This window comes from Perissodus microlepis, chromosome 10 (assembly GCF_051167445.1).
Source record: "Perissodus microlepis isolate ML-2025 ecotype Zambia chromosome 10, ASM5116744v1, whole genome shotgun sequence".
Lineage (NCBI taxonomy): Eukaryota > Metazoa > Chordata > Actinopteri > Cichliformes > Cichlidae > Perissodus > Perissodus microlepis.
The window spans coordinates 17,080,468-17,131,707 of record NC_140470.1 but is presented as its reverse complement, the minus strand read 5'-3'; the positions used below and the strand labels follow the sequence as shown (position 1 = coordinate 17,131,707).

The following is a 51,240-nucleotide window of genomic DNA, read 5'->3' as shown; positions in this document are numbered from 1 at the left end:
AACATAAATTGTAAATTAAAGATGAATGTATTGAAAGTATGAATTTAAATTCATACTGACTGCGGGAGCAAGGCCAGAACATCCAAGTAATATGCTTCCCAGCATACCCCTCTTCCATCAAGACTTTTCAAGAAAGGTGTCTATTTTAGTCTATTTTTACACATAGTAGAACTCTAATGTGTCCATGTGACAGGAATATTATGAACATAAGCATCCACTATGATTAGGAAAGGGTAAATCTATAAGTAGGATTGTAGGGGCATTGCCCTTTCAGCAGGCAACAGTGTTATAGTAAACATCTCACAAGTTGGTCGTAGTTGCCCGTAACTGGCGTGCATGTGTTATTTTGACCACTAGGTGTCGCTTTAACACATGACACCAAAGCAGAGAAGAAGAAGATTTTCATGTTTCCTGACCGGTGACAGGCTAAACCAATAGAAGTAAAAACTATGACATCTGCTTCTGAAATACTGGAATATTTATGACCTTTTATTTAGAAATTAATTTAACGTCTAATACTGGAAAAATGGACCAGTAAATGTAAGCGAGTAGCCGTTTTAGCTAACCAACGTGGGGCTACTAGCTAGGTCGCTGTAGCGTCGTTTGTTTGTTTGCCGCTATCATGAGCGAAGAAGACGCTTCCGTATCATCAAGTAAGGACAAAGACTCCACTCTTCTGCTTACTAAAGACGGACATAGGTACTATGTAAATAAAAGCGGAGTTGTGGACAGTAGAAATGTGATAACGCCGCACGAACCGGAGAACAACGCCTCCTACGACATGGACGATCCGGACGAAGAGAGCGACGTTTTGGACGCCTCAGATCCCAGAGACGGCGCAGCTAGCCCGGAGGAGCTCAACGACGAAGAGACCTCCGAGGGCGACAACGCCCCCAAACAGTGTACCTACGAGGGGTGCACGGAGACAACAACGCAGGTGGCCAAGCAGAGAAAGCCATGGATGTGCAAAAAACACCGCAACAAAATGTACAAAGACAAGTACAAGAAGAAGAAGAATGATAAGGCCATGTCCAGTGGGAAACTTGATGTAAGTTAAATACTCTCAGTGCTAGAAGCATTTACCATGATGTGGAGGTCTGATTTCCACACTTTAGAGCCAAGCCACAAACAAAACCTGCACATTTAATTGCGTTTTTCTGTCTGTAGGAAAACTCTGAAGAACGTCCTGTGTCTGTGAACAAACAGCGTCTAGGTGCCATGGGGGACCGTCCAGCCAGACCTTCTCTGATAGAGCAGGTCCTCAACCAGAAAAGACTGGTAAGACTGGTTGATTGTTCCATGATGAACATGCAGACAAATGACAAGCATATTATTCTGTGGCACCCGGCTTTAAGGGTTAAATGGACATGAAATGTGATATATTTGCATGAAGCTGCAGATTTATTGGCTGCACATCCACGATATGACTCCTGTGCCACCGCATCCCTAAGGTGTTTACTGGATTGAGATCTGGTGACTGTGGAGGTCATTTGAGTGCAGGGAACTCACTTTCATGTTTGGAAAACCAGTTTGAAATAATTTGAGCTTTGTGACATAGCTTTTTGTCCTGCTGAAAGCAGTGATGAGAAGATGGTCATACAGGAACGGACGTAGTCAGCAGTATTACTCAGGTATGCTGTGGCATTTAAACAATGTTCATTTGGTACTAAGGGAAACAAAGTGTGACAAGAATATATCGTCCTCATCAGTATAGCATCGCCAACAGCCTGAAACATTGATAGAAAATTTGATGAATCTATGCTTTCCTGTTGTTTACCTAGATTCTGAACCTACCACCTGAATGTCCAATTTTGATGAGCCATACTGACTGTAGTCTTAGTTTCCTTTTCTTAGCTAACAGCAGCAGCATTTGGTGTGGTCTTCTGTTGCTGTTGCCCAGCTGCTTCAAGGTTTGACATGTTGTGTTTTCAGAATAGTTTGGTTCTAGCAAATGGTTGTTTATTTCAGCTCAACACAGTCCAGCCATTATACTCTGACTTCTGGCATCAACAAGGCATCTTCACCCAGAGAACTGTTGCTCACAGGGTATTTTGTCTGTTTTTGGACCATTCACTGTAAACCTTGGAGGTGGTTGTGTGGGAAAATCCCAGTAGAGCAACAGAATCTGAAATGGAGCAGCCAGACTGGCACCAACAACTACTCTAATGCTTAGCCTGAATTTCAGAAGGTTTTCACCATGTCTGCCTTAATGCTCGAGTTGAGCTGCCGTTTGCTTTTTAATGCAGTTGAACAGGGCCACCTAATGATGTGGCCAGTGAGTGTAAGTGTCCTTATTCTTAGTTTCACATCTTTTGTTTTCTCAAAGGAGAACCTTTAATATCTCCTTTTTTTTTTTACTTTACAGTTTTTTGGTTTTGGGTTACACTGATGTATTTTCTTCCAATGATCCCAGAATTAGGAAAGTTTCTTTCAGCTGGACTAAAAAAACAAAAAAGAAAACTTACATAAAAAACAGGCATACACGCAAACCCAAATACTGTAATATTTTAAAAGCCAACAATGTTCAAGTTCATAGAACTCGAAGATTCCCGGGAATCATGGGAAAACACCTAGTGGTACCATTAAAGCATCCAGTTCATAGAACAGTTATGACACATATTTTATTAGTGAAAGCAGAGTAATGTTGATTGTCTTGTACTGCAGCTTTGTAGTGAAATATCTTATGTTTTCCAATGTATTTGTCTTCCAGTCGCTTCTCAGGAGTCCAGAGGTGATCAGCTTCCTGCAGCAACAGCAGCAGCTTCTAGCTACACAGAGCCGTAGCCAGTCACAGCAGCAGTTCCAGAGCTGCTGACGGTGGGTGGCGGGCGTTAGTTTTTGTGATGCATAAAGCGCACTAAAGAAATACACTGGCATCTGATGCGTAAATGAATCGTAAGCGTACACTGAAAGCATGGATTTCTTCCGTCATGCTGAGAGAATAAAAGGACATTTTGAAGTTGTGCTGAGAATGGAAGACTAAACTGATTCAACTCCCAAAGAGTGAAGATTTCTTCAAATCGCATACTGACCATGTATTTAAACCAGGACTGGTGCTGTTTTTGGTACATTTTGTCCTAAATTTAAGCCAATATTTGTTTTCACTTTTTGTTCATTTTAAAAACATTGTGTCCTGTTTTGTTTAGTTGTTGAAACTCCAGTTCAGACTGTTTTCTCTGGAAGAATTGCGCCTTATAGGAAATGTTGTGATTTGGTGCAGTATTAATAAAATAAAATTGAGTTATAAATCCTTAGTGTGTGTGTGAGATTTAACTTGAAATGCTATTGTTGTGACAATCATTTGTGTGGTGCTTGTGGTGTCCTGCAGGTTGACGACTTGGTTTTGACAAGACTTTGTCTATTCTCCCTGAACTGTTGCACAAACCTTAAGTGATAACTGAATACAGAGGAGAAGGAGGAGGGATATACTTTACAAATGAAACTCTGTTACTGCATGATTCCTCTGTGTTTAAGTTGTAGTGTTTGTCCCTGATGAGTATATGACAATAAAAAAGATGCAATATGAGTTTTGGTTTTTTTTTAATGAGGAAAAAAACACCAGAAATTCAAACCTTGGAAAACTGGAATCACAGAAAAACTTAATGTAACAAGTAAAAAGCAACCAGAACATGAAGTCAAACATTGGTTGACACAAATACAGTACATGCCACGCCAATAACACTTTGGACGTATAACAGTTTAAGTACCTACAAATATATCCCACTTTTCCTGTGCAGTTAAAGCATCCCAGAGGAAACGGAGGAGGCTAACTGCGTTATACTGAAATTAGGAACGCTTAGTGTAAATTCAGCTAAATAAAATTCATCTTCACGTCTGCTTTAGCCGTGTGACAAAGGTGTAACGCATCTTTGTAACTTTGCATGAGATGTCAAATGTAGGACAGAAAAATGTACAGAATCTGTGACTACCTGTCAGGAATGAGAGCGCGCGCACACACACACACAAAAGGTGTGTGTCTGTGTTCATGTTACGACACTGAAGAAATTGGGTTGTGTGGGGAACCCATCTGTGTAAGGACTTTATCCAGCCACTGCAGCGGCCCATGCAGATGCACTTCAATCCAGCAGGGGGTGCTGGTCACATCTTGACGGTGGTATTCAGCTCCCCAGCCCTAAAGGAAAAGATGCAACAACTGGTCAGCTGGTAATATTGGCTCTTCAGTTAACTATAAAATATTTAATGCAAAGAAAACAAGTAATCCCACCTTGTGTATGGGAGGATCTGACATGACTGGCAGCACTAAGCATGGGAATTTTAAGTTACCCTGAGAAACTGAGCGTATATCCAACCCTTCTCATTTGATTTTGACTGAGCATGAATAAAAGCATTCATATGCACTACAGAAGTGAATTTCACGGTTTCCAACCTGTACCGACCTCCGTTTCTATACATCTAAACAAACAAAACTGAGAATTACCATAATGGGCGCAAAAATTGCTATCAAATAATCAGCATCCTCTTTCATAAGAAAGCTCAGTCAGTACCTTTACGAAGCTCATGCGGATGGTGCACATCTTGGTGAGCTCATAGACGACCTCGAAGCCGTGGTTAACGGACTGGGCGAGAAGCTGAGCAAACAGCTGGTTGTTAAAGATCTTGAGGCTGCAGCCGCTGGGAATCTTGCACACGGTGGTGGTGTGGAAGCCGTGCTGGAAATTACAGTTGCGACTCTGGACAAAGATGCTGCTGTCACTCAGACACTCTGCATACACTTCGCCGCCCACGTAGTACAGGTGCAAACCTGGAATTAAAGGGAGATGATTAAAAAAAAAAAAAAAACTAAAGTTGCTGAATGTTTGGTGCTTTAAATGTGGTGCAAATGCAATATTTACAATTTAGCATAGCAGATCTAAAGAGTATAAAAAAAGCTACAAGAAAGACATAATTAATGAGCTAACCACAATATTTCATTACTTCACTGAAAATTAACTGATATTGATGGATTTTTCTCATATTCCCTTGGAAGAAAAACCACAGAGGCTTTTATGTCCGCAAACAAGGAAACGCTGAGTGGTGTTGGTACTGTTTGTGAACTGGGGACCAACTATCCTCAAGCCTTTGTCCCATCTCTGTCATTTAAAACCACACACATCCTCACACTGCACAGTTTATTGGAAGCCACTAAAATGCTTGATGTCGATCCAACAAAGGCAGGCTTTGTAAACACTGAGCATGAGGGGGAAAAAAAAAAAAAAAATCAAACATTATTTGGCCCAAAGGATTTATTGCAAAATGACAAGCTGAGTTTAAAGCATGACAATGTTTTACAAAGACTAGCACATGCACACCAAAGGCAGTGATGAAACCAATAGTGAGCAGATTAACTTTTTAAACAACCTTCCTTTAAAAGCTCTTGCTCTCACCAAATGCAAAAAAAAAAAAAAAAAAAAGGAAACACCCCCAAAAGCCATCCAGCCTACCTTTGCCTATGTGCCTACGCGTGTGCTCGATGGTTGAGTTGCGGTTGACGTTGGAAAGTAGGCCGAGGCAGAAGCGGTTCTTGTTGTTGGACGGGTCTGTGAAGCCGTCCACCAGGACGCTGCGTGATGAGGCATGGAAAGTCTCCCCCACCCGGTTGTTGAGCTCATAGTAAGCTATGGAGCACCAGTACTCGGGTTCCTCGTAGCAAACGGGCCTTAAATCTGAACAGGAACAACAAATGCTCGAGAGGTGGGTGTTAGGGATAAAACATTTTATCCTATTTATCCATTTTAAATTTTAAACCCAATGCAAATTCATATGAATCCAACCTGATAAAACTAAAGCAAGTTTTGCATCGATTTTATGTAGTCTAACACAGACTGTATATAAAAGATGGATGCAGCTTCCAGCTCTGAAAAGTAAAGCCAAGTCTATTAAACTTATATTCTTTCTGATGGCTGGTATTCCTCGGCTTATTTAGACTGTGAGCTCAGTAAACTCTCCTGATGAGTTCATGGTCTCCATTACTGGTTTTAAGTCTTGAGGAATACAGCACGATTGTCATTTTGTAATTGATGTTCCTCGTTATAGTCAAGAAGGAGACCAGCGCATTGCGATTGACAAGTTGCTACCATACTATTTGAACTTCACTTTCTCAGTCAGTCATCACATCCACTTTCAAATCATGCACCTTGAGGTTTTACAGCAGGACAGGTGGGTGATGTCACAGTGGCCAACACTATTTTCCACATAGAGTCTGCTGTTCCTAACACCTGTATCTCTTTGTGTTGTGAAAGGATACCTCTGTGCGGAGCAGAAAATGTGAGTTTAGGGGTCTCTGTGGAGTTGCTTGGCTTCACGTCCTCTTGGGGATTTGTCTCCATCATGCTGTACGGAGGTGGTGGAGTCTCAGCTGGAAAACCGTGTTTTGAATGACAGAAGAGAATAAATTATGTACTGTTGTGTGAAGATTCAAAGTGAAGGTATTAGCTTGCATACTGTGATTCTTACCTGTGATGTGATATGGACTACCAGGTTCTGCAGAGCTGTTGGGGGAGTTGGGGTAACTCTGCGAGCTGGGAGACTGGGCGAGGGACGATGGAGGGGAGGAGGAGGAGCAGGGAAGGGCAGGGAAGGAGTCTGGGTAGATGGCGTTCTGGGGCATCAGCGGCTCGTTGTGAAGGGAGGCATTCCTAAACTTTGCCAGTAAACTGTGTTGAGGGTTGAACTCGCTGTGGCGTGGAACAAGGACTGGTGGCAGCACTTGGGGGAGGGGGGCAAAAAAGGGTGGGGGTGAGAGCCAGAGGGAGCTTTAAAAGATCATATTACGGCAAGTGCTTTAGGCTTGGGAACACTATTTGATCAGGCGCCCTTTCTCTATGGCTAAAATTCAATAAAGGCCATATTTTTACAGCAAATTTAAAGTACCTGGCGTCTCCACCCGTCTGTAGTGGTAAGGGTTCACGCAGATGTCCTTCTGCTTGGAGCCGAAGGCGAACTCGCAGCACTCGAGGGCTTTCAGCTCATGGTGGGACTGCAAGTCAGGCCAGCGCCACACCCTGCAGTAGATAACATGGGGCAGACCCTTCCTGTGGGACACCTGCAACCTCCCGTCCAGTGACCGAGGAATGGTCACACACTTACCTGGAGGATTCACATGAAATAGCTCTTTTTAAAAACAGAACTCTACCAAATTAAATGTGCTGTGTGCACATTAACATTAAATGTTTTTGTACCACTGACCGTTTTACTGAAATACTAAAGCATTATGAGAAACTCTGTTTCATTTTATTTATTGTATATTTAATTTACATTTTTAAATTCTTATGGATATTTTTTAACCATGTTAAAAAAAGAAAGAAAGAACCAGATTACAACATTGCATGTATGTGTGTATGTTGCAACTAATGTGGCTTTTATTTGAACTGTGAAGCACTTTGTAAATCTGTTTTTTGAAAAGTGCTATACACATGTAAAATGATTGGAAATAATTTATTATATAATATATATTATGTATCAACTCTGATTTATAGTTGATAAAATTTATACCTTGTGATCTCATCAATGAAGTGCTGCCCAAGTAAAACCCTTAGTCATTTCCTTTGATTCCCACACAGGTAAAAGCATCCCCCCCCCCCCTTGCTTGTGTTGTCTTTCCCATCTTGTAAACGTCGTCCTGTCTAAATAATCTTCATGTTTATTTTGACCTCTACAATTAGAACCGCTAGACTAAACTTCTATATTGGACACTGTGATACTCACTAGGCTGCCCGGGGCAGCTGAGCGCTCTCTCCAGCTCTTCCATTGCCCCCTTTTTCTTTTTCAGTTTCTTCACTAGAGAGTCTACAGCCTTTTCCGCCCACTTCTCCTCCTCGTCCCCTTGTTTCCAGCCGAGCAGGCGCTTCACTGCCGGGCTGGTGAAGGAGAATAAGGATGTAATGGAGGTAGAGGAGTTCATTATGAGATGGATAAATGGGTGGCAAGACGAGCTGATGGGTCCTGTTGAAGGGATAAAAGTTCCCTTGTGGATAAGAGTGAAGATGCAAATAATAAGCAGCCAGAAGAGGAAACAGAAGAGGTGAGGATGAAAGACGTGGCGTGATGAGTCTGTGTAAACAGGCGCCGTTTTTTCTTTTTCTTTTTCGTATTCCACTGTTACTTCCGAGCAGCTCTAGTAGAGGTGCTGGACGCCTGCCAGTGCAGCGCAAACCCCTAAATCCCCTCTCTGTGTTGGGATCCGGCACCTCTGGAGTTGAAGCCTCCAACAGGGAAGGTTATTCTTTACACAGCCAGAAATCCAGGTCAAGTTTCAATCATCTGGCAGGAGAAGCAAGAGATTGTATTAACAGATAATTCAGCCAAAAAACAAAAAAAGAAAAGAAAAAAGTTTGGAGGTTAGGAAGAAAAAAAAAAAAAAGACCTTGGGTTTTATTGGAAAAGCAGAATTAAGACAGAGTAACTAAGGTGATAAGCTGGTGCAGAGTGATGAGAACAGCCAGAGAAAACACCTCATAACCAAAAACTACTCATATTTAATGAAGTGGGCATCGAAGGTGGATTTCCATGATAAGGAGGGCCGTATCAGCAAGGCGCTGTTACAGAAAGCACACCCGCATGAAAGTGATCTCCCCACATGCTGAACAGCAGTGTTATTATTCTCTATGGAGAAAATGAAACACTTCACAAAACTGCTGCAGAAAGCGCAGGCCAAGATGGCAAAGCTCATTTCTAGATTCACCAACAATGAGGAATGTCCTTTCTGGCCTCTGTTTCTATGATCATGCCACTGACGCCCAGGAGCCATACTGTCTGGCCAGAACACATCACAGGGCAGGAGGGGGAGAGGGAGGGCGACAGACAGAGAGCTCTCTCCCTCTGTTTGCCTCTCACTGTCCATCTAAATCTAGTGAACATTATACATTATTATATGAATGCCAAGAATAAGGTGTAGACAAAAAAAGTATCAGATTAAAGTTCTATTATTTAGGTAGGGTTCGTGGGTTCGGCAGCATCTTTCTACTCACAGAAATTCCCAGATATTCCTAATAAATAAACACGTAATTTTATTAGTCTCCTGTTTGTGAGTCTTTCTGTAGCATCATGCCCAACCTTTTGTGTAAAACGCATAGTTTTACATCTTGTACTATCAGCTCTTTGCAAATCATCCTTGCATGCCAGAACGCTTTTCCACATGTTTGTGCGCATCCGATGCCGAAAGGGGGAAAAAATATGAATCTTTTGGCAGACAGCGTTTATAAAAGTGTACTGGAAGCTCAGCTTTCCCCCCTTTCCTGTAAAAGAAACAGAACCACTTTAGACTTTCTTCCGAATATCTGTTTTTTTTTTTGTTTGTTTTTTTTGTGTCAAACTAAACACAGGTGATGAGTTATGCGGATCTGTATGTTCACTTTTTTTTGCCCTCATGTGCTCATGGCCAGCGCCGGTTTCCCGCAGACAGACACACAGACAGCTGGGGTTTACAATGACAGCAAAAAGCGCACAGGGCTCAATGCGGCATCAGTCCACCGCTGCTGCTGCTTTTATGAAGCCTGGCGTCACTCAGTCTGCAGGCTCAGATAGGCTAATTACCTAATGCTTTATCACCAGGACACCCCTTCCCAAAAAAGTAAACACGCCAGCTTCCTTTTTACTACAACTCAACTGCGAGTCATTCTGCAGCTACAAAATCCAGGCTCGGACCTAACCTCCACACCTTCACTGCAAATATGCGATTAGGAGCAATGACATTGAAGTCGCTCGGCTCATTCTTGTGTGATGAAGGCATGCTACTACAGAGAAAAACCTCCAGCAAATCAAACACGTGTAGGAGCAAAGAAAACTGCAGTTATTATTTTTAAATACATCTTGAATACTTAATTCAGCTCAGCTTTGCAACTTTATACTGAACTCAGCATGTAGAACAAATGAAACCCCCCTTAAAGTTTGCCGACAGTGCAAGAGGGTAACATTTAATTTTGATACTATTTCTCTCTTAACAGGAATTCAAATTCGCGTGACATAAAAAAAAACAAATATACATTTAAAATATTTAAAGGAAAAACGAGCCAGTTGGTTTAATTTCTCACCTCCGTAACAAGTGCAGTGCAGACAGCCGTGTGAGTGTGCGAGGCTTTCCTGTTTGTAGTAAGTCAGGCCAGCACACTGGCTGCGAAGGTGTGTGCCTGTTTGTATGTGTGTGTGATTGAGTCTGTGAGCATGTGTAGAAGGGTCAAGTTGGCCTCAATAACACTTTGCGCCCTGCTGGTGATTTCTAAATAAAAGCATCGCCAACTCTTCAATCAATATTTGAAAATTCTACTTTTAAAAGTGAAGTACAAAACTACTTTTGTCCGCTGTGGAAGAGAGACAGACATAATTAATAACTAATGATTAAATGGTGCGGTAAGCACCAAGAAAGTGGAAAAGGTGAGTGAAAAAAAACAAACACTTGGCATTACAAATCATTAACTTTAATAAAATAACATCTTCTAAGTGAAATTATTATCAGTAATTTCTACAGGTAAGTGTTAGAAAGGAGGTTGTAAAGTAAGTCTACATGAAAATAAATAAAAAACATAAAAAAAATGTTTTGTTTTTGTTTGCTTTTATAATCTTGTAGAGGACATCGCACATAGTGTGAACTTCCGCGTTTATTATGAAGGCTCAGTCTTAGTTATTTCCGGCGTTGTTCGTTGCGGTCGCTTTGACGCAGGTTTGTGAAGCTTGGAGGCTCCACTCCTCCAGCAGCCCCAGCCGAGCGCCACACAGCCTCGGCGGCGTCAGCCTGGCTGGAACCGCAGCGCCTGCATGCTAGATCCCTCCGCCTCCCCCCACCCTCTCCTGGAACTTTCTCAGGATTTCAGGGATTTCAGATTCAGCGCTCGCGGCAGCACGCACGAGCGCTGCCGCGAGCACCTGAGCTCCCAATCACCTAATGATGATATAAAGGAAAAGAAAAATAGAGAAATAAAAATCCCCAAATCACACCTGTTCTAGTATTGCAGAAGATTTCACTGATTTTACCTGATAAAACTCTAATAATTATTGTATTTAAAGTGTTTATCAGCGAGTTTTTGTTACACCCATCTCTCTGCCTGTGAGGGTCTGTTTGCTGTCATCTTCTTCCTTTACAGCAACGAGCACCTGTTGGGCGCAGGCCAGGCTATAGGTGCAATGTACCGAGTATAAGACTAAATCTGCTTCTGTATATTAACTTTTAAGTTATATATAAAGTCCAGCTCGGGCTATCATATCCAACCACCTCACACTGTTACTTTCCTGTGGCCGCGCGCACGTGCACGCACATGCTGCACCTGTAGGCTTAAACAAGAAAAGATCAAGTAAAACATCTTCCGGTTTAGTACTCAGTCTTCATGCATGACTCCACACATGCGGTGAAATCGTCTTTATTTATATATATAGTTTTTCTTCGTCTTAAAAATCCAAGTTTGTTTTGTTATCCATTGTTGGGAGCGCTGAGGTCTTTCTCATTGCGGATGGATACGATCCTTTATTGGGAGTGCCGTGACTGGTCCAGTTAATGACGCAAGCCCGGCTGGCGACAGTGAGTCTACAAGTTTGACATTTTCAGAGTTTACAGCAACTGCTGCGGGATGTAACAACACTCCCAACGCGAAGTGAAACTACTTTGAATATCTCATAAAAAAACATTTCTTTTTTTTCATCTTAACCACCAGGTAAACCATCAGGACACACCACTAAATCAATCGGCCGGTGTGCGCCTAAAAAGGTGGGGGACCAAGAGTCCAAGGTTTGGTTCGGGACCGCCAAAGAAGCCGCGGGAAGGTTTCAGAGCAGGACCGAGAGCAGTGGACTGTGCAACCTGTTTGATCACCGTTTTAGATGCGAGCACAACAGCCTGGAAGGGTTTTAATCGCCCATTAGAAACACAGGGCCTATTTTGAGGAGCATTACATTTGGTTTCTTGAAATTAAATTTCATTTCATATCATGGAGCTAATTGGTGCCAATCGAATGCTTTTGTAAAAATTTAAATATGGCACCCTAATTTTCTGCAATGCCAAATCTGGAGGCAGGAAACTAGAAATGTGCAGCTTGCGATTCCCCACTTCTGTGTCTTGTGTTGTAGGGCAGACACAGCCAGACGAGCGGGGCACAAACAGGATGCGCTCCCTGGGGCTCCGGGAGGCCCTCAGAGACATCCGCATGAGCGCGAAGCCCAGACCTCAGGCTTGCATAAGAAAACAGCACTATTAAAGTTCATTTACTCAGACCACAAAAACGCTTGCTGGACTCCTTCCAAGATGTCCACACTAGGCCTGGGAGACAAACAAAAGGATGACTATTGAGATAAATACCGCAGTCCAGGGTTTCCTACTTTCTTTCATGTTGAGGAAAGGCCAGATCACACTGCCTACTGTGCTGAACATTTCCTAGAGCTGACCCCAGATAACTTAATCAGTTAAACATGATTTATACCAAATTAAACGTTTAGTGGAGTTAGAGCCTGCAGACATCTAGTAATAATATTTCAAAGGTACTTTCCTGACCCTGGTACTCTCTGTAAGAAGCCTGAAAGGTGCCTCACTGCATGTTTGGGAACATCAGTCACAATTAGTCAAGTTTTAAGACCCATTAAAGATCCTCGGCCCTACTACAAGAAACTCCTTTAGCTTCAGTATTAACAAAGAGATGTCATGTCTTTACCAAACGCTGTAGCTGCAGTAAGCATTGTTACAAACACAGCAGAGTAGTTTAAGTTTCTCTGTATTGTATGAAACCATGTCATCACTGATGGTTCTTTAATCTCTACATCAGAGGTGTCAAACACGAGGCCTGGGGGCCAGAATCGGTCTGGCAAAGAACTCAATTTGGGCCACTGCTCGAATTTGGAAAATATAAAATGTGAAGGAGGGCATTGATTTTGGATTTGAATTCATAGGTTTCATAGCATTTCCTGCTGATAAAGAGCTGGACCATTGCAATTGGACTTCTTTTTATACTAAATGGGATTAACTGTGTAGTTAAACATCTTTACACTGACAGAAAGGGCAGTTTCGTTGCTACGGCCAAAGATCAAAGTGGGCTGTATGTGGCCGACCGTGTAAAACGAGTTTGTTTACTGCACATTTCTATCAATTTTTTTCTCTTTCTGCTCAAGATAAATCCTGCCTGTCACTCGGTATCAGCTGGAATAGGCTTCAGCCCAACTGCAACTAAGGTGAGAAAAGCAGTTAAAGGATTGGATAAATGGATGTTTTTCCTCCCATTCACCCACTGTGAAGCATGTTGTTGTTTTCATACCATCATTCATTGATTCTATTTGACAGCAGTGCAAATTGGGGGAAAAACAAAACAAAAAACAAGAAACAAAGAAAATCAGCAAATTCTGACAACTCAAAATCAATCAAATGCTCATATTTTTTTGAATTAACAACAGTTGTCAGTTACATTTCTGTAGCTCAACCTATTGTTGCAGCTTTAGTTACTAACAATTATCGAGTCATAAATCACTGACTTTTTTATTATTCTTGTTCATGTCATTAAGCCCATCAACCCTACAAAATAAAATTAGTCCTCCACATAACACCACTAAAAGTCCTTCTCGCGGCTGACTGGGCACAACATGATGTAACTTAGTTCAAGGACGAGCCACAGAGATGTTCTGTAACCCATGGCAACAGAAATTTTTTTTTTTAACATAAGCCATAACAAACAGTAATCAAATAAAAATAAAGGCAGGATCATGAGGAAACCAAAACTGTGTCATTACTTCACATCCAGTGATGCCTGGGAAGGAGAAGTATTGATACACCGTGCCTTGCTTCTGATTACAGTGAATGATGGACACAGCTGTAACGCTTCCCCCCCCAAACCACCCAAAGGCTCGGTGGCCGTATCATAGGCCGTCTCTATGATACAAGGGCTCGTCTGATTGGCTAATCAGTCTTATGCGACGACTGCAGTTTCCAGGCTCCGGTGATGTAGCGCAGGCGAATGAAAACCAGGTCTCGTCCCATCTGCAGCCAGCTCCAAAATGGTACCAGCTTGGACCCTGTTAGAACAAACCCAGAGGCGCTTCAGCTTCAAGTCGTGCTTTCATAAGACAAATACTGGAAATATGCCTGTGCAATAAAAAGAAATACTTTATTGCAGCGGTGCTAGGCCGGCTTATATGATGCTCACACACAAAGATCAACTTCTACAAATGCCTACAATTTTCAATTATTACAAAAGGTCTAAAAATAAATGCAATCAACCACAAACAGACTTCCAAACACACCCTACAGAGATATTTATAGCCCTGCAGATAGGTGGCATGGTGGGAAGAGACATATTTCATAGAGAAAAAAAAAAGTCGTACCTTCTATTTCAGTCCAGTTGACTGCCACCTCAGCTATGGGGATTTTAAAACACTGGGCAATATACAGGAGCTCCACATCAAAAGCCCTGTGAGAAGAAAGTGGTTTTAAAGTTCCTGTTTTACTGCAGGTTAAAACCTAAAACTTCACTGTGACTCCATCACCTGTGCTAGGTATAAATCCTCAGGACTTCTTAGTTATTTAGTATTAATTAGTGTGATGCTCACAACTGATTTGGACACAGAAGACTGTTTAAATTTCACCAAAAATTCACTTCTTGGAGTTTTCACTAGTTAATTATCAGAAAACAGATGAAACATCCTTGTGACTAGTGTTTGTTTCTGTTACTTTGTATCGTGGACAGTTTGCTGCTCACCTAACGGCCACTCAGGAGGGATCTTAGCCAGATGTCTGAACCACCTTAACTGTCTGTTTTTGATTTGAAGGAGAAGCAGATATATTCAGAATCTATTTTAAATTTCTAGTGGAGAGCCCTGCCACCCTTTGCTGCAAGCTCATTTCTTTCACTTGTATCTGCACTCTCCTTCTTTTTGGTCTCTACCCACAGCTCATGGGTCTGGGTGAGGGTAGAAACGTGGATTGACCAGTAAATCAACAATTTCACTTTCACACTCAGCGCTCTCTTCACCACTGCAGATCCATCTGTGAATATCCCAATCCACTCTTCCCCCACCCGTGAACAAAAAACACAGGATACTTAAACTCCTTCACTTGGGGCAGCAGCTCATCCATGTCCCCGAGTCAGCGGCGCCACACCCTTTTATGCCTGAGAATTGTGGACTCAGACTGCTAAAGTCCTAATTCACTTTAAGCGTGTGTAAAGTTTATCTGGTTGCAATTTGTAACATGACATAAATGTGGGTTTCAGCCCTGAAAATTCCTCATGACATAGATTTGCCATCCTACAGTTCATCTGGGGTTGAGATGACACTAAGAGTACACCAACTGTAATTCCTTGAGGCATGGATTTTGCACATATAATGTCCACAGCTCCACCGAGACCTTGTACTGCTCATGTGAACGTCAAAGCTCTGTGTAAAGTCTTCTCCAGCACATTCCAAAGAATCTCAGCAAGGTTAAGGTCTGGACTCTGAGGTGGCCAATCCTGCTCCCTCAACCACTCTTTGACTCATGAATCCCGGCACTGTCATCTTGGAATACTGTGTGTTGATGTAACTTTCTGGGTTTAGACCCGATCCAACTGAAGCAATTGCAGACATAACAATAATCTTGTACGGTAGGCATCACTTCATCTGCCTCTCCTTTCAACCTGATGTAGTCATCACTCTGGAACAGAGTAAATCTGGACTCATCCACATGACCACATGACCTTTTTCCATTGCTCCAGAGTCCAATCTTTATGCTCCATAGCAAATTAAAGCCATTTTCTCAGATTAGCCTCACTCATAAGTGGTTTTCTTAAGGCTATGCAGCTGTTTAGTTCCAGCCCCTTGAGTCCCTTTTTGCAGTGTTCATTGTGCACTTTGCAGAAACATTCTTACTTTCACAATTAAACATAGCCCTGACTTCACTGCTTTCATAAAATGGCTTTATAATACGCCTTTTTATAGTATGATTTCATGAAAAATTAAAGTGATCCCAAGCCTTCTTCACCCTTCAACCACAAAGAGGATGGCTCACCACTTATACTATCCTTCCAGGGTTTAGGGATGCATTGAGCAGTTCTTAACACAGTTTTGGGTCAATCGGCTCTCTGAAATTATTTCTCTGCCTTCTCAGATGTGGCCTCAAAATTTAATTTGACTTTTTCACAATGCGCTCAGTGTGTAATGGCCAGGAATCCCTTTGCTAAACATATGACAAATTGGTTAAGATTTGCAAATTTCTGCTTTTAATATAGTCGAGGTGAATGCACATTAGAGCTAATACTTTAAGCTAAGACATCATCATGTGCCAACAGTGGAGGCTGATTCCTTACCATCGCTCTACATGGAGAGAGGAGAAGGTCTTGAGTGCAGCCTCACGTGTGAAAAGCTTGAAGCCACACTGAGTGTCCTTGATCCCCTTCACGCAAAAGAACCACACCAGGAAGTGGAAGCCATACATAAGGAACGTCCGAAACAAAGACCGCTGCAAAGACACCAAAGTGTGGTTATTTACTGCTCTGAAATTTGTTTTCGAACACATTATTTTTTTTAAGCAGAATAAAATAAAACCCTGTTACCTGAGCTACAGAGTCTTTCTCTAGGTGAGCTCTGGATCCACATGAAATTGCCATGTTCTCCTAGATGTGAGAGCAGCACATGAGGCGTTAGGCTTGGCCACATTTTAACCACTTTTACACACTTATATATCGAATAAGTGAGACTGAATTTAAAACAGAACACCATCACACCGGTTTGGGGTTAAGGTCATTGAGTCCAGCCTCCACTTTCTCAATGTCAGAAAACTTTGTGGCTCCATCAGCATCTGCCATCAGAATGACTTTCCCTCTGGAGCTCAGAGTTCCCTTTAAAAGAAAAAGAGATAAAAACAAAACAAAAAACCCAAAGTCAGCTCCAAACTGCTGCTTCAGGGTTCCCATTTGGACACACACTGTAATCTCACATCTACAATCTCACCATCCGCACAGCTCCTCCTTTCCCTCTGTTCTTCACCAGCGTCAGGACGCGCACTTTATCAGCACTGTACTTCGTAGTGTACCGCAAAGCAACCTGCCAGGACAACACAACAGTGTCCACTCATGAAACTGATCTATACTGGCTGAAAATGTTTAGCTGAGCAAAACGGAGTTGTGCTAAAATAGAAGGCCTGGTTACATTTGCCCCAAAAAAGATTTAAAATTATTACCTCTGTGGTTTTGTCTTTGCTGCCATCATCCACCACGATGACCTCATAGGTAAAAGAGGGGTTTTGTTTCTGCAGTCAGAAACAAAAACAGACAAAAAAAACAAAAACAGGAGAGACTTGTTTCACAACAGCCACTTTACCCAGACCATTGTTGCCACCTACTGGTAAGTCTGAGAATAACATATCCAGCAATATATGTTTTTTTTTTTTGTTTTTTTTTTAAATAATGAACGTTATCCATCATCAGTGCAGACAAAAAGGCACTAACATCAGTTATTCAAGAAACCTATATACACAAGGTTGCGGAAAAAAAGGAACCAGTGACCAAAAAATGTAAACAAAATATAAAAAAACAAAACAAAAAACAAACTTGAATTGTATCTCTGATAAGATACAACTAATTTAAGGGCTTTCCTGTCATTAAAATTTTTAAGCCATCTGTTTATACATAGTTTAGCCTTAAAGTATCTACATTTATTTATTAATAAATGTTCTTAATAAAAACACAGTCCTGATAACAGTCTTTTTTTTGTTTGCTTTTTGTGTGTCAGATTTTGATTATAAATAAATATCCCAAATGTAATTACAGTTACTGTTAAATGTGGTAATTGGATATCTGGTGATACATGTCGTTGTATATGCTTTTAAATGTGCTGCTTTTTACTGTAAATATAATTAAGCTTTAATTCAGGCCCTGCACTTACCTGCCTGTTTTCCAAGTACTCCATAGCTTCATCCATCATCACTGGTACTGAAGGGACACACAGTAACACACATATAATAGCAAGTACAACCTACTGCAGGTGCACAGTGACATGACGTCTGACTGCACCAACCTAGATGGATTCCACTACTAACGCCTAAGTGAAAACTGTGACTATTTACAGTGTGTGTCTAATGTGGGCATTCATAATGACTGACTGAGCAGAAAAGCAGACTTTACTCACATCGGAGCTCCTCGTTGTAGGCCGGGACCACCACAGAGAGCTCCCTGGAATGGGGATCATGCAGACTGGGGAAGAGCCGCTTCTCTCCGGTGGCGGTGAGAAAGTATTTCTCCTTCTCATGGCGTGTCAGGTCCACCATCCCTGCGGTTAAGTGTGCTATTACGAGCAACTGAAAAGTGAGAAATATGAGAATTGCATTTGATTTACAATTGAATCTTTCTTGTTTTGCATTTTGGCCAAACATCTCCAAAGCACATTGTTTCATAAGTCTTGTGGTTTGTTTAGATCCAAGACTGAAAACCTACGCTTCGCTTCCATGTTCGTTTTAGAGAGAAGACCTTATAAGACTTTCTAGACTCATGATAACATATGGTACATATTTGCTCGCATGCTTTTAGATATAGACCTAGTTTCTAAAGTTTTACATTTTAGGATATAATAAAAAATAATCTCGTCCTTAGTAGATCTTAAAATTGAGTAAATACAACCTCAGATGAACTACAAAATATGACATAGGAATGCAGAGAGTAATTAGCAGTCAGGTGCCTGCTATTAACTAATGATTAGCAAGTTTGAGCACCTCTATAAAAAAAAAAAAGAAGGACGTTTTCTGGTCTGTGTTACCCCATCCCAGGGGTGGAGTAACACAATGCCAAGGAGGAAAGAGATCAACTGTGTCTGTCATCATCAGCTTGCTTCTCTGTGCTAGAGAAGCAATTGGTGGTTTTATATATGCTTTCTATAGTCAATAGGACTAAAGCTCTGAATAAATACCAATCAATACATGATTTATTTATAACCAAAAGATCCGGTATCAGCCAATGTCTAGTTTTTCTGAATTAAATGTCCGTTTCATGCTCAGATATTTTTTCTGCATGACACTTGACCCCTCTGTTGCTTTAGAACAGAATGAAGAGGAAGTATCATAAAACTGAGGTACATGAACAGGCCTGTAAAAGTCTACAAGTGGCCCGAGTCAAACACAATGCTCAAGGATAACTTGGAAAAAGTACAAAAGGAAAGATACCCACGCTATCACTGTAACTGTATTTGGGCAACTTCTCCCAAAACAACTTAGCTACAGCATCTCTCATCCAAAGCACTGATTACTCACCACGACGAAAACTACAGCTGCCAGTGCGACGAGGGCTTGAACTATTTCCCAGAGTAAATCCATTTTCCATCAGGTTACCTACCCTACACCCACTGACAGACAGACCACCTGCAGGGGCTAGCTCAGAAGCTAGTTGGCTTTCTCCTTTCTTTTGCTTTTTGACACACAGCCTGTGCTCTAACTTCCTGGTGTGTCCAAATATATGTACCAAATTACGGTCTTACGATATTATTCAGAAGGTTAAAATGTTAAATATGAGTCCTTATGTTTCCATTGCTGTGAGGACACTTCACCTAACTCCACTTCCAATCACAACTGAACACAACGACGATACGGAAGTAGTGACTGTTTTTCTCCCACATCATCATATTGGAGCAGGAGAACAACGAGCGGCACAGTACCGCTCGGCGCTGGGGCACACTGCCTCATAGCGGACAGGGGTGGAAATGGTGGCAAGGACTGTCTTTAACATGTACGGTACATAAAGAGAAAAGGGAGGTATAATGCTAGGAAGAATATGAGCATTTGTCAAAGCAATAAAGACTTTTCTTCTAGTCCGCAACATTTTGTTGTAACATTTATGGAAAACAACAACCTGCATCCCAGCAAACAGTCCCCCAATTCCCCAAATGTCATATTTTGGACAAAAATGATTTTGTAAAACCTATCGGAAATGTTTCCTGAAGATTTCCTACAAGTTCAACAAAAATATAAAAAAGCAACTCAATAAATGGCTGGAGTTTATTTACTTGCAGATAGATTTGATCAGAGACGACTATGGACAGTATAAGGTTATGATTTGGTTAGAAACGCGTTTGGTTAAACTTTGGTTATGCGCTGTTTCCTACCCGGCTACCGTAGGTCATAGCGCGAACCCACGTGGTTAATCAAAACATCATGGCGGCTGGCTTCAAGTAAGAATATACAAGCTCTCCGTTCTATGTTAGGGAAAATATCACTTTTAGTTTGCTCTGTTTATTTTTTCCTGTACTTACCAGCGGAGTAAATGCATATTTGGTGTTATAATAAATTACATTATTTATTACACAAAATAAAACGAAAATACCGGACATCATGCATGTGACAAACAGCGCACTTTATTCATTCTTGTGTCACAGCTGTAGTTTATGACTGGCTCAGATATTTGTCATTGACGTGTATAGCATGAGTACTCGGTCACTCTCTTCGCTGTGCTGTTTCTGACGGAGCTTCTGATGTGTCTGTGCTGTGGCTTTCTTTACCGCGTTCCCTTTTAACTTGCAGGACTGCTGAGCCTCTGGAGTACCACCGGAGCTTTCTGGTCAGTGTTGAAAACAAGTTTATCCAACACTTGACAGACAAGTGTTGCTCTCTGGATAGATATGAACTGTTATTTGTTTCTCGTTTCTCTTCAGAAAGAAAACTGTCGGCCTGATGGACGAGAGCTGACCGAATTCAGAACCACAACACTGAACATAGGTGAGACTTCCCCACAGTGTGTGTGCGAGAGAGAAGTTTCTGTAACCTACATAGGATTTTTAATTTTATTTCCATGTTTAGGGTCAATTTCCACAGCAAATGGCTCAGCCCTGGTGAAGCTTGGAAACACCACAATCATATGTGGAATTAAAGCGGTAAACACATTTGCTTTTCCTTTTTGTTGTTGTTGTTTTATTTAGTGAGTGTGGACCAGGTTGATGAGTACTCACCTATATCTCCTCCTCCTGCAGGAGCTAACAAACCCTACAGTGGAGGCACCTGGTAAAGGCTACATTGGTAGGTGTAGTAAGAAGTCTTCGTTTTCTCCCATTCTTTCTTTGTTAATTATCTGATATCACATCATTAAAACATTGATATCATCTCTGTCAGTGCCCAACGTGGACCTGCCACCCCTGTGTTCCTCTCGCTTTCGTCCGGGACCACCGGGAGAGCAGGCCCAGGCTGCCAGCCAGTTTATCGCTGATGTCATTGAAAGGTGTCTGACTTCAATATATGTTAGCTTTTTTATTTTTTATTTTTAATGAGTGACAGTTTTTAAGCCTGGTGCTGGTTTAACTGAGTTTTTATGTGGATTTTTGCAGCTCTGAAGTGATAAAAACAGAGGATCTGTGCATCGACAGAGGAAAGGTAAACCCAAGAGTCGCGGGGCTACACTGACACACAATTTGACCTTTAATTATCCAGCCATGGGTACTAAAACTGCGGACTCTTGTTGCAGCTCTGCTGGGTGCTGTACTGTGACCTCATGTGTCTCGACTATGATGGGAACATATTGGATGCTTGTGTTATCGCACTGCTGGCTGCTCTAAAGAACAGTATGTAAATTTCTACTGTAATGTAAATTTAAAAAACAAACAAAACTCAGTCCATGTGTTGTAACTGGTAATAATCAGTAGTTGAAACAAATCAGTAGTTTTTCTTTAAGCAGTACACGAACTTAACAGTATCCTGGCTCCTCACAGCACGGCTCCCAGAAGTCACCATCAACAAGGAGACCTCTGCACCAGAGGTGAATTTAGAAAAGAGACGTGAGCTTCAGATTCACAAACATCTAGTCAGCGCTTCTTTTTGCATCTTTGATGAGTAAGTTTGTCTAGCCATTATAAAAAAAGAACAACCCAAAAAACAAATTTATAATCTCTATTTTTAAGTGACATGTGCTTCTTTTTCTAATCCTGGCCTAATCTTGCTGCAGTTCCATACTGATTGCGGACCCCACAGCTGAGGAGGAGACTCTGTCAACAGCAAACCTGACGGTGGTGACTGATGAGGATGACCGGCTCTGCTCTGTGCACAAACCAGGTGAGAAATACGTTCGAAGGGATTTGCCTTTCTGAGACTGCATGGTATGTAGCATGAACCTAATTGGGTTGAAGATATTTTGGGCTTATCCCTTACTGCAAGAGCCAAAGCGTGTAGCTGATTTGCCAGATTTAATGCCAATGTCCTTCCTGGCACGACGCCAAAGGGGATTTATGTTTCTAGTTGGGGTAGAATCAGCGATCCTTCGTTTGCTTGCCAAGCAAATGTGTTAACCACTACGCTATGGAGCTGCTCCTTTACCTGATTTAGTATTAACACAAAAAAAAATGTCCTCAAAATACCCCTGTTGTATGAATCAATGCATGTGTAATAGTAACACCAACATAAACTGACGGCTTCAAAATGAACACTCACGTTCAGTCAACAGAAATTAAAAAAAAAAACAAAAAAAACAACTCAAAAATGCCAAAAAGACATTTTTAACTTAACTGGGAAATACTGTTCTATACATTGCTACTTGTTGCTCAGGTGGGACATCACTGTCAGGAGAGAGGCTGCAGGAGTGTATCAGCCGAGCAACAACACGACAGAGAGAGATCCAGAAACTCATTGACAAAGTTGCCCACAGTGTGAAGAAGGCACAATAATGACACTCGGACGATGCTTTTTTTTTTTTTTTTTTATCTAAAAGCTGTATTTTTCACTGTCAATATATATTCTTTTTTTTTTTAATAACAATAAAACTGCTGACAAAGACCGCTTTAAAAAATTATTTCTCAGTGTCCGGAAATGTCTCACACACACACTCAGTTGATGTCTCGTAAGAATACGCTCATGGCTCCTGTACTAATTAAAAGGAAATGCCTTTTCAAAATGTGCTGTACAAAAGCAGGTACACCATCTTGCATGATGATCTTGAGTCCTCGTTTGAGCCCTGTGCTGGGACTGCTTAAAAGAAGAAAGACTTCCAACAGACTGAGAGGTAGAGAGCTGCCCCCAGGCACAATTCCAAGATCAGATTTGCATTTCACATGTAATGGTTACACAGGGAGGATTTGGTGTCGGTACGCTCAGTCGGGATCCGTGCTTAAAGGGCAGTTTCTACCTGGGTCAACCGAGCAGAGGCAGGAGGATCGGGCTTCTCGAGGGGAATCCTCTGAGAATGTGCATCTGCGATCCTCTCAGTTCACAGGGCCTCCATCAGAGACAGCTCTTCCACAACGGAGGGGGGTGGTGCGTTATTGTGGAAGCCCACTACTTACAACAATCCTCTTCTGTGTCATCTCAAAAAATAGCATTAACAATTTTTTTTAACTTTAGGGCTCCCTTTTCTAACACCCCCCCCCCCCCAATCCCCTATGGTGGACACAGTTTTGGTTCTCTCCCAAACATCTGACAACCATTACATACAAATTTGTCAGCTAGAAAAAGACAAACAGAAAAGAGTTTTTTGTGGGGTTTTTCGTTGTTGTTGTTTTGCCTACACTCTCGACAGCGAGGCAGGTAAAGAGCACAATATGGATCATTCACGTCCTTTTGTGTGTGGATTTGGGTGGGGGGAAGGTTTTAGTGTGATTTAAGTCTTTCATGATTTGGGGAGGGGCTGAGGCGTGCTCCTCTTCCTCTTACTTCTTGGTTGGCTGGCGGTATGGTGCCGTGGCACTCCCCCCTGAGGAGCTGCTGCTCCCATAGCCATTTGCTGCTGCTGCTGCATTTGGTGCTGCAAGAATTGCAACTGTTCAGTGCAAAAAGAAACATGGAAGAAGGACAAAAAAAATAGACTTCAGTATGTTACTACAAATAAGATAATGCAGAAAGAAATAATGATATTGACTTTAAGATTTATGTAAGCATCTCAAGCTCATTTAACACATGTAAACTGGAATCCCTTGCTAAAACGTCGTCTAGCAGAGTGCCTTGTGTCGTACAACTGGCATGGGTTAGTGAAGCTGATCTAAAGCCTGATACATAGAACATACAAGAAGAGTGTGCGGAGAAACACAGGAGAGTGGTTAATGGGTTGCAGAGGGGAAAGAAGAGGAAGGAAGAGATAAGATTTGGGGCAGGTCATGTTTTGGGGAGTGAGGCGGGATACAGTCAAGCAGCACCAGTGGCGTCTGGAAGACAAAAATTATTGGCTGTGATCCTGGCATAAAAACAAACAAACAAACATGCAGCTCAGCAAACCGTGCGTTGTGCTCAGAGTAAGCCAGCAACCTCAACTGGGCAAAAAAAAAAAAAAATCTTAACTCAGATTCATGCTTACAGTGGAACAACTTAATGTCTCTGTCGCAATGCCGTCGGCTACCTTTCAGCGGTCTGTTCCCAGTGACACAGTTTCAGTACCTGCTGTTAAATGGCTGTGCAAGAACATGCCTCCCACTCTGACACTTTGTTAGTTGTTGCCATTGGAAGTGCTGCGAGCTCTGGTGTGTGGGTTGCTGGAAGTACTGGGGCTACTGTGGTCTTTATCAAACAGCATAGTAACCAAACATACAACACAATATGGAGTGAATGGTGTTTATCTATAAAATGTATTTGAAAGAAGAGTTTTATAAAAACTTATAATTATTTATTTATTTTAGGAAAATAATACGGTTTATACTAAAACTATCTCAGTATTATATAAAGGCTATGGATGGAAGCTATTTTTAAAATCCATTAACGTGATAAAAATACTAAACCTATATGTCATAAAGCTAGTTTACCTAATTCCCTCACACTTTATGGTGCAGCACAACAGAAGCCTGCAAGCTAAATAAAAACAAGGAGAGCTGGTGGAAGCAGGTGTGTCTAATCTCAATAGCTCTTACAAACTCTATATGTGTATATGGATGTTAATGTTGCCGTATTACTTGGATCTGTGGCTGGTGCTGCTGCTGAAGCCTTGGAGAAGGCAGCGGGGGCCCAGACCCGTCCAGCCCACAGCCCAACTGGGACAGCACTAAGGTGGAGGGGAAGGGGAGGAGGGAGAAAGGGAGCCCCAGAGGGAAGGACATGATGGCGAGAGGGAGAGAAGCAGCAGAAGAAGGAATGGGGAGGGGAAAAAGTGTAAAGACAGGAAATGAACAAGTGAAAAAAGTAGAATATTTGCGAGGATTAGCGGGAGAGCAGGGGTGAGTTGTGGTTTCAGGAGTGCGTAAACACACAGAGATGGAAGAAAGAGAAGCAAAAACAAATGTTGCAGGGAGGCCAAAGATAAATGACCGTGTGCGTTGAGTTTTAAAAAGCGCATTATGGAGAAATAGCGTGAATTGGGAGATTCAGGGAATTTAGTGAATAGGGCAAATTGAGAAGAGGGACAGGAGGACAGTGTAGGAGGAAAGACAGAAGGGTGGGGGCAAAAAAAAAAAAAAACAATTAAAAAAAAAAAAGAAAAGAGAAAATGTGGCAGAGAAGAAGGGGAAGTTGAGTCTCTCCTGTCAGATGTTACATGTTCCACTGAGAGGAACAATGGCTAACTTCAACAAAATGGTCATGTTTAGTTACAGACTGAGAGTCCTAACGAACAGTAATTACAGTCATGAATACATTAGTACATCTTATCTTATTAGTACTAGTTAGTGTCACGGTGTCATTTTGTTTAGGAACAGGTTAATGAAGAGAAATGTTTTGCGTGTGTGTGTGTGCTTGTGCGGCTCATACCTGCTGCCTGTGGAGACATGAAGCCTCCCACTCCCAGATTTATGACAGCCGTTTGCTGGTTCCCTAAACTTTGATCTGACCCCTGGTCACTCTATGAAGAAAGTCAAAGACAACACAAGGCTGTCACACACAACTGCCACCAAAGCAGAACATGTGACAGTAAATCACACACATATATATTTAAAAAACTTAAAAGAGGCAAGCAGTAGTGATTTTGGTCCCATATCGTTAGGAAGTGAAATGTTTTGGCAGTGGTTACAGATTCTGTACATCACGGCCGCTAGACGCCATTCCCTGTTATTCCAATCAGATTTGTTCAAATTAATCTTTTTTAAGATGCAGAGTGTCTCAATAACTATTAAGAGGTTTAAATATTTCGCAATGACTCAAATCCAGGCAGGATTTATCAGGTTCAGTAGTTTCAAATTGTTGTTCTAAAGCCATTATTCATTCGCCTCTTTAGGACTACATTTCTTTTGTATTTGTGACTTTTTCCTAGTCAGTCTGACATGCAGCCCAGTTACTCCATCACATTAGTTTAATTATAGCCCTTTTCCCATTGTACCTACTCGGCTCAACTCAACTTGGCCTTTTAGAGTTTTCCATTAATTGGCAGTACCTGGTGTACTTTTGTAGTAACTACTCGGCGATCTGAAAATGTGGCATCAACAGACCGCATACAACCGACTGGCCAATCAAGTCCACTGGCGAGTCCTTCCCAAAAATCAAACCCAACATTTTTACAACACAGCAACGAGGGAAATGCCAAAAACCCAGCGTAGTACACCATCATCTCGATATCCTCCATTGCTGTGTTGTGTCGCATTAAAATGACGCCATGGGACTTTTGGCTGTGTTGCTATAATGACGGAAAACACATTGAGATAGCACTCAACTGTAATGGAAAATGAATGAAATTGAGTAGAGCTGCGTTTAATCTAAAATGGTGGATTTGATTTTTGTGAAGGAGTCGCACTCATGACTCATTGAGTGATGCCACTGATTGGCCAATCGGTCGCATGAGATCTGTTGATGCCACATTTTCGGATCGACTCAGATCACTTGGATCCCTGGGCTGAATAAGTACTAAAAAGTACGTGGCAGGTACTGCCACCTAATGGAAAACCCTAAAAAACCAAGTCGAGTCAACCCGAGTAGGTGCAAGTGGAAAAGAGGCAGTACAGCGCTCCCTTTAAAACCATGCTAGTTTTCTCAGTTCACAGGTATGAATAGTTTTTGTATTCTATATTTTTTTAATAGGTGTGCCTAAGCTAACTAACTAAATGATGCCAAGCTACACATCTGTGAAGATGGACACTAAACATGACCAAAATCAAACCTCTCATATTTATTAGAAGATAATTTCTAACATCCCTCTGTTGCTGTAATTTAATTAAGATGTGTTCTTCCATACTATGAAAATATGGTTTTTGAGTCTCACCGTCTCCCCCCCTTGCTGCTGAGGACTGGAGGTGGCTGACTGACTCTGCTGTGGGGAGAACTGAGACAGCTGCTGCTGCTGCAGAGAATTAAAGATGAGAGGACCAGTGGGGATCTGAAGATGTAAAATACACACACCAACGAACAAAAAGTGGTGGAATAAAACACAGGGAGATGAGGATGAAGGACAGAGGGAAGGCAGAGGGAAAGGAATGATGCACACGTAACCAAAAAGGGAGGAAAAAGGAAATGGAGCGTTAACAAAGAGATCGGCACTGATCATTACTACTATCAGACTAACAGAGCTACAAAGGACTATAAAGGGAATGGCACAAGCAGTGATCCTCAAACAGGCTGTGTCTGCATTCAGATTACATCCTTTACTTCTTCTGCTGCTATTCCTCTAGCAAAAAAACCTTTGCTAAGAGACTCTTAGCAGTTCAAGAGGTAAAGGGGGTAAAAATGTTATAAAACTAAGTTGTTGTTCAGGTCAGGACATTGCATAACAAAAGATGCATGCCCCTTATTGCACTAAAGCACTTTCAAGGGTTTACACTACATTGCATATGCAATGAGGTGTGGGGAAATTTAAGCTGCTGATTTCACTATTTCAGGTGTGCCAACACAGGTGAAGATCAGGACTAAGTCACTATGCCAAACAAATACCCAGTGCATGCTACTGAAAGTGTGTTAAGACTAAACTGTAGTCATACCTGGAGTAGGTTCAGAGGTCTCAACCCAGCACTGCTATTCAGGCCAAAAGGACTCCCTGGAAAACAAATCGGAGTTACCACGAAACAGCGAGACAATCAGGGCTTTATCTTATCTCTTCTAATGTCATTAGACCCAGTCTTTTTTTTTTTTTTTACTGGACAGGTACACACTCTAGAACTGGATTTAATTAAAAAATAACTCTGTAAATGTAATGCAAAGGTAATAAAAAGGGGGACATGACTATGGAATCTTACCCGCCTGTGCTGCAGACTGCATGGTAGGCATCAACCCTCCAGTTGGCAGGATTCCACTCAGGTTTAAGCCTGTGCCCAGCATGGGATTGGAGCCACTCATCAAAGCCTGAGGACTGCTACACAGACAGTACAAGATCATTATTAAAAGTGACAGTGATCAGCAGGTGCTATGTGGCATTCGAGACAGTTTAAAATTATTACCAGACTGAGCTGACCACGTTGATGAAATTGAGCCCTGCTGGATTGGCCATGACCTGTGACGATGTGGTTCCTGTGGTGATGGATGTACCCATGGTGGGTAGGGGAATGGTCATGACGGGCAGCGTCTGGCTTAAAGCTAGCGGCTGTTGGGTAAAAGGCGTGAGGAGGGCATTCTGTGACTGGTTCTGAACCAAGGGAGGGTCTGAAGGGGTAGGGGTCACTGAGAGAGGAGCGGAGAGGGCATCAGGGGGGTGAGGGGTCGAGCATGGCGTATTGGTAGGCGTTGGGGTAGATGGCTTGGGGGTTCCCGATCCTGAAAGGGGGAAAGAGGTCCAAAATAGTACAACACTTTAACAAGACACAGTACTTTTCAGTCAATTAAAATCCATTATTAAAACTAAATTTAAATTATGAGGCACTAGTTGTACCAAAACCTGATCCCCCTTTTAATGTCAATTTACATGACATCTTAGTTAATCCTTTGATAATACTACAGAGAATAGGGCTTGCAGTGGTCCAGTATTATGTGTATTTGCTGAGCTCCCAATATGTTACTGTTTTTCCATTTTTGTCAACATAATTTATCAGAATATGTTCAAAAATTCAGAAGCTTAAAGCAGATTTAAAACATTCCAGAACAACTAATCGGACTCCAGCACTCACTCTGATTGGATCCCATTGGGGAGAGGGAGGCAGGTGACAGCAGGCCCACCTGGCCAAGCTCCATTGAGTGCTTTCTGTTCAGAGACTGGCTTTTGGCTGGAGGGGGTGTAGGACACTTAAGTAGACCACTGGTGGTTTGTGAACTATATGGATTACCTGAAAAAGAAAGAGATAACATATTTATAATAGAGATGGCACGATACCACTTTTTTATGTCCGATACCGATACTGATATCATAAATTTGGATATCTGCCGATACCGATATAAATCCGATATAGCGTATTTTATAATCAATAAAACTTTTTTTTAAAATATCTTGCTGCTTTTTGTGTAAGTTCGTACTCAAGTTTAAAAAACAAAACAAAACTAAAGCTATTCTGTTATACCTGTATGCAAAAAATACACTGCACCCAAAATATTTCATAGTTCAGCAATACTGAGCTAATAAACTTAAACCCTACACCATCCTCCCTATGCTGGTATTTTAAAGAGTAATTCGTGGAAATATTAAGCAAACTAACTAATAGGGTTGCCAACTCCCAGCAAAAAAAAATAATGCTATAATGCTTAATTGACGTAATCGACTTTAATTTAATGCATGTGTAAAAAAAAAAAGAAAGAAAAAGAAAAAAAAAGAAAGAAAAGAAAAGCACAGAAATCAATAATTTTTCAAGAATAATTAAATAGATTCAACATCTTTCTTCAACAGAATTGCAGACTGCACAGATGGTACCTTCCCAAAGGAAAAATTACTGTAGCTTACTAGGTTATAAATTGGACATAATAGTTCCTATATACAATAATGGATTTCTGTACATTTCACGTCAGATGAAAACATTGGTTGTAAGATTCAGATAGTTATTTATTAAAAACTAGACATAACAATTAGAAAGAAAACTATGTCTTTGTGCCCCCCTTTCCCTGTTAATGCCCTACCTGCCCCCCCACCCGGCAAAACTTCGCTAGACCCGCCCCTGCACAGTTACCAGCCGTCAGCTACGTAGAAAAGGATCCTGGTGTAGAAAGTAATATTAAATAAATTCTAACAACAGCTTATCAAGCTTAAACGTGCTGCTGTTGTTTATCCTCTGGTTTCCTCTTTCTGGTGCAAAGTGGGCGATAAACTACCATGAGAGACGGGAGTCGCGACAGAAAAGCCGATCAGCTGATCATTGATCAGTTTCATGATTGAAGTAGCAGCAGGAGAGGGAGAGAATGAGAGGCAGTTGCTCCATATATCGGTTGTTAAGCTTAACGTGGGAATGCTTTACACACTTGCTTTACTTCTCTGGGATAGCTTTCTCGGAGATTAAATGCTGGTTTGGAAGCACGTAGCGAGTCTCCAAATGTTCAACCAGACCGCCGACAGGTCTCGCAGGCCACAGCTGCTCTATCACGTGATGCATACGGCTCCGACGTGCTAAGGTTATGAGCTCGGTTACGTTATGTCGCAAGTTTTGTGAGATGCTTTTGTGATATTGAATGGATCAGATTACATTTTTTATTTCTCTCCGATATCCGATCCAGTAATTTAGGTCAGTATCGGACCGATCGGTCCATCTCTAATTTATAATACTCTTTTCCAAAAAGAATGCACTATTAGAGCAGATCTGGTTCCACCTTTGCTGAGAATGACCTTGAACAGACTCAGAAACATGTTTGCAGTGCACTTAATGCCTCTCTTATAATGCAACTAAATTATCCTAAAGAATCAAACTATCAGATTTTCCTGCAACCCTTTTTTCCCTTCAAAGTAGCACACAAATACGGGGTGTTTTTAGCCACTAATTAAGGATTTGTGTGATGTCAATGAACAATCTCACTAGAAGTAGAAGTTGTACCTGAGGAGCTGCTTCCTGATCCTGACGGCAGTTTGATGGGAGGGGGCCGGTGCTTCACCCCTTTTCCCAACAGAGAAGTCTGGACCAGTGGAGAAATACCATCACCCTGCGTGTGACAGTTAAACCTATTTTTTAGCCGCACTGCATAACAAGAGTAACCCAAAAGTAATGTTCTCATCTGCACTAATTCCAAATCACCAAATATTGATCAGTTTGACACATCTGAATCTCCCAAGCAAAGAAGTATGAATCTTCATGTTTACCTCATCTTTGCTGGGGGAGGGAGGCCCCTGACCCATGTTGCCTGAGTTATGGGACACTTTGACCTGACACTTGACGTCTCTCTCATACACTCCTTTGTACTGAGTAAGAAATCTGTTAAAAAGACAAAAACCTTGCATCACACTTTCCTAACACCAGATCCCTAAAAAGTCTGTATGAATGAATGAATTTCTGAAGAGCAGCCCACAATGTGACTTACCGGTCCGCATCGATCTTTGAACCTATGAGGAAACTGCGAATGACACACAAAAAAGATGAAGATTAATTTAATCAAAGCAGCATTTTAAATTCAGTTTAATATAACCAGTTTGTCTTAAAGGTGTCCTCACGGAGGATGTATGAGCTTTAGGTCTGGACTGTCGTCCTCTGCTTTTGATTCTTTAGCACAGTAGATCTTCCCGTACACAAGCGGGTCTCCCATCGACTGGAAAATAGAAACCTTGGTCCTCTGAGCTTGGCCCCCAACTTCACACTCAAATGTGTAGTCATCTACAACTTCCTGTGTAAGGAAAAAAAAATAAGAGGACAAAAAAATCTAATGACAAGAACACCTTAAACGGATGTGTGCAGTGACATTATATTATTGTGCAAAATATAGCAACTAAGTATTGTAATCATACAGTCCGTATATTTAATGTATGGTAGAACTACCTGTAGTATCTTCAGTTCCAATGCTACAGTCACAATAGAAATTGTAGATACTGGGAGAATAGTATTGCTAACTTGGTTTATATAAATATTTTGACTTTATATAATATTAACACATTAAGACATATTGAGAAGAAGCAGAGGTTGAAGAGAGTTGGGAGTAAGCAGTCTTTAATGTGGATATTAAAAGACACATTCCCTGTATTGAGCTTCAATTCTTTAACCTTCAGGTGACCAGATGACCCCAACTTCAAATTTATATTTGCCATTATCATGTTTTTAATTGTAAAAATGTTACATGCCACATGTTTAACAATCTACTTCTCCAACTTTTTTTTCCCCATTTTTAAAACAGAAACTAACCGATTGTTGTAGCAAAGGATAATGGAAACTAAGGTGGAGTCATAATTTATGGCTTTATATTTTAGTGTAATTTGTTGATAATTAAGATTCTGAGTTTTTTTGTTTGTTTGTTTTTTTTTTTACACAAAATATTTTAAATGCAACACAAGTCAAATATGATGCATGTCTAGATTAAACCGAAGCATGGGGGTAACAAAGGCTGAACAAGACCCTGATGAACAAGTATTGCCTAAACAAATGAAAAATGATGTAAATTTACTTGTAGAATTTGTGTTTGTTTTTTTTAATTTATTTTATTTTTTCACATAGAAATGACTGAAAACCATCATTAATCATATCAGAAAATTTTAGCAGATTTGTCACGGACAAGGAAATAGCACAAGCAACTGGATGTATTTAAAAAACACAACATAAAAAGGTGACAGTAACAACCTCAACTCGGTCATTTTATTGGTCAGTCCCACAACATTAAAAGTGGGACAACCTCCTTGTGGATAGGGAAAAAAAATCAGTGGTTATCTGTGGACTGCATAATTTTTTTATTTATTTTTGCCCTTGAAGACCAATTGCAAGTAGCTGCACCATAGTTATCTCAGTTTTTTAGAGACAGGTTGCCTCCCACCATGTATCCTGTGCAAACACTTTGCAATTGCAAAGGCTGCTTGGTGGGAGAGATGTCTCTAAACACCTGTGGTCTGACTCAGACTGACTGCTATCACTCTCAGACAAATTGGAAAAGATTAGTATATAACTGCCGCGTCATTTACAAACAGAAAAGAATTGGAATCAATCTGAATCAGTCAGTAAGCTCAACTTATCTGTGACATCTCTTTGCAATAGGAGACTCGGCTCAGCTGGTTAAGTAAATGCATAAAACCAAGTTGCAGAGCACCTTTATCACTTTCCAGTTAAGCTGCCATCCTGCAGCAACTGTGTCAATATTTGTGGAAGAACTACACTGTAGAGTGTGAGAATGTAAATGTTTGCTTTTCTTCCTTTAAAGAAATAATTACCATTTCAAACAAACACTCCTTGCTTATTTCTGACAGCAAACAGCCATTAATGATCTCAACAATGTAAGGTTATCTGCTCCAAAACTTACCTCAGCAGGCCAGATCACAGTTTTATGATCAGAGCTTGCCAACTGCAAAGACCTCTCAACCACAGCATACTTTTCCACCTAAATCAACATACATATAAAACTGTCTGTTACAGGGTGCACATTTCATTGCCAAGCAATCACTTGTGTGGTATTAAGTGTTTTTTTTTTTTTATAAGTAGTGTTGGATCAAGTATTTAAGTGTGGGTTTTATAAAAGAGCCACTCACATCAATTTCCTTGGGCACAGTTAGTTGGCAGTTGTTCTGCTTCCACATGTCAACACACTGCAAGAGATGATAGTTGACAAGCCAGAACAACAGGAAGAAAAACAGGAGGTGTTAGAGAAAATCTGTGAGAATTAAGTGACGTGAGATTTTTGTCAACGATAGCTAACAGTAAAGAGGAACACACCAGAGTACTGACACACCAACTTGTTTTCACCTATTGTTCTAATGACTCCCTTTGGGTTTAGTCGATAATTTAGAAAGATGTAAATAGACAAAAAAATGGGATCTGTGCTTTGGGACACAGTGAATAGACCCGAGATTTTACCATGGCTGTTATGCGAAGTAACATCATCTACAATTATATTGTCATAACAAACAGGCGAATGATTCTCATTTAGGAAAACGTCTGCCAAATTTATGTGTCACGTTTTCATGTAAAACTGTAAATGATCACAAAAGTATCAGCTTTTAGAAACATTCAAAAACACAGAAAGTGTTTAAGTTATTACTTATGACCAGAATGTCAGTGAGATAGTAGCTCATCCAGCTCGTGAGCCATCACAATTCAGAAGTGATTGTGCAGAATTAAGGTTATAAATTCTGTTGTCACTGATTGGCTGTGTAATCTAACGAGGATTCAAATCCACTAAGAAATCAAAGAATCTTACAAATAGTCATATCCAGAATTATTAATTATTATTCTTTCACTAAAATCTGACAGATCAAGGAGGAGTAGCAATTCTTGTGAATTGTGGAGGGATGGAACAGACAGACACCTCACCGTTGAATAAACTTATAGGGCCATTGACTGGATGAGCTAAAAATAATTAATGCAGCAATCAAATTGAAACAAATTTTTGGCATTTATTTTAACTCTTCTGTACAAAAGGTCAGATATCCTTGAGCTATGTCTTCCCAATGAATCCTCTGTTATAACTACGGCTGTACCTCAAATTTCCAGGTCAGTGTTACTTTTTTTGCCTGTCCCATTTGGTTCTTTAGCCGTCAGAATTGTTGTCTGAAGACCAACAAGGATGCCCAATGGATTTACTTTGCCAAATGGATCATCACGGCCTTGCCGTATTGGTCCATTTGATCAACCTTTGTTGTTATTATTTATTTTATTTTATTTTCAGTTGTTACAGACGGGGCAGACATGACTGAGGGATAGGAAAGGGAGAAAGAAAGATGAAGGAAAAGAAAAACAGAAGGGAAGAGGGACAGTGAGAAAGGGCACTTAAAAAGAGAAAAGAGGAAAAAAAATCTCCTGGGTCACCTGTTGAGAGAAAAAGAAGAGAAAACAAGCAAAAAAAACAGAGCAACATCAATCTAGCTAAGTGTAAACAGCAGTAAATACTAAATGTTCAATGTTGTTGTGTAGCAAGCAGGACCGACAGCGCACAATGTGCTTGGAAATAGCAGCCAATAAAGGTGTAGTTTATGTCTATAAACAGTGAACACCCGTGTGCACACCTGTGTGGATCAGCACGCTTGTATTCAAAAGGTTTCCCCATGTATTGGTCTGCTAGAGGATGTAGAGAGTCATAGCCCTGTCCCCCAGGGCATGAAGCAGGCATGGAGGAGATCCACGCTCCAGACATCCAGAGGCCCCAGAGTGCGAGAGCCCAAGGAGGACCACCCTCCGTGCCACCCTCCTGGGAAGAGCTGAGGAGAGCCCCAGATGAGGGGTCACCCAGTAGCCACGGAGCAGAAGCCAGAGGGGGATGCAGTGGCGTGCCCGCCGGCTCTGCCGGCAGCCAGCTGTGCCAGAGTGAACCGAGCCGCAGGCCCAGAGGCCCGAGGGCCCCCTTTGCCCCGGAAGAGGCCTGACCGAGCAACAGGCACCAGGCCCTGCCAAGTAGTCACCTAGACCCAAGAGATGTTACCCTTTCCCCCGGGGTGGAGGCAAGCAGACAGAATGCCTCCTCTGCACCCTGGTGACACACCCGCACCCCAAGGCCCTACTTGTGTGGGTGGGTGTGTTGGAGCGGGAAGAGGGAGGCAGCCTGGGGCCAGCTCCCCCGCTGACCCCAGTAGGCACCCCCGTCCTTCGGCACCCACCAAGGCAAGGGAGCCCAGGCCCATCCAGATCGGGGCCTACGGCAGCAGGACCGCCCAGCCCCACAGGACCCGGGGCAGCCCACCCGACCCCACCGCAGAGGAAACTGTACCCACCCTAACATTCAGTCATCTTCCAGACTGCACAAGACAGTAGACACCCAGGTTAAGTTTATTCTCCACCTCTCCTATGACTCTCCCCCACCTGCAGAGTGGACTCCTGCAAGGATGGAACAAACTCCCTGTCAGTTGAAGAGCCCCCTAGTTAGGCCGATGCGCCAGAGGCCCCCTGCGCCAGGGCTAAGCCCCCATGCACCCACCCGCCCACAACCTCGGCGACACACCAACAAGGACCTAAGCCCCCAAGGCCCAGCCAGAGCCCTAGCATGGAGGCGAAGCACCCATGAACCCCAAGCCCCCATACCTGCCCCGCATCCACTCAGGGGCAGCCAGGCTACCAGGCCAGTAACCTTCGTCCGCCAGCACAGACCCTCCCCCAGCCCTGCTGCACGCAGCCACAAGGAAAACACCTTGGTGCAGCTACTTGCAGAACAGGTCAGTGTTACTTACTAAATGACATAGTTACAGCGGGAAACGCAGCATCAGAACTAACTGTGCTGTCTTTGAGAAGGGCTTTCTCAGAGTCAATCACGCCTAGCCTAGAGGCTACCAAAGCCTCCAGTGGATGTAAAATACTGCACCAACAGTGCTAACAAGACACATCATATTTCTCCCATATTAGGTTCTCTTCATTGGCTCCCTGTTAGAATTGAATGAATTGAATTTAAAATTCTTCTCCTAAAATACAAAATCTTGACCAATCAGGACCCATCATATCTTAAAGGCCTCTTAGTATCATGTTATCCCAAAAGCACACTTTGCTCTCAAACTGCTGGCTTACTTGTAGTTCCTAGAATTCCTTAAATTAGAACAGGAGGCAGTGCCTTCAGCTATTAGGGCCCTCTGCTGTGAAACCAAATCCCAGTTTGGATTCAGGCCCTCACCTTCCACGTAACCTGATGTGTACCTCCCGAGAAATGCAACCACACTTGGGGCTGACGCAGCATGACTGGCGTGGATTATGGCATATGTCTAAGAGGGGATTGCAGTTACACTGCAAGTTACAATGTTACAACGTAGATTTCCTGCATGTAGATTTCGTAGATTTCAGACTAATGCCTGAACTAAAGCACAATTCAGGCATTCGTCTGTGTTTAGTTTTATCTCCTTTTTCGCTCTTTTTGCTCCCTGACCCTGATTCTGCTGGAGGCTTCTTTAAATATTTCCTTCCAATTGTCACAATTTCTTGATCATGAGGGGGATTGCCTCATTGTTGGGGTTTCCTCTTGAATACTGCAAGGTCTGTAAAAAAATGGATCACCTGCATCCATTATAATAACATGGACCCTCAGGTTTTACACAAACTTGTGGAGTACATACTGTTAATAAAGCCAAATGGAGCAGACAAAATACACGGAGATACAAATATAATCTATAATAAAGTAGTAGTAGTCCCAGTTCATACTTTTGGACCTTGATATATACTTTACAAACTGTGTGGATGTTTCCCACTTACGTTTCCGATCTTTGAGATCTTCAGGTCTATGACAGGCGCGGGTTTCCTTTCTTTTCTTCTCTGTAGGTAGTCGTAGAGTCGTAGCTGTGGTGGTATGGGAAGGTGGGACAGCTCCTGCTGCCTGTTCAGTGCAGCCCGAGAGTGCCTCTTGAAACACCTACAAAGCAAACAATTAACGCGTGTTAACAAAACCAAGGTCTTTGCTTCATTTATTAGCTTTTTTCCTTTATACAGTCACAGAGCTTGCACTTCCCTGCCTTCAATTTCACAAAATAAACATCCGTAAATGAGATCTTTATTCTGGCATAACCGATTTCACACTGAGCTGGCTTCAACCTAGATGAGCATGAGAGGGTATTCAGTACCGTTTCATGGAGCGAGTGTTCATTTTCTGTTTGTTGTAAAGCAGGCGGTTAGCTGTGCAAGTAACAGAAATGGAGGGGTCCAGGCACAGAGGTTCAGCTGTAGCCAAAATCAACTGACTTTCCAACTGCAGTTTGTCATCCTAAAGCAAAGAGAAAGGACACCTGAGCCTGGAAAATTCTGGGATGGAGCACCACACTAGTAAATCCAAATGCACTTTAAATGAAAACACACAACAACATGTTTCAGATAAAACATACTGAACAATACTTTACCTGTGTCCACTTGTGGTGGTCACTGGTCATGGCATGGACATCACAGATGAGAGTCTGCAGGGAAACAAAGTTGTTATGAATATAATGTAAGTCAGATTTATTGTGCTAAAGATCTAATGTGGTTTTCCACTCATGCCTCCTCATAATCTTATTCTATCTTTACCTGCATGGTTGGCCGCAGTAGGATATGTCTGCTCTGATAGGTGGGAATCTTGGTATTACCAGACTGCCGGTAGTCTCTAACCTCTACTATTACACAGCCACAGTGGAAGATGTTCACCTGACACACAAAGCATAACCAAGAGGTGGTTACAAACACAGGGAGCTCACTAATCAAAATAGAAACCTTACATGGTTCTTAGCTCTTTATATATTTAAGCAGAAATGTGACACTTTTGCACCATCTTTTGCTTAAAATGATTGGATTTCAAAATGCACCACGCTTGCACACAACCTGTGATTTCTCCAACAAATCCACCAAAATAGGAGGCAACTCCTCAGCGTCGAGGTACTCCAGCAGTTCTCCTTCTTCATATGGCAGGCGAATGGTTTCAGAATCTAGAAAGTAACACAAACATGCAGGTGAGACAACTGCGGCACAAAGAGCCAAAAAACAAAACCCAACGGTCAATGTAATGATCTAACTTGACTTACCAGATCCATTTTTGCCCCTGAGCATTAAAGAATAGCCTTCATTCCCAGGGTACAGATTGACCACCAGACATGATACAGACTCCTGAGACACCAGCTTCTCCAGTAGATTCACATTTCTCCTCAAATTCTTCAGAGAGACAGCAAATGAAACACACAAAAGACAAATTCTCCTCATTAGAAGCACAAACCTTATTAGTTATACCTGCTTAATGGCATTTTAAAAAAAAGATGCGCCCCCCCCCCCCGAAAAAAGAAGAAACATGTATACAGATTAGCAGCAGTGTCTCTTTCCAAAGAAAAAAAAGAAAATCCACAAACCTTGTCATAAGCAACTTAACATAGGGTCTATTTTACCTTTCTTTCTTTTCTTTTTTTTCAATGAAAAAACAAGCATGCCACTAGGGAGGACGACTCCGTAAATGATTATATCCTGTCATGCTGTTACTGGCAATAATCTCTTATCACAGCTAGATATAGACTCCCTTCTTCAAAGTTATGTAGTGAATGTGGTTAGTTAGAGGGAAAGTAGTTCCTGCAAGAGGCTGCTGAACAACATTTTTTGTTGTTGTTTTTTGAACAATTGGTGGGGTTTAGGTTATGATTTATTTGAGAAAAGACACATCTTAAAAATCGGACAACTCTCGTCAAAACAATCGAAACAACAAAAGAAAAAGTATGTCAATCTATTCTTGAACAAATTGTCTCTCTAAGAGAATTTTTAACCAACAATTTTCCTCCCCAGTGGCATGACAATTTTAAATAAAAAATACACAAATAAAATAAAAGGTACTTTGAAATGCTCCCTTATTCACAAGAGGTTGCCACAGCAGGTAGCATGTTGGATTTGGCAGATCTTTACGCTGGATGACCTTCCTTGCTCAGCCCTAAAGAAATCTGTGTCTACTCCCCAGATCAAACCAAGAATCTTTAACTTGTTTGGCAAATTTGTGAAGCAGTAATATACAGATCCATTAATTTATAAAAATGATAGAATGTGTATTCTCCAATGAACAAATACGAAAGCCAATTTAGATATTCCTGAGCTAATGTTTATAATACTTTAATAAACATGTACATGTTTATTCCTATATTATTTAAAGATAATAATGTGAGTTATGTCAGGTTAATTCAGCAGGTTTTGCAGTAAACAAAAGCAGGAAGCAACTGTAAGTTCTGGATCCACAAGTTACTGGGGTAAATAACTGTTACAAAATTGTTGTTTCTCTAACTTTACTACAGCTAAAACGTGTTTGTGCAGGTGACGGGAAACAAAGCGGTTGTGTGTCGTAAACAAAAAAAATCCACTTTTTCCAAATCATTCCCCAAGCTTGGTTTTAAGTAAGGTTTTATTAGATCCAGTAATTACCAAGTAACAAGTGAGTCATGGTGCATAACACAAACCTTTAACTCTGGCTCTTTCTCACATTCCTCTATGTAGAGCTCATAGAGCTTCTGGTACAAACTCTTCCTCCCGCCAGATGAAATTCTTCGTTTGGCTGGTCGTTGTCGAGCACTTTCAACAATGTACTGAATAACAAATAACACACGCGTTATTAATGAATAATGGGGCAGGAAAGAACCTAATAACACGATGAATAAATTGTGCTTCATGTTTCTGAGTACATAGTTTAAATTTATTTCAGAGCAAAAAAAAAACAGTGGTTATATTACCTCCGCTCGATCCAATGCATATTCCAAAACTTGTTGCTTTGGGGGATAAAATTAAAGTGAAACAGATCAGCAACAGCTGGAAGTCACAGACCAATAGAGATCGGAATCTCACATGAAACACTACAGCAGGAGTCCTTTGTCTATGTAGAGATGAATGAACTGACAGAGATTAAACTTACCATTGTGGTCCACCGCCAGCTGCGAGCTGAGTGACGGTAGACGATGCTGTCCTTTCTGACCCACACTGTCACCTTCCTAAAGTGACCATTCACAGCCTGCACGGCAACACAACAGAGGACACGCAGGCAGCGTGAAGAGAAAACAAAAACACAGATTACTGGTACATTCATAGAGATGCACTCAGTGTGTTGCTGGCACGCTGGTAAGAGAGTGCTGATGCCAAATCATCCAGCTGACACTCAGAGATGCCACACACAAGCAGCTGCAAGGACTGAGGAGCCAAACTGTTCCATCTAAGTTCTTTTACCATTAGCTTATATTTTAAAATGCAATAACAAAGTAAACGTGACCACACGATGTGTCAGAGTTAATACAACAAAACAGCAAAGGTTAGTGAACTCTGGTGACTGTGAGCCCAGCCAAGAGAGAGCAGCCGAATAGCAAGAACTCGTTGATGCCTGACCGTTGGGCTAACATAGCCACCGTTAGCATGCTAGCCCGTTCCGAGTGGGAAAAGCTGTAAGTTACAAGCTACGCTGCCAGGCTCACGTCTTCCGAGACACAACCCGAACAAGCGACGACAGTCTAAACAAACAGAGTCGACTTGCCTTTTAGATTGCATAGCGGTCGACTGTAGCTCCGATGTAAGAAAACGAAATGAAATTGAAATATCGGTGTCTTCATTGAAAAAAAGTCGGAGCAGCAGCCATTTTCTTCCAGTGTGTCAACAACAGCTAAACTTCCGGTTTGAGCAGCTGTGGGCGGAGCCATACTGAGCGCCTACAAAGTTGCGCGTACTCTTGGACTATAGGTATAGTTATATATTTACAATAGGCTATAACTGTTCATAAATAGAGGCTGTCCCAAACTTTAAAGCAAGCACATAACTAGTTGCAGATGTAGACCTCTGGAGGTTTCAACTTTATTTACTTTCATTACTTCAAGCAGTTTGGTCATATTGGCACACTTGGAAACAGATGGGATTCCTGCAGAGTGAAACTGGTCATTGTTTATGATAAAGTCAACTGGAATTTCTTTCAAACAGAAATGTTTTGAGAGCTAAATGACACAAACCATACGGGAGTATGCCGTTATAGGTAGGCAGAAAGGGGAAGTTGCAAGGAGTAGAGTGAAAGTAGATGAATAGAGAGTGCAGGCACGGTGGAGTGCGTAGAGATGAGTTTCAGGTGTGATTTGTGAAAGAAGAATAGCAGCAAGAGTGAAAGGGAAGGCTTACAAGATGATAGTTAGACCTGCTGTGATGTATAGTTTGGAGAAGATGCCACTGACAAAAAGACAGGAGGCTGAGCTGTAGGTGGCAGAGATGAAGATGCTTATTACATTTTTTATTGGGAGGTACTATGGACAGGATTAGAAATGAGTATATCAGAGGGACAGTTTAGACTGAGTGGTTTAGAGAGAGAAGGCGGTGTTGGTGTGGATAGTGGACCCCACTATCCATCATAAAAAAGCAAAAACATGTTGTAAATGCATCTACAGTTACATGTCTTATAATATTGTATATTTTTTAAAGGTTTTTTTTAAAAAAAATGTTGCTAGGCTAAATTATACCTAATGTACTATGTCACCTTTATTACTAAGCTTAAATATGTTTTGTTGATCTTTTGGTTTTTTTCTGGTTTTTTTTTTGTCAAGAAATAAAAAAAAACACTAAAAAACAGCTCTTATGATAGTAAAGGTTGCTGACTCCCCTGAACTAGACACATTTGCTTTTTTTTTTTTTGCAAAATATATGATTAAATTAATCTGAAGATTATAGTTTACATCTTGATATGAAAGTGGTGGAAAAACAAATGTGTGCAACTGCTGATTAGCCAATGCTATCAATTTAAAGGATGTTAGTAAACTAGAATTCTTTAGAACTGCGGACTGAACACAAACATCCCCCCAAGGCAGCTCACTCTCTGGGCAGCATCTACTTTTAAGGGAATTGTTTTGTAATGTTTATATATTCATTTTGTTTCCAATGTTATATTTAAAAATACTTTAAGAAGTTTGTAGTGCAGTAAAAACCTGATAAAGGTTGTATGACAGATGTTTACTTTTATTACCAAACATTATGTAGTAGGTAATGGATAATATTAGGTACTAATTTTTAAATAACTGGACATAAACGACTTAAGCTTATGTAACTTGTTTATTTCTCAGCTCATTCTCTTTCTCTTGACAATACTTCAATACTTTATTTAGAGATATAACACAAAGAAGGAAAGGCAAAATGTGAAATGTAAAACTGAGGTCAGAAGTCAAATGTTACATGATATTTGGATGCAAACAATATTGTGATATTTAGATCATTTCATACATGTTCCCAGTATAAACAGAAAAGGATAAAATAAATTTTATTCAATTCAATTTTATTTATACAGCGCCAAATAACAACAACAGTCACCTCAAGGCGATTGTAAGGTAGACCCTACAATAATACATACAGAGAAAACTCCAACAATCATATGACCCCCCCTATGAGCAAGCACTTTGATGACAGTGGGAAGGAAAAACTCCCTTTTAACAGGAAGAAACCTCCAGCAGAACCAGGCTCAGGGAGGGGAGGGGCGGGGCCATCTGCCAAGACCGGCTGGGAAGAGAGAAGGAAGACAGGATAAATCTTTATGAAAGTTTGACTTATTTGACCTTGATAAAGAGGTCAGAGATCCAAAGCACTGTGATATTTAGAATCCCCATATATCATTCCCTACATGCCTACATGTTGTCAACGCAAATAATGTCAGTAAGAAACATAGTTTTAATAAATAACTCTGTATTATTATATTATTATCAATTTGACCTTCAGATTAATCTATTGACCTTAAAGGAGAGGTCAGAGGTCAAACGTGACATGATGTTTTAAATCTTTTTATGGTATTTTCTATTTTCAATACACCAGCATTTGTAAGAGTCATAGTTTCTAAGTTATAAGGCTTTTTGTCAACCAAAAAGTCATTAAGCTGACCTTGAAGACCTTAGTGGATGCAAGCAAAATTTGAATGGATTGTTCGCATGGCCCCACTCCAAACCCCTACAAAGTTGTATCCCAATTTGTTCCAAATGTTTCGAGTTATCATGTTTATATTCAGACAGAATGAAATGCAAGAGGTTTGGAAGAGACCATGAAAATGATCCGAATGGATGCATTTAAAAACAAACAAACAAACAAACAAAAATCGTTTTAAATAAGACAGAGCAGCAGTTGCAGTATATTAATTCAGGTTTCCAAGTAATTTAAGAATTTATTTGTTAATCAAACAGCAGCTACTTTGTTGCCAAAATTGTTGCAAAAACAAATCGTTCTTCTAATTCTTGAAGGGATATTTCAAAGAGGATGAGAAGTCACTTAAATGATAGTAAGTTTTACATACAGTTACAGTGTATGTAAATTGGTTGGTTGAAATGCCATGACTGTGCAGTAGGGGGAAGTGTAGGATAGCCAATTCATCATGCTCATGTTTCATGTTCCATTTGGCCAACAGATGAGGTGCACCAATATAAAGGAAAATTGATTTCATATGCTATAAAGTTACTGTGTGCTTTTTTTCTTTCATTCTTTTCTTTTTTTGTACAGTTTTTGTACAGTTTTACCTCTGAACTTACCTCGTAAGCTTAATATTCACTTTAGAACACAACAGAATTTTAGTTTTGAGCATATACTGACTTCAGATTGTGCTTTAGAAATGTATATAAAAGCATTTTATATGAACGGACATGATTATGATTTCAAAATATACACTTCACAGAGAAGTTAGATAACGGAAAAGTTCTGAATATTATTGGTTTATTTCAGTATTAGTGAGCACCATAAATGTTCTGGCTGGGAATCAGTTAGGACCAGTACTCACCTGCTCTGCACACACATGCACACAGGCAAACACAGGACGGGGCTTGCCTGAGGTCAGTCACATTTCAAATGAAAGCTTCTAAAACATTTGTATGTACACAAAGGGCAGGACTGCAGTTCATTTGCCTGTGGAAACGGCTTTGAGTGACTCAGTAATGAATGTTTCTCCACTGACTCAAATCCCACAGCTAGCTTTACGATGTGATGAATTTACCAGAAATGAGGCATTATAGCAACACCACTTCTTGGACAGTTATTTGAAAGGAAAATAACAATCAAACGAATGGGTTACTGAATTTTTGTGTGCACATACATAAACAAATTAAGAAAATGAGTAAAGGAAAAGTCTGTTTCACATTGGATAATGAACACCATTCTCCAGCTTTTATACTCTGACTTGTTTCTGTCCAGGACTTTCGCAAAGACCCAGGCTGCGATGCTGAATTGACATATCTCCTCACAATAATTCATTCTTTATGTCATTACAAGCTGAAATTCATTGGAGTTTGGCATGAACAGTGAAGTATCACACAATACTGAACAGCGGGAGAGTTGGAGACTGCTGAAGAAAAGCGCAATGTGACTAAATTGGATGCCAGTACTCCGTAGAAGTGCCCAGATGAGCCTTCCTTACTGGATCTGGAGCATTTCTAGATGTGTGAAAAGATTAGCATCAGAGCTTGTGCAAAAAGCAAAGTCACATAAATCTGTTAAAAGTTACTGCAGACATGTGCACCGTGAATGCATACGAGGAAGATATGTTCCATTTTAAGCTTATTGGGATGATTATGACTCCGAACACAAAGTGATGGGAAATATTTGGCAGGAGGTCAAGTGGGTGGCAACTGGTGCAATACATCATAATTTATCTTGCTTGGTCCTGAGTTCAATTCAACCATCAGGCCAGGGTCTTTCTGTGTGAAGTTTGCATGTTTTCCCCATGTTTGCGTGGGTTCTCCCTGGGTACTCCGGCTTCCTCCCACATGTCCAAAGACATGCAGCTAGTGGGGATAGGTTAATTCAGCGGTCCCCAACCTTTTTTGCGCCACGGACCGGTTTATGCCCGACAATATTTTCATGGACCGGCCTTTAAGGTGTCGCGGATAAATACAACAAAATAAAACTAGTACCGGTACCGAAAAAAAGAAGATTTATTCATAACACACGTGAAAAGACCAAGGAAAACCGAGTAAACGATAAAAACGATAACAAAATAACGCTGAAAACCGATAAAAACCCTGAAAACTATACATTTCACACCTGAGCCTCAACTCTCGCGGCCCGGTACCAAACGACTCACGGACCGGTACCGGTCCGAGGCCCGGGGGTTTGGGGACCGCTGGGTTAATTGATCAATCTAGACGTGAATGCGGGAGTGAATGTGAGTGCGAATGGTTGTTTGTCTCTGTATGTTACCCTGCAACAGACTGGAGACCTGTCCAGGGTGTACCCCGCCTCTCGTCCTATGACAGCTGGGATAGGTGCCAGCGCCCCCCCCCCCCGACCCTGAAAAGGATAAGCGCAAGCAAATGGATGGATGGATAAATAAAGTGCAATGCAGTGTTTTAAAATGAAGGATGCTTGTTTCCATACACATTTTTTTGCTGATTTTTCACACTGAATGTATACATTTTTCTGTTTACAGAAACCTCTGTAATAGTAAAAACAAAAACTGATGGCAGAAAATTACCAGCACATTTTCCCTTTTTGTTGGAATGTCTTTCTTTTTTCTTTTCTTTCTTTTTTACAGTGTAGTAATCCTTTGTTCCTGACAAATTAAAAATGACAGCTCAATACTCATGAACTACCACTCATGAATTGTGGAGAAAGTTGCATTTGGGTTTTTGGATGTTGTTTCCAAAATAGACCTGCAATCATTTTGCTCATCCAAGGTGCACTCTGGCAAGGTAGCCAGAGGCCAAGGCTGTCGACTTACTATATAGGACATATTTGTATGCAATGGTGGGATTGCAGTATAAACAGCTCTTGGTTTTCATAGGAGTGTACTGAGTCCAGAACACATTTGTTTTTCTTTGGATAAACAATATAGTATAGTACTTTATTCTATTGTAAACAGTATTTTATTCTATTTTATCTTATCCTATTCTGTTGTGTTTTTCTTAATTTTTACTGCTCTTAACTTGTACTTTCTGGCGTGGCCAAAAATTTCCCATGTGTGGGACTAATAAAGGTTTATCTTATCTTATCTTAAGACATCTTTTTTCGTAGCTGTCTCAGATCTATTGGGGATACTGTAAGGATGCTTGACAGTGATTACATTACAATTAAACAAATTAATGTTCAAATTAACATTTGCTTTAATCAACAGCTGTTGTGTTTTTCACTAATAACTACAGAATAATCTTGTTCTGGCTTAATCAACTGTGTGACTTTGACCTATTCTTTCCTGTACGATCGGGGGCGATCGTAGCTCAAGAGTTGGGTGTTCGTCTTGTAATCGGAAGGTTGCCGGTTCGAGCCCCGGCTCGGACAGTCTTGGTCGTTGTGTCATTGGGCAAGACACTTTACCTACCGCCTACTGATGATGGCCAGAGGGGCCGATGGCGCAATATGGCAGCCTCGCTTCTGTCAGTCTGCCCCAGGGCAGCTGTGGCTACAACTGTAGCTTGCCTCCACCAGTGTGTGAATGTGAGAGTGAATGAATAGTGGTATTGTAAAGCGCTTTGAGGGGTCCTGAAAAGCGCTATATAAATGCAATCCATTATTATTATCTGCATTTGTTATAAAAATGTACAAAATCATCATGGCAATATTTCTAATTTATTCTTACATGGTGGAATTTAATGTGTGATTTTACTGGATTGGCACAAGCGAGGTTGACAGGTGGTCTACATATTTGTATATCATGGTTGTGAAATAAGCAAAATTAGTTATGACAAGCAAACCTTCAGGGAACAAAATAAGCAGAGTAAATGACTTTCAGGATTCACAACGTGGCAGATTTTCAAAGTCATTTAGATGTTATTTCTTACTATAAAAATCTTAAAAACTAATCATGCTGGTTTACTTACAGAGGACAGGGGGCCTTTTTCCAAATGCATTGTCATTATTTAGCTGTGCCATGAGCTCTATTCATATTTTTCCATTCCAGGGGGAGATTTGAGCGAACTTCACACAGGCACATCATGGTAAGAGAGACATTTGAACATAGTAGCAGATCACGAAATATAACAGGGAGATAAACATGTGCTGAGGAGGAATGGCAGAAACAAATTCTTTACACACTGATGACAAGCAGCTGGCCTAATTATGCACACATCTACCATTAGTCTGTTCCCCTCCACCAATTCTCCCACCTTGTTAAATATGCAACCTGGAAAACTATGGGAAAGAAGACTTTTCCATCGGGACTTGAGAGTCAAAAGATGGAGACTGCAGCTGTGCTGGAGTTTATAACATCAACCTCAGCTGAAGGCAAAGGATGCACTGATTTTCCAAACCCAATACCTTGAAAAGTGGATGAGATAATTCTCTGGAGGATGTGGCTTTTCAATACTGCACAATCTGACTCCACATTTACATTTATCTAACTTTAATTATAAACCAGACAGTTGCCTCTATCCCGAGGAAACGGACTTAAGGGCATGAATGAAACACAGGAATTGTTTGAATGTGAAACTAAAATAAGTGAAATGCCTATTTTCTAGAAATGTTTTCACCTAAAATCTATTTACTCAAAGTTACCCGAATTTCTGAGGATCATCCACTCAGTTCAGCTATACAATGCTCTCACTAAGCGAGCTCTTATTATTACTTAACAGGGAAAAATGTGTAGCATGAGTTATTATTCATTAATATTAACCATCCTTGAATATATTCAATTTGCATCCCCACTTGAGAAGCTTTTATCCATGAACTTTCTGCTGTGAAATTTAATAATTCAACTCAATAATTTGATCATGTCACATCCTGACCATAAAGCGAATAGCGAACTGTTCAGAAGTGGGTCCAAACGTAGCAGGAAGCATGAGCTGCATATGATTACTTTATGAATGCGGGGGAAGATAACAACGCTGTGGTTCTGAGGGCCACCAGCTTCAAAGGGCTCAGTTGTGGTCCTGAGGGGATTATACTGTAGCTGTATAGTTGGACCTGCATGCTGCGAGCTTATGACTTGGCTTTTGTTCCAAACAATGAGCCATTTGGTCCTGTTGCATGGAATTACACTGCTGAAAAGGAATCTCATGATTTCACATGGAAGAGGAGCAGGACACCCACAGAGAGTTGGCCGGTAGCAGCAGTGAGAAAACCACCTTTCGCTTTATGGATATGATTGAAATATAGCCTGTGTTTTACTCAGGGTTTGAAAAACAAAACAAAGTCTCATTTGTTTTAATACACTTCCTAACTTTTTCAGATTTCTCATTTAATATTTACTTCTTATGACGCATCAGACACAGGTGATAAGTTATGCATTACATGGTAAAACAGAGAGGAGAAAAAAGTTGAGTTTCTAAAGGCTGCCTTCAATTACAAATCTAATCTTCAGTTCAAGAAACTCCATTCCTGTGACATGCAGTAAACACTCACACATATTAGTTTATTATTATGACTTTCATCAGCATAAGTCTTTTGCTGTTGGAGGTCTAAGATGACTTCATCTGTTACAGAGGCAGAGCTGAAATAAAAAACTAAAACGTTTCTTTGGTCATTTGCTCAAGTTCAACTCGTGCTACCCTAGGAGCTTACGAAAATTAAAAAAAAAAAAAATCTCAGCATTACATTTCCAGTTCTGGGGAAGATTTGGAGATTTACATGGAACCAAGCTGCCAAGTTGTGATCGTCAGTCCCACTGACATCACAGCTGCAGCAGTTCAGTAAACTGTACACATTTCTTGCTTGTCTTTGACAAAAACCACAGCCGTGAAACTAGCACACTTCTTTCTCCTTTGTTTCAGGTGGACAAATATTAAGATAATATGCTGTTTAAACCAAGCTTCATGGCTCAAGATAATCTTGCTGAATGGTAGGGCTATTGAAAACCTGTCTGACCCTGTGGTTTCATGTTTCTTGGTCACTTGGGGATTGGTATAGTAGGGATGCTGCCACATTTTAACAACTGACAAATAATAGACACAGTAAAATAGAATAGAATGTGGTGGAACTGGACTAATACAGCATAAATAAATATTTATAATCTCTGCTATATGTAAGACTATAAGAAAACATATTAGTATATGAAAAACTGTACTGGATCTTAGAAATACATATATTGCACACCATCCAGTGTACATACACCATTCTAGATATTTTGCACAGCCCTAATTATACAGCCATTTAAAACAGTTCAGGAACAGTTTCAGCATGTGGCTTATGCACATATTGAAAGAGGGGGAAGCAGTTGGGGAGGGGTTGCTGTGGGTTACTGAGAGTTCAAGAGTCTGATGACTTGAAACAATTACAGAATCTGGCTGTCTTGGTCCTGATGCTACAAACCCTCTTACCAGAACATTGCATGATGGGGGTGAGCAGAGTCTCTGTTGATGCTGCAGGATCTGCTGAGACAGCCTTTCTGCGCGACGTCCTGGATGGATGGAAGAGACGTCCGGATGAGGTTTCTTTTCTGCAGTCCTCACTACTCTCTGCAGGATTTCTTATCTGGGGCCTTATCTGGAGCTGCCAACCCAGTCAGAGCAAGAGCTGGTCAGCACGCTCTTTATTGTTCCTCTACAGAAAGTGATGAGGATAGAAGAGGAAAGGTGTGTTCTCCACATCAAGCACAGAAAGTGCAGATGCTGCTGAGCCTGTTTAACCAGTGATGATGTGTTTAGTGACCACTCCACACTATCAGTCATCTGTACACCCCAGAAACTTGATACAGCTGACTGCCTTCAGCTCCGCTCTATAGGGCTGATTTTTGCCGTTCTGATGCGACCCATCACTGTTGTGTCATCTGTATACTTGATGATGTGATTAGAAGCAGATGCAGCGTAAACAACAGTAGACTGGGGACAAAACCCCCAGGGGATCTGATGGAGAGAGAGAGATGGAGCTGGAAATGCTTCCCACTTTGTTTCACACTCTCCCTGACTCTGGTCTGTCCAAGCCAAGTGAACAGAGAGATGCTGGTACCCAAGTGGCTCAGTTTGCTCACCAGCTACTGGGGGATGATCATATTCAATGCTGAACTAAAGCCAACAATCAGCATTCATACATGAGTGACTTATCCATGCCATGCTAGTGTTGTGTATTTGTGTGCGAGTTAATTTGTTGTACAAAGTTTTTTAGTCCTGTGCTGATGCTGGGGGAAGAGCAAGAGCTGAGGGCTTCCCTTCTGAGGTTTTAAGTCGTGTCATGAACAACCCCAAAGCCAACTAAAGAACGGAGCTACAGTTTAAAGCTTGAAGCTTTGGCAACCGCCTCTCTTTACTTGTAATAGCATGGTAGCAGACTAGGTGTCTACATTTCAATAATGTGACCTCTTGGCACTCTCTGTTGTTAATGGCAGCTTCAAAGTTCAGGCCAAAATGGGGTGATTCACATCCAGAGAGGCAGCTGAAGAGCTGCTGGATAAGTAATAGTGAACGTCAGTTACCCAGCAGCTCTTGGAAACAGTCCCGAAACTGCAGGAGGGACCAACGAATATGTGGGTATGAGGGGTCAAGGGAGGAACAGAGTGAGAAGTGGATGGTATCCAAACCAGCAAACATTGTTCAAGTTTAGTGGGTAAGCACTGGTGGTTATTAGTCTTGGATGTATTTCCCTGGTGGAGGCATAACAAACAACATCTTTGAATGATTTACTGGGTAATGAGGTCTTCACTGGCTAAAGGAGCTTGTTTCTCCTTGTTTATTCGACTTGGGCATTTTTTTTTCACAATAGTCTTACCACACCACTCATTATCTTGATGGTTTTAATGTCTTTATGGACGAACTAAACTGGAGAGGGTTTGTTAACTGGTAAGTTTACATACTTGAGCTACTAAAAAATACATATAAGAAATATGTCTGAAAACCACTAACCTAATTAAACTCTTACCTACAGTGTGTGTTGCTTTTGTAACAATTATCAAATTAACAAGTTAAAATTGCTCTGCACTGAGGCAGCTCCTCTTCCTCTGAGTGAAAATGAGACCACAGAAACAAAGTGTACACACCAATCAGACATAGCCTTATATTTAATATTGTGTTGGTCCTGCTATTGTTGCCAAAATAGCCCTGACCTCTGAAGGTATGCTTTGGTGTTTGGCAACGAGATGGTAGCAACAGATCTTGTAAGTTGTGAGAAGGAGCATCCATGGATCAGAATTGTTTGTCCATCACATCCCATAATTACGTAATTGGATTG

At 41.1% G+C, this 51,240-nt stretch overlaps 5 protein-coding genes across 10 annotated transcripts; 2 read left to right on the top strand and 3 right to left on the bottom strand.

The window, feature by feature from the left end:
* Window positions 1-361: 361 nt before the first annotated feature.
* rfxap (regulatory factor X-associated protein) lies at window positions 362-3,526 on the top strand. Its single transcript, XM_084942529.1, has 3 exons — window positions 362-1,048; window positions 1,168-1,278; window positions 2,711-3,526. Exons 1-3 carry the CDS (start codon window positions 623-625, stop codon window positions 2,813-2,815), a joined length of 642 nt encoding a protein of 213 aa, XP_084798655.1. The 5' UTR covers window positions 362-622; the 3' UTR covers window positions 2,816-3,526.
* On the bottom strand, window positions 3,524-10,158 carry smad9 (SMAD family member 9). Its single transcript, XM_084942528.1, has 8 exons — window positions 10,029-10,158; window positions 7,705-8,259; window positions 6,871-7,086; window positions 6,454-6,705; window positions 6,245-6,355; window positions 5,442-5,663; window positions 4,506-4,762; window positions 3,524-4,132 (listed from the first exon to the last, which is right to left on the bottom strand). The coding sequence occupies exons 2-8, from the start codon at window positions 7,898-7,900 to the stop codon at window positions 3,989-3,991; spliced, it is 1,398 nt and encodes a 465-aa protein (XP_084798654.1). The 5' UTR covers window positions 7,901-8,259; window positions 10,029-10,158; the 3' UTR covers window positions 3,524-3,988.
* Window positions 10,159-13,319: 3,161 nt separating this feature from the next.
* Window positions 13,320-19,525, bottom strand: alg5 (ALG5 dolichyl-phosphate beta-glucosyltransferase). The gene is made up of 10 exons (XM_084942526.1): window positions 19,178-19,525; window positions 18,064-18,232; window positions 17,821-17,867; window positions 17,117-17,185; window positions 16,888-16,980; window positions 16,662-16,775; window positions 16,491-16,550; window positions 16,245-16,396; window positions 14,287-14,372; window positions 13,320-13,977 (listed from the first exon to the last, which is right to left on the bottom strand). The coding sequence occupies exons 1-10, from the start codon at window positions 19,238-19,240 to the stop codon at window positions 13,862-13,864; spliced, it is 969 nt and encodes a 322-aa protein (XP_084798652.1). The 5' UTR covers window positions 19,241-19,525; the 3' UTR covers window positions 13,320-13,861.
* A 513-nt stretch (window positions 19,526-20,038) lies between these two features.
* On the top strand, window positions 20,039-22,676 carry exosc8 (exosome component 8). Of its 2 annotated transcripts, XM_084942522.1 has the most exons (11): window positions 20,039-20,091; window positions 20,441-20,477; window positions 20,572-20,635; window positions 20,717-20,790; window positions 20,887-20,932; window positions 21,026-21,131; window positions 21,238-21,283; window positions 21,375-21,471; window positions 21,619-21,739; window positions 21,852-21,958; window positions 22,448-22,676. In XM_084942522.1, the coding sequence occupies exons 1-11, from the start codon at window positions 20,075-20,077 to the stop codon at window positions 22,564-22,566; spliced, it is 834 nt and encodes a 277-aa protein (XP_084798648.1). In that variant the 5' UTR covers window positions 20,039-20,074; the 3' UTR covers window positions 22,567-22,676. The 2 variants fall into 2 exon arrangements, with proteins under 2 accessions (XP_084798648.1, XP_084798649.1); XM_084942523.1 differs by lacking the exons at window positions 20,039-20,091; window positions 20,441-20,477; window positions 20,717-20,790 and having other exon boundaries at window positions 20,836-20,932.
* Window positions 22,677-22,774: 98 nt separating this feature from the next.
* supt20h (SPT20 homolog, SAGA complex component) lies at window positions 22,775-40,830 on the bottom strand. 5 transcript variants are annotated; one of them, XM_084942518.1, is made up of 24 exons: window positions 40,685-40,830; window positions 40,076-40,171; window positions 39,897-39,932; window positions 39,627-39,752; window positions 38,226-38,352; window positions 38,026-38,129; window positions 37,735-37,851; window positions 37,572-37,625; window positions 37,299-37,438; window positions 36,934-37,090; window positions 33,300-33,356; window positions 33,074-33,151; window positions 31,290-31,459; window positions 31,160-31,192; window positions 30,942-31,053; window positions 30,679-30,784; window positions 28,837-28,992; window positions 28,174-28,486; window positions 27,973-28,085; window positions 27,718-27,773; window positions 27,006-27,119; window positions 25,565-25,655; window positions 24,775-24,863; window positions 22,775-23,654 (listed from the first exon to the last, which is right to left on the bottom strand). In XM_084942518.1, exons 2-24 carry the CDS (start codon window positions 40,076-40,078, stop codon window positions 23,505-23,507), a joined length of 2,502 nt encoding a protein of 833 aa, XP_084798644.1. In that variant the 5' UTR covers window positions 40,079-40,171; window positions 40,685-40,830; the 3' UTR covers window positions 22,775-23,504. The 5 variants fall into 5 exon arrangements, with proteins under 5 accessions (XP_084798644.1, XP_084798643.1, XP_084798645.1 ...); XM_084942517.1 differs by having other exon boundaries at window positions 27,973-28,088; window positions 40,685-40,829; XM_084942519.1 differs by having other exon boundaries at window positions 22,775-23,639; window positions 27,973-28,088; window positions 40,685-40,829.
* Between the last annotated feature and the right edge of the window lie 10,410 nt (window positions 40,831-51,240).

What these genes read in the sequence shown, in the direction of transcription:
- smad9 (XM_084942528.1), bottom strand. Translation starts at nt 7,900, where the DNA reads ATGAACTCCTCTACCTCCATTACATCCTTATTCTCCTTCACCAGCCCG. An exon ending in CAGCTGCCCCGGGCAGCCTA is followed by an intron (nt 7,087 to 7,704) that starts GTGAGTATCACA and finishes TGAATCCTCCAG; the next exon opens with GTAAGTGTGTGACCATTCCT. An exon ending in ATTTTCTGCTCCGCACAGAG is followed by an intron (nt 5,664 to 6,244) that starts GTATCCTTTCAC and finishes GTTCCTGTTCAG; the next exon opens with ATTTAAGGCCCGTTTGCTAC.
- rfxap (XM_084942529.1), top strand. Translation starts at nt 623, where the DNA reads ATGAGCGAAGAAGACGCTTCCGTATCATCAAGTAAGGACAAAGACTCC. An exon ending in TGTCCAGTGGGAAACTTGAT is followed by an intron (nt 1,049 to 1,167) that starts GTAAGTTAAATA and finishes TTCTGTCTGTAG; the next exon opens with GAAAACTCTGAAGAACGTCC. An exon ending in TCCTCAACCAGAAAAGACTG is followed by an intron (nt 1,279 to 2,710) that starts GTAAGACTGGTT and finishes TTTGTCTTCCAG; the next exon opens with TCGCTTCTCAGGAGTCCAGA.
- alg5 (XM_084942526.1), bottom strand. Translation starts at nt 19,240, where the DNA reads ATGGATTTACTCTGGGAAATAGTTCAAGCCCTCGTCGCACTGGCAGCT. An exon ending in CTACAACGAGGAGCTCCGAT is followed by an intron (nt 17,868 to 18,063) that starts GTGAGTAAAGTC and finishes GTGTCCCTTCAG; the next exon opens with TACCAGTGATGATGGATGAA. An exon ending in GCAAAGACAAAACCACAGAG is followed by an intron (nt 16,981 to 17,116) that starts GTAATAATTTTA and finishes TTGTCCTGGCAG; the next exon opens with GTTGCTTTGCGGTACACTAC.
- exosc8 (XM_084942522.1), top strand. An exon ending in TCTTTTTGCATCTTTGATGA is followed by an intron (nt 21,740 to 21,851) that starts GTAAGTTTGTCT and finishes ATCTTGCTGCAG; the next exon opens with TTCCATACTGATTGCGGACC. An exon ending in CTGCTCTGTGCACAAACCAG is followed by an intron (nt 21,959 to 22,447) that starts GTGAGAAATACG and finishes CTTGTTGCTCAG; the next exon opens with GTGGGACATCACTGTCAGGA.
- supt20h (XM_084942517.1), bottom strand. An exon ending in ATGCATTGGATCGAGCGGAG is followed by an intron (nt 39,753 to 39,896) that starts GTAATATAACCA and finishes TTTGTTATTCAG; the next exon opens with TACATTGTTGAAAGTGCTCG. An exon ending in AACGTGGTCAGCTCAGTCTG is followed by an intron (nt 28,089 to 28,173) that starts GTAATAATTTTA and finishes CTGTCTGTGTAG; the next exon opens with CAGTCCTCAGGCTTTGATGA.